This window comes from Zingiber officinale, chromosome 6B (assembly GCF_018446385.1).
Source record: "Zingiber officinale cultivar Zhangliang chromosome 6B, Zo_v1.1, whole genome shotgun sequence".
Classification (NCBI taxonomy): domain Eukaryota; kingdom Viridiplantae; phylum Streptophyta; class Magnoliopsida; order Zingiberales; family Zingiberaceae; genus Zingiber; species Zingiber officinale.
Window position 1 is genome coordinate 118,994,250 of NC_055996.1, and position 72,089 is coordinate 119,066,338.

Genomic DNA, 72,089 nt, shown 5'->3' on the forward strand with positions numbered 1-72,089 from the left:
AAAACTCTCTATAGGTAATCAACTGTTAGAAAAATGTTCAGCCTAATTGTAGGTTTGATATGGAATAATATCAGGCCCAAAGCAGGCCTGATATTATCTGATATTAAGTCCATGTTGGACCTGATATGATATCATATCAGGCTCAACGTGGGCCTGATTGGTTGACACCTCGCTCGTTTTGTTCAACCGATCACAATCCGATTTTTTGATCCCGATATCTAAAACCCACGACTATATCTCCGTTCTATAAACTAAAAACTTGCTACAGATTATGATTTGTGAATTAGTTTAGAATTTCAAATAGATTAGGTCGAACAATAGATATGAGATAATTTAAATTGGTGGTTGTTATTTTTATAAATTAAAATATGATAAGTTGTCAGTCATTATAAGAATAGAATATTACACTTATTTGAAATTACAAATATACAATTTATAATTTAAAATTTTTGTCAGTCATTATTTTATGGCCAAGCCTAAATCTATAAGCTCTCATTTCAGCTTGTATAAAGCCCGTTGATCACTGAAATATCAAACTCTCTGCATAGTACATCATAAAAAAAAAACACAATCTAACCTACATGAAAACAATATTAAACTTGTAAGAGTCTATTTTGCAGTAAAGATGATGTAACATAAATAAATATTTATGATTTATTTTGTATCGGCCTATTTACTTAATCGATTTAAACTCTCTTCCGAAGATAGGTGCTAAACTACGATGCTATATGTGATAGTATGACCAGTTTAGCTCCTTAAAAAATGACATCTACACATAAATGACATTAGCAATTAATACATATCCAATGCTTATTGTATTTATTTTAATCTATATACTATATTTTGTTTTCTTTAAATTTATTTATAATATTAATATATATATTAGTAATTTATTTTATATTTATTTTTACTATTTTGTTTAACGTTTAAATTTTTTATTTGTTATTTAATCTGTAACTTTTATTCTATATATTACTCTTTTTATATATCAAATTTTATTGTAGAATATTAACATGAACCAACTGTTGGTGCTAGGCTATTTGATTTTTTTTTAAAAAAAATGTCAACTCCTAGCAATTTTTTTTATTTAGAGATGTAAGATATGATGTGAAATTTTAGATCTCAGGATCAAAATCTTAGTTGTGATTAATGAACAAAGCGGCTAGGCCTGATATGTTAGAATATCAGACCCAACGTGGGTCTGATATTCTAGTATATCAGACCAACAATAAGACTGAGATGTTTCGTAACTTTTGATTACCTCTAGGGATCTTTAAATTAGTAATGGATAGTACTATTAGAGTCCTTGGATTACTAGAAACTCACAAGACTTGAAATGGGAGCGATAAGAGATGTGTAGGTGAGTAGGTCCATTAGTGGGTTTTGGTCAAAACCCACTGATGGCCCTACAGTACTTGGATTTCTCTAAAATCACCTTCCTTATGAAGGTTTGAGTTTGTAGAATCTATATATGGTGTTAAAAGTTAGTTTTAACCAATAAAAATGAAGCTCTTACTCCGTGCCAGTTGGCACGGAACATGTGCGCTTATTGGATTTCTTTAAATGAACATCATTAAATTTACAACAACACCAAGCACCACCATTTTATTTTTTACTGACAACTTAGTTAGAGGTTATAACGATATTGCACTACTATTAGCAATTTTCAATCATACGTCATAACCTTAAACCCCACTATTGGACCTGGCCTACTGAAATTTCTATACTTTTTCGCAATCCGTAGTGAGTTTATAGTTTATAGAAGGGAAAGATGGTGTCAAGTTTTAGATTTGTGGAGCAAGAATTTGGAAGTGATCGGCTGAACAAAGCGGCCATGATCCCAATCTATCAGGCCCAACGTGGGGCTAATATTCTAGCATATCAGGCCCAAAATTAGGCTAAGATGTTTCGTAACGTTCGATTACTTCTAAGGCTCTTTAAATTAGTAATGGATAGCACCGTTGGAGTCCTTAGAATACTAGAAACTCTTAAGACTTGTTATTGGCACGATAAAAGATGTGTAGGTCTATCAGTGGATTTTGGTCAAAATCCACTGATGACCCTACGATACTTGGATTTCTCTAAAATCACCTTCCCTATCAAGGTTTGAGTTTGTAGAGTCTATATATGGTGTCAAAACTTAGTTTTAACCAATAAAAATGAAGCTCTTGCTCCATGTTAGTTGGCACGGAACATGTGCACCTATTGGATTTCTTTAAATAAACACCATTAAATTTACAACAACACTAAACACCACTATTTTTTTTTACTGACAACTTAGTTAGAGGTTATAGCGATATTGCACTACTATTAGCAATTTCCAATCACACGCCATAGCCTTAAGCCCACTATTGGATTTGGCTTACTGGAATTTCTATAGTTTTTCACAATCCGTAGTGAGTTTATAGTTTATAGAAGGGAGAGATTGTGTCAAATTTTAGATTTGTGGAGCAACAATTTGGAAGTAATCGGTTGAACAAAGTGGCCAAGGTCCCAACATATCAGGCCCAACGTGGGCCTGATATTCTAGGATATCAAGCTCAAAATTAGGCTGAGATGTTTTATAACGTTCGATCACTTCTAAGGATCTTTAAATTAGTAATGGGTAACATCGTTGGAGTCCTTAGAATACTAGAAACTCACAAGACTTGAAATGGGAGCGATCAGAGATGTGTTGGTCCATCAGTGGGTTTTGGTCAAAACCCACTGATGGCCCTACGGTACTTAGATTTCTCTAAAATCACCTTCCCTATCAAGGTTTGAGTTTGTAGAATTTATATATAATGTCAAAACTTAGTTTTAACCAATAAAAATGAAGTTCTTGCTCCATGCTAGTTGGCACGGAACATGTGCACCTGAATTGCATTCTATTAGCAACAACCGCTGTCCTATTATATTTTTCAAGCAACCAACATAAATAAATATTAAGATTTTCAAACTATTTTATTTCAATAAACTACTACTTCGTGCTTAAAATTCACAGCTGTACTTGAGAATCTAAATGTTTGAGAAGTTGAATCCCAATTTTGAAATATATTGACCAATATACCACGGATATGCTGCATATCTTGTATGTCCAAGAAAATACTAAAGGGGGACTGTTTGATCATAGCTATGTCTCGATCATGTAAAATAACACATCCATGATGCCTTCCTTTCTTTGTGGATTTTTTTAAAAAAAACTATTAAAGTGACCTAACACGCTGTTCCAATGTAGTTTCTATCCAAACTGGTTCAGGCTTTGCGAATCCGATGGTTTTGAAGGTGATACCTTTACGGATAATTTAACAACAGAGGATGAAACACCCAACCCACTTCCTTTCGCCATTATGAATGGAGATAATTGGAAGAAACCCTAAACTTCACTGTAGAGACTGAACCAGTGTGGATTTTCGCCGCAAACCCTTGATGTCGCCTGACGGACATACGAAGACGCTTGCGTACTATTTCGTTGGGGGATGATCTCTCAACTAAAAATGTGTGAAAGTTTTTCACAATCGGAGAATTAGAAAAGTGTGAGGCTTGCACGCGTTGAGAGAGGGAGGGAGAAAGATGTTGACGCCATCATAATCCAAACCATCTGTTAAGACCCTTGGTGGTCGGCTAGGAGGGGGTGAATAGCCCCTGCACAAATCAAGACAAAAATAATCTTTCTCGAACTTATAACTTAATTAAAATAAACACTTGCATAAGAATGATAAAGAAACTAAAAGGCAAGAGACATCGAGAATTTACTTGGTTACAACCGGGGAGGTTGTTAATCCAAGGAAGTTAAAGTGCACTAAAAAATCTCCTTCAGGCGGAGAAGTCTCTTTACAGCAATGAACGCACATAAAAACGAAGCTAAACAAAAAAGTAAACGCACACAAGTGTTGTTTGAATATTTCTGGTTGTTGTTACCTTCTGGAAGCAAGACTGTTTATATACCCTTGCTCGGGGTGCCTGGAATGGGATAAAACCTTATCTCTGACGTAACGATCAAAGGCCACGTCGAAAGTGATAAAACTCGAGTTCCGGGCACTCGGACTAGGAAAGTCAACATAGTTGACTTTTTTTTCGTCCGGATCTTCTCCTCCGGTTCTGTTCGCCTCGGTTCGGGTCTTTCGCTCTGGCTCGGCCCGCTTGGGTGATTTCGGCCATCCGGAATAGGGCTCACTCGAACCCTACTTCAGGCCTTCTCCTCGAGCAAGCTTCCGCTCCGGCTTCTCGTCCCTCGAAATCGCCGCGTGCTTCATTCTTGTCCGCCAGTGTACTCTTCCACAACTTTTCGTCCCTTGGACAGCTGCGCCTTTTGCTTCTCGAGCAATCTTCCGCTCTGACTTCTCGTCCCTCGGAAATACCGCACGCTTCCTTCTCGTCCACCAGTATACTCTTCCGCAGCACCTCGTCCCTCAGATGTATTGAGCCCGTCGGCTCTCTCCCGTGCCGTTCTTCTCGCTAGCTGCATCTTTTGCTCGACATTCTGTGCTCTTAAGTTCCTGCACACTTAGACACAGGGTTAAAAACAATAGGACCTAACCTAACTTTCTTGATCACATCAAAACTACCTCGGGGTACCAACAATCTCCTCTTTTTTGATGTGAGCAATCCAAATTAAGTTAGGGTAAACTAACATAAAGTAAGAGAATGATTTTGCAATTAAAATGCAAAAAGTTGAAAAAAAATTTAAGCTACCTCCCTCTAGACTTAATCTTCCCTTCTCCCCCTTTGATTACATAAAAAATGGGGTACCAAAAAAATCTAAGGGTAACTTGTCAAAAAATAAGAAAGTTTTTAGTTTTAAGAGAGACTTTGATTTTCCAATATTTTTAAAAAACTTCTCAAGTATTTGAAAAACTTTGAAAATAATTTTGATATCACTTTAAAAAAATTTGCAACGTCAATATTTTTAGAAACTTTAAGTTTTGTAAAAAAAATTTCTTAAGCTAAACAAATTTGCAAGAAAAATATTTGAGTAATTTTGGAGAAATAATTTTGGAGAAATAATTTTGGTAAAGTAAAGCTGATACTTCCAATAAAAACTTTGATAGACAAATAATTTTAAAAGACTTTAAGTTTTAAAAAAATTTCTAAGTTAAAAAATTACAAAAAAATATTTGAGTAACTTTGACAACTATTTAAAGCATTATTTAATCATATTTAAATGCTTTTGTCAGTTAATTAATTAAATATTTTATTTCATTAATTGACTTCTAGGCTGTGGCGAAGCACTAGGCCTTCTTGGTTATTGGAGCAACAACCACTTTCTAAACAAAGCCTCTTAAGGAAATGAAACATTTAATTTTCTCGCTGAAAGCCCTAAGCCTAATTAAAGTTCAATTTATACAAAATTTGGGAACCCAATATAGGCTCCTTCCAACTGGATTAAATAAAAATTCCTTTGGGACATATTTTCTGGATAATTTTCTGATTTAACCCCTTCAAAATCTAAGATGCCAGCATAGTCTATTATAATTTTGGGTTTTAATACTTAAGCATGCACGATTTGTCAAGTCTTCTACTTGTACTTTCAATTTATCATTTTCTATTTTTAATTTATCATAATCTTATACTGGACAAGATTTATCTAAAATCAATTTCAATTCATTATTTTATTTTTCTAGCATGCAATAGGTTTTTGATAGCAATTTAATAAATTTTAACATCTGATCAAGTGGAAGAGATCATACCTGACTTACTTGGTGGATTCCGTTATCCGTAGCTCCCCCTGAACTGCTACTTTTTTCCAAAGACTCTCGCCCTTTATAGATGCTCATCTGGGATGAGCTTTCTGTGTCTTCAAGAAAGAATTCGGCTATAAGGGTTGTCTCGGTAATTTCCTCGGTCTCGAATTCTTCAGACGACGACTCGGTGTCTATCGAGGAGTTGGTTTCGCTTCAATTAGTTCTTCGTAGAGTTTCAAGAACTTTTCTCAAAGTTCTTTTGCACTTTGGTAGTTGCTGATTTTGTCAAGATCCTCTACCGATAGTACGCTTATTAAATGATATTCAACCTTACCGTTTGATGTAAAGTCGCCACGTTGCTTTTTCGTCCAGAGGTGTTTTTCGATTTTTTCTCCGTTTGTGTTCTTTGGTGCTTCATAAACGGAGAAGAAATCGAAAAACACCAACATAGTCCACGTTCTTCTCCGGATGGTCCGAGCGCCCCAGACTAAGAAGTCAATATAGTTGACTTTTTTCGTCCGGGTCTACTGCTCCGTTTCCGCTCGCCTTGGTCCAGGTCTTCCGCTCCGGCTCCGTTCACTTGGGTGATTTCAGCCATCTGGAATAGGGCTCACCCAAACCCAACTTTTGACCTTCTCCTCGAGCAAGATTCCGCTCAGGCTTCTCGCCCCTCGGAATCACCGCGTGCTTCCTTCTCGTTCGCCAACGTACTTTTCCACAGCTTTTCATCCCTCGGACAACTGCGTCTTTTGCTCCTCGAGCAATCTTCCACTCTGGTTTCTCGTCCCTCGGAAACACCACACGCTCCCTTCTCGTCCGCCGGTGTACTCTTCCGCATCACCTCGTCCCTCAAACGCACTATCTCCCGTTCCATCTTTCTCGCTAGCTGTGTCTTTTGCTCGACATCCTATGCTCCTAAGTTTCTGCATACTTAGACACAGGGTTAAACACAACAGAATCTAACCTAACTTGTTTGATCACTTCAAAACTATCTTTGGGTTCCAACACCATCAACGAAATTTTTAAATCTAAACAATTCAAGTCCGATGTCTTGAAAAATAGGGTAGCAAAAGATGATGTTAACAACAGGGGATATAAAAATACTTTTGTATTTATTAATATTTTTTTATAATTATAAAATCATAATACGTGTTTTGATAAATATTTGCATGTTGATCACTTTTGTATGTTTATTCCACCACATTTGATCCATATGCCCTTTTTTAAAGCATATAAATTGTTTCTAGACAAATTCATTTGTCATCTTATTTTTTTTACTATTGTTTATCTTGACACTAAATCTGATTTTTCGTATATATTGGTTATAGAATGAAAATGTCTCCTCTAGTGATGAGAATTTCATTTCAATTTTTAACTTTTGATCATTTACAACTTAGGGAATGTATAACTAACTTTATCATCATTTTCTTCCATTGTTGGGAATGCCAAATTCAGATGAAATGAAGCTCTGCCTATCACCATATAGCCACAAAACACTCTAAATTAAAAAGACATAAAACAATATTCCCATGTGGCAACAATCTAACATCACATTATATCCTCTGAAAAAATGAGATGCCTACACTAGAGTCTTGGGATGTAATGCAACCGTATCAATGCTATTATTGTTAACTTTCAACCGGTCAATGTAATAAGCTTCAAAAGAAAACCTCTCCTACAATCTGTTGCATGGCACTATACTATTATACTATTAGAGGCATTGAAAATATAAATAAATAGAAGAGAAAATAACTGTGAGTTGTGAAAGATCATAGTGTAAGTATACATTCATTTTGAGAGAAACAGATCAAATATGCTAATAGCGGTAAAACATTTATCACAAAAATGATATCCATGAATCATGGGAAGTTGATTGTTGGGTCTTTTGAAAACATTGGATTAAGCTGTTGAAATAGTTTAGAGACCTACTTTATAAATATTCGAATTGTGGACTATGAAGATTAAATCTGAAACTTTTGTGAAATTATTTTATAAAAAAATTCCCAAACAAAAAATGCTACAACTATCAAGAGAATACTTTATCACTTTACTGTTATACCTTATAACTTAATTTACCACATCTCACAGGGAAGGAAGGAGATGAAGTAATTCTACAGCATGATATATATTATTAAAAGCCTTTAAAACTTACAGTGATCTCCCATAGATCCGCAATCGACGATGGCAAAACTTATTGTCGGAAAATTGATCACAGGATCGGAAAGCTCTCCACAATTCTACGAACCAAATCTCACCGCCTCAGATGTTCTCCTTCTCTCTTTCTAATATTTTCTCAAAAAACTGCCGAATGATCCTTGGACGCACCTCTTATAAAGGGAAATAACCCAGGGGTAGAATGAACTTTTCCATTAAGAGTAGTGGGGAACGTGGGCATGCTCCCACTTTTCCCATTTCCTACATTTCCCACTCGTCCAAGGTAAGTCACTAAGACTAGTTCATTCAACTAAGTCACAAAGACTAGGTCACACAGACTATTTGAGAGTTTAGACACAAAGACCATAATAAAACATCCAATCTATACTTAGAGAAAATAGTTCCTGCGACAGCAAGCACACTGAGCGATAGTTGCTAAAAAAATTGTTACATCTTACATAGTCGCTCTCTGAGCAATTGATGATAACAAAGTTGTTACACTTTACTTAACCACTCAAATAAATTAGAAACACACTCTACATGGCACATAGCCTCATTCATGGTGGCACATAACCTTTATCCAGGATCCATTCAATCTCTGAGTGACATACAACCATTATCTTGGAGATATCTATGTCTTGTTATTTACCCAGATTAAATAATCTTCATTTACATCAATATGAATATCTCTAATCCCTTATAATGACCATTATGTTAAGAGCATGTTCTATATCCAATATTCACATTCATTTCTATACATAACAGAAATGGGTCAACCAGTGAATACCATCTAATGATGTAAATATATTTAATCTTCCTTTTTAGTTAGAATCTATTCATACTAATTAGTCGCTTTCCTAGTTATGTTCCATAGATCGAATCATACATAGCCATAGAATACACGCTAAAGTAGCAGACACTGATTAAAATTTCAAGTAAACAGCTAAATAGTCACTAAGACAAAAACTGAGATTAACTTATAATCTCAAAGGTCTCATATAGTAGAGAAACAACGATTCATTCTCCTATTACCTTTATTGTCGCAATAGCATATGTGGTATGGATTATATATTACGATGTTATTCTCTTTACTAAAAAGAGCACATGTTGTGTTCAAATTTAACATCGTATAGATTTTAATCTAGACATACCTGATGTTTAATCCTGAATTCAACATATGAATTCTAATCTGACCTTCAACAGGTTCAGTAAATAGTGGGTTCATTTACTTTGATCATTATTAACACATAAATGATCTCATCTTGATACAATTATCAAGGCGACCTCAACTTATAGATCTGTCTCTAATTTCAGCTACATAAGCTATTCCATAAGTAATGGTCTTACCCCTATTTATACTTAACAAACAGAGATGATTGTCTACGTGAGTGGATCTATCTCCACCTGCTAACATGCTCACCGAGATCTTATATGAATGTAACAAATACAACATATATACTGAATAAATTATGGTAAATGACACAATCAAATTACAAAGTCTTATTGTTATTTCAATATTGTTACATTCTACGAAGTCCCAAAGACTTTACATATTCTTTAAATAACTCTTTAGTCATTGGCTTAGTAAAATGATATGTAAGCATAGCTCGTGTAGGGACATACTCAAGAATTACTTTTCTTTTAGTCATAATATCCCTCACGAAATTATATTTAATTTCTATATGTTTGCCTTTGTTGTGATATTTGGGATCCTTGGAAAAAGCTATTGCAGTTTGACTGTCACAGTAGACAGTTACTGGACTCCCACTATCCTCAGTAATTTTCAAATGCTTCAGGAACTTTCTCAACCAGACTGCTTCTTGCATAACCACTGAACATGCCACATATTCAACTTTCATTATCGATAAAGCTACACAAGCTTGTTTCTTGCTGTTCCAAGAGATGACGCCACCATTCAGGAAGAATGCATAGCCTGATGTGGATTTTCTATCATCCAGGTCCCTAGCCCAATCTACATCTGAATAACCTTTTATACTCATATATGATCCTTGAAAACAGAGACAATAATCTGTTGTCGCCTTCAAATATCTGAATATCCTTTTTACCGTCTTCCAGTGTCTCAGTCCTGGGTTTGACGGGAAGCGACTGACCAAGCCCACAACATAACTGATATCAGGATGTGTACACAACATAGTGTACATCAAACTACCAATAGCACTGGTATATGGTTTTTTATTCATCTCAGCTATTTCCTCTGGAGTTTTAGGACACATAGTCTTGCTCAAACAGTACTTTTCACAATAGGTGTATGTTCTATGTTGCAATTTGACATGTTAAAATGATGTAACATCTTATTTATTTAAGACTCTTATGACAGACCCAAAAGTCTTTTAGAACGATCTCTTATGATCTTCACTCTTAAGATGTATTCAGCTTCTCCCATATCTGTTGTATCAAATTGTGATGACATCCACTTCTTGACTTCATTCACATATCCTATGTCATTTTCAGCTATCAACATATCATCAACATATAATGATAAAATGACATACTTTCCTTTTTCTCTTTTCAGGAAAATACAATGATCCTCATTGATCATCTCGAAACCATAAGATAAAATGACTTTGTTAAATCTTATGTTCCATTGTTTTGACGCTTGATTTAACCTATATATAGACTTTCTAAGTTTACATACTTTCTGCTCTTGGTTTTCAGTAATGAAACCTTCTGGCTGAAGCATATAAATTTCTTTGTCAAGATCACCATTTAGGAAAGCAGTTTTTATATCCATTTGATGTAATTCCAAGTCATAATGTACACAAAGGCCAAAATAACTCGTATTAACACAAATTTTACTACGGGAGAAAATGTCTCTTTAAAGTCAATACACTCCATTTGGGTATATCCTTTTGCAACTAAACGAACTTTGTATCTGTTAATCGATCCATCAGTTTTTCTCTTTATTTTGAGAATCCACTTATTCCCAATAGCTCTTCGGCCCGGAGGAAGATCGACTAAGTCTCAAATATGATTCTGAATCATGGACTCCATCTCTTCAACTATTGCAGCTTTCTATTTTTCTCTAACTCTACATCCCAATGCTTCCTCAATGGATTGAGGTTCGTCGTCGTCAATTAGAAGTGTAACCAATACCTCATTCTCAATATCAAACCTCTTCTTAGGTTTAATCTTACGAACACTTCTTCGTAAGTTGGGCTGTTGAGAAATCAACTCATGACTTGACATATCACTCCCACTTGGTTGACTAGACTCAGGTATCCCTTTTGACATATCTCTTGTTGATAATATCTCATCCTCCTCAAATAGAGGAATATTTTTATCAACATCGCCTATGATTGGGAACTCTGTTTCGAGAAAAGTCGCATCTCTCAAGTCCATTTCGGAGATGGTTCCATCTAGTTGCTCACCTATGAAAACATAACCTTTGGAGGTCTCATGATATCTTATAAAGATGCATGTCTTACCCTACCCCTAGGTCCCAGTTTTCTATATTTGTGAGAACTATCATTAACATAATCAGCTGACCCTCAGAGCCTCAGATTACTTAAATCTGATTTTCTGTTTGTCCAACGTTCATATGGGATAGATAAAACTGACTTTGAATGCACTTTGTTAAGTATATAGGCTACAGTTAATAATGCATCTTCTCAATAGGAAATTGACAAAAGATAATACGTTCGCCGTAACAATTCGTACTTCACTCTGAAGTGGACTTTAGGTGATGGATGAGATGTATAATCTAACCAATCTACTTTCTCAATAGATACATGAGATACAGAACTTTAGAGACCGACTTATTATTACATGTCCTGAAATGAAATCCAACCAACTGAAATCGATAAGATCATTCGACTTGAGTTTATGATTAAAAAAAAATTAATATTCCAGAGGACACTGGTTATGAAGATTTGGCTATTCTAATCTTAAGTAATCTTTATTTCCATATTTCTATATAGAATAGCCAGCGAACCTTAACAAGTTAAGAAATAGTGAAAGATATAAATTAATATTCATGTTGCCCAACTACTACACGGGAGAAAATAAAACCTGGTCCTAAATAACACATAAATTTTGCTTCTTGTTTATGTAAGTAACTAGATCAAGATCTGGATGTAAAAGTATCAACCGAACTAGACCTTGAGCCTCGTACGGAACGGGTTGGGCCAACCCAGCATTAGTGAGCTCGTCATTAACCTCACTAGATGTGGGCCAGGCTGAGCACTGACCGAACCCGCCAACACGATGCATGTGCTGGCCTGACGCTGTTGTACTTGACTTGGCCCGTTGCAATTTGTGTTAGGCCCTCGTCTCTCTCCTAGGCGGCTAGGCCCTACCGCAGTCAAATCACCGTTAATAATCCCTTTAGCATAATATGACATGGGCATCTCTACTTGTAACCGCGGTTAATTCCTTTAAGATAATAAGAACATGGTATTTATACTATTGGCACCAATTAACTACTAACAACCAATGACTTTCTTCACGAGTTAGAAACGAGATACGTACGTGGTCAAGCTGGATTAGCCTAATAATTACTAATTATCCTCATAATTATTTATTAGTTTAACTATGTTAGATTATTAAAACTTAGGACATCCATAGTGGTTAGAGACCATTGAGAGCTTCTTCTTCATTGTTACATCTGTGTCATACCAAAAATTTAAACTCACACCCCTCTCTACTATCAAAAAATCTCTCAGCAACTTCTTTCCCACACTTTTCATTATATATATTTCATTATCTCTTCTTCATATTATATTTTATATAATTAAATTTTAATAAAATTTAAATTCATAAATTATTAACATAAAATAACTTTCATGATTAAAAAAATTACATAAATATCACAATACATATATCGCAATTAATAAATTATTTTTCCACTTATTACAAATATAGCGTGCCTAGATATACTACTCAACTAAGTCGGCTCGAAGTTAATGATGTAGTTGATTATCACGTAGCTCGTAATTTCTATGGATGTATGCTTGGAATTTTTGAGTGGAGCCTTGAAATATTTGTGATTGAGGATCTCCTTCATTATCCGACTAATTAACTACTGCATCTCCCTCATTCACAATAATCATATTGTGCAAAATAATACAGGTATACATGATGTCCTTCAAATTATCCTTGTACCAAAATCGTCCTGGACCTCTTATCATTGCCCATCGTGATTGGAGCACCCCAAATGCCCTCTCGACATCCTTTTTCGTGGTCTCCTGTCGTTTCTTAAATATTTTTCTCTTGGGACATGGAAAGCTCTTGACAAAAGTAGCCCATTTTGGATAGATCTCATTGGTCAGATAGTATCCTTTTGTATATTGTGTATTATTAATCGTAAAATTAACCTCGGGTGCATTCTCTTATAAGACGTCGTTGAATAACGGTGATTCGTTAAGCGCATTGATATCATTATGTGACCTTGCAATCCCAAAAAAGGCATGTCATATCCACAAGTCCGAAGATGCAATGACTTCAAGCACAATTGTTGGGACGCCATGATCTCTTAAAGTAAACTGACATTTACAAGCGACGGGGCAATTTTTTCATTGCCAATACATACAATCAAGACTGCCAAACATGCCAGGGAAACCATGTCTCTGCTCATGCATTTCAAGCAAGTGTTGGATATTAGCAGCATTAGGTTTTCTTAAATATTAGGCCCCGAACACTTCAATTATACATCGACAAAAGTTGAATAAACATTGGATGACAGTTGTTTCAGTAATCCGTAGATACTCATCATAATGATCAGCAGAGACTCCATACGCTAATTGACGAATAGTCGCTGTGCATTTCTGAAGTGGTGACAAACCTTTTTTCCCTGCTGCATCGACCTTCCATTGAAAATATTCGGAATGATTTTTCACGGCATCAACTATACGAAGGAATAACTCTTTTTGCATTCGAAATCGACGTCGAAATATGTCATTAGGATATATCGGATCATCAGAAAAGTAATCATTGAAAAGACGAGCATGCCCAACTTCACGATCTCCATTCAAATACCTTCTCCTCTGTATTTTACCAGAAGAACTTTGAGCTCTTTGACGTACGTACCGTTTGTCGCTGCTGATACAGTTGGAGCATTCTTTGTTCATCTATATTTATTTCTCTAGAATTCATGAAACATAGATCGATCTGGATTTTGAGTCATTTGAAATAAATCAAGATATTTTTGTGGTTGAAAAATATAGAGAGTTGAGGAAAGAAATCGAAAGCGAAGATAACAATGAGATGAATAAAAAAAATATGAAATCTTAGCCGTTGTTCAACGACATAGCACACGAAGAATATATTAAAATTCTAACCGTCGTTTTTTTTTAAAATTATTAAAAATAAATAAAAACACGAAGAAACGGCTCCGTAGCCACGGAGCCGCTTCTTCGTGTAAAGAGAAAAACCTCCCTCCATTATGAGAGGAAAGTTTTTCCCTCCCGCCAACTCACAATGAAAACTCTCACACTATGGATGCTCTTAAAGGACTCGCTCAACTGCCTAATCTCCATTGAACCGTTTTTGTGATTACTACTGCCCGATCGCCTTTTTTTTTTTTTTTTTTTTTTTTTTTACTTTAATAAAAATGCTATGGCCGTTTTTGAAATAAATACAAACAAGAGTGTTCTTAATAAAAGTATTCATCATTTTTAATAAGCAAGCTGACGTTAGTTTTCTCCCTTCTCCAGTTCTCCTCTTCCACAGCCAACGCCATACACGTTCCTCCGCCACCGCCCCTTCAGTGCCATCGCCGGAGAATATCTTCATCAGTTCCTTTCTATCACAACGATCATGGTCGGATACTTCAGTGCTTCCTTGGGATGGTGGGATACTTGTATCCTAAAGAGCAATGATATGCATAAGGAAAAAAACTCAATGAAAACCTCAAGGATAGACACATAAAGTCATGACCCACAATTTCATTTTTTGTGGGCTCCATCATTTTATGTGTCTATCCTTGAAGTTTTCATTGAATTTTTTTCCTTATGCATATCATTTTTCTATCCCAAATTAATAGTTTGCTGGGCGATTCAGTCGATGCGGACCAAGAAGACAGAAAGAATCCTCCATCTCATCTCATGTTTTCGATATGCATGGGTATGATGGGACTTGCATTAGAAGTTCTCATGTAAATGAGGTTGCTGTCGGCGACTGTAACACAACGTTCAAATCTGCAATGCCGCCTGATTCACTGACCATTTCTACTTCCATCGAGAGGGACTACTTCACGGATTTGCCCTCTTTTCCCCCACCTCTTTCAGATGCCCTATCGGTTTCTGATACATGGCACTCCAATGTTTCTTCTTTTATGAAACAAGAGAATTTACTTGGCATTGGATTTCAAGGTGCAGAATGTGAAGGCGATATTTTGAACGGAACGTGTTTGGAGAGTGTTGCCACTGGACTTCTAGATCCAACAGTACGTTGGAATTTGGAACTTCTTGAGTGTTTGATATTACCTAACGTAGATTTTGATAATATCTAATTGATGCTCGCTGCAGGATAATGTAGATTCTCAGGGTCCAATTTTCCCTTATTTTTCTTCCGAGGAAGAGATAAATTTGACTGCCGAAACTTTGCAACCTCCAAAGGTAAACTACATTAAAAAAAAAGTATCTCTATTAGGTTTGTTAGATAAGTTGATTAATTGTAAATAAGAAACCGCAGGATGAAAATAAGATGAATAATGTCTATCCATCGCCTTTTCCTAGTGGAGAAACAGGATCAAGCAGGACGACTGGAATGGTATTGCTGAGCTCTTTGTTCTATTTCTTTATGTTTTCCTTGTTTGCTTATTCACTACTAATCATCCTATTGTCACACAAATTGGATATCAGGTTTCTAGTTCTCAATCGTCTCTACAAATCAATGCTACTACCAATGGTTGCAGTGTAGCTGCTATGAAGCCGCGAACGAGAGCAAGGCGCGGCCAGGCAACTGATCCTCGTAGCATTGCAGAAAGAGTACGTGGTCTTTCTTCTGCTGTGGTATAAATTACATCTAGATTTTCCACTGAATTATATCGCTTTAACTAAATACAGCTTCGAAGAGAGAATTACAGATAGGCTGAGGAACTTGCAGGAGCTCATCCCAAACTCTAAGAAGGTATTTCTTTTATATAAAGATATATATTTCCTCAGTTATTAAATCTTGGTTTAGCATCCATGTAGACCTCGATCAGAGAATTGGTGTTTGCTAAAACTGAATCTTCCACCATTTCATGCAGACTGATAAAGCCTCAATGCTTGATGAAATCATTGACTATGTCAAATTCTTACAACTGCAAGTCAAGGTGCCTTGGCTTTTCTGCAGACAATTTATTATGATTCTTGATTCTATTTGACTATATCTTTGATACTTTTGAAGGTTCTAAGCATGAGCAGGCTAAAAGCAGTCTTTCCTCTACTAACAGATGCCCAAGATGAGGTACTTTTTAAACTCCTAACCTTGTTTTTCTCTCATGAATTACTATATCGCAAAGAGAAAGCCACATGCTAATGAAAAGTCACATCGAGCAAGACGCGTGAATTAGCAACATTATGGCAGCCTTCTCTTGCTGCTTTAAAAATTTACCTATAAATCTCTTTTCTTTCAGGGCTCTGGTACCCTATTCATACCATCCCCAGAGGAAGCACTAAATCTATCTGACTCAGACAACAATCTAACCTTTGAGCAAGAAGTAGTGAAACTCATGGAAACAAATGTTACTGCTGCCATGCAGTACCTTGAAGATAAAGGCCTCAGCCTCATGCAGATTGCTCTGGTTGCGGCAATCTCAAACCAGAAAGGCTCCTCCAGTGTGACCTGTGGAGCAATCTCCTCTTAGAGCAGCCAAGGACCAAGTAGGTGGGAGGCAAAAGTCACCATCTGACCTGTTCATTTTTCATTGTTGTTGTTTTGGTTCAGTTAGCGTGACCAGCTCAGTAAGAGTAGGTTTTTAGAGTTGACTTTTACCATAGTCGTTTAGTAGGATGTATAGGTGCATGATCTTCTTACTTGTACTCTAATATGTCCAGGTGTATTAACATACTAGTTCATGTTGTTTGTTAAATAGAGGGGTTTTGTCCAGGTGAAGTTATAACTAGCATGACGAAATGGGATTCAAGTTTCCTTTGAGGTATATAGAAAAAGAAAAACTCTTTTTATTATTTCTTGCACCGGAAAAAGTATCGACTGGACCCTTTACATGAATTAGAAACAATTCCAGCTGAAAACTTGTGCAACTCAGCTAAGGAATAGTCAATACCTGTGCCACCATATAAGCTGATGAGTCTGTTGATACATTGTGGGAATGATGTCTTCTTCCCAGCTGTTACATGTTCTCGACAATGAATAGATATATGTTTTGCAGCAAATTGATAATATTAATACTTTCCAGTGACGGACCCTGTCAATTCACAATATTGATATACAAGAAGATAGATTACTGGAACTGATATGCCAAAACATGAATCTCATCTAGCACCTCTAAAGATATGTTAATATGTGCCAGTTCAGCATCATGAAACAAAGTTAACTATAACACACTAAATTAAATTTCAAATACGAGATTACATGGCAATAACAGATTGAGCATTTTCATATAGACGCCATAATTATAGGAATTAGAAACACAACTCCTCAGAGGGGCATTTTCTGATTACTAAGTAGGTGCAATGTGGATATGGAATTAGTTTACTGAATCTAAAGCTCACAAAATTCACCACTTAGCCACTTCTTCCGCGTTGAATAGATCTCAATGCTGTCTCATCTCAGTACTACCCAACAACACTCGCATCGTTACACCTCATCCACCTTGTTAGTGTGTTGATGATCCCTGACGCCCTTGCGTCAAGTCAACACTGAGCCACAATTTCTACTCAGTGAGCTCCATCTTCGCGACTTCTCTCTCTAATCAAAACCCAACCCGGGATTAAATCAGTTAGATCCCAGACAGAGTTATTGTAGCAAACATAAAACAAAAGGAAAAACAAAGAGAATAAGAAAATCCTTTTCCTCTTAGATTTTATCTAAGGGCTCATGAAGAAGATTCAACTTGTTCGAGGACTTCATACTTTAAATTCCGCAGCAAAAAACCTTGCATCAACTGAGTAACTTGAAAATTTCATTGCTTCAAGATTTTTAACTTTTCCCTAATAGCTTGCCAAATTATAGTCAAGAGCCACAGAGAGTTTGATCCATTGTGCTAGCCAAGGCATGTTAGATAAACAATATATTGTAATGTAGATATAATAGTAAGTTTAACATGTGTGAACCACCTTAGAGATTGACCAAGGCATATCAAATAAGATGTCATAGTGAACTTTAATTGTGGAAGATCAACAACAATGAGTTTTGAATCAATCAGGAAATATACAATTAAAATGATATGGACAAGAACCCAAATGTACAAAAGACAAACAAAGTTATTTTTTAAAAAAGAAAAACAACAAAACCAGTAAGATATATTGGTGGAAAACATAATGAATCCATGAATGGGTTAATTAAATTTATTATTGATGCACTGGGAGGTTCATCCAATAGTTTTGATATATATTAGAAAATGAAGCTCCAATATATTTGTCCACTATAACACAAACGCCAATTGCAGTTCAAAATTGAAAGCTGACCTGCTAAAGTGAAATGGTACGCCGGTAAAGCACTTCGACATCACTGTCATCCTCTTCCTCTGAAACCAATTGGCTTCCTGGCATCTCTAATTTTCCACCCATAATAAAAGAAGGCCCTGGTACATCTGCTTCGATATAATCCCCTTGCAACCTCTCCTCAAACCTCTTATCACTACAATTCAGTAACCAATCTAGACTACACCTGATTCCTTTATTTGCAAGCTTCTGGTATCTAGGCTTAATTCGTGATTCTAGGCTGTAGGTGAAATATTCCGGGAAACCAAACAGCTCCTCCATAGGCCGCTTCATCTCGCTCTTGAAGTAATAGTAACTGTTCTTCATGAGCCCGACCTGACAAGCGAGAACCTGAGGGCACTTGATGATCATTTTTGCAATAGCTTCATCAGAGAAGGCACGGCCTCGTAAGAATTCCACAGGTTTCAAGATCACATTTTGCTGGAGGCTTACAATTTGAGGCATCTTCTCAACCACCCGAGCAAACCCGTCGGGATCAATTCTCAGCTTCAAGTTGAAGAAGTACTGTTGCTTCGAGAGCTTGGCTTTAAGGGGCAGTCCAATAATCTGAGGGAATTGAGCAATGACTGATGGAAGGAGCTCCCTGTGCACACCGAAGCTCAAAAGAGTGTCCACATTGGGTTTGATCGTCTCCTCCAGATCGTATCCGAGGATGTAGGGTCGCTTCTCAAGCATTCGAGCGAGGATCTGCTTGTTGATACCGAGCGAGATCAAGTACTCGACGAGGGGCTTGATGGTAGTGCCAACGCGCATGCCAAGGAGGAAAGGGAATTGGGTGACCATGGGACCGATGTCCCTGGGGCAGACGCCAATGCTCACGAGGTATGCAACGGAGGTGCTCATGGTTCCCTCAGGCTTGAATGCTAGTAGCTCCGGGTATCGCTGGAGGACGTAGGGGATGTCATAGCGCTCGACGTCGAGGCCTCGGAGGCACTTGACGACGGGGACAAGCTCGACGACAATGCTGGCATGGAGGGCCTGCGGATAAGCGCGGACGAAATCACCGAGGCGAGCACGGGGGATGCCGAGCTTCTCGAGGTAGCCGAGCACGGGGATAATGTTCTTGCGGACGCTGCAGCCGAGGACGAGTGGGTAGGCGTTGAGGTCATCAATGGATAAGCCGAGGCGAGTAAGGAACTCGACGCGCTCGCGCATGACCTCGACAGTGGAAGGGAGCTCGAGGTCAGCGAGTTCGTCGGGGACGATGCCGAGGGACTTGAGGTAGTCGGAGATGATGACGCGGGAAACGAGGCGCTCCTTGCGGCCTTGGACGACGCCCCAGGTCACTGACGGAAGCTGGTACTCGGGGAACTTGGAGGCGTCGGAGGAGGAAGGGGAGCTCTTCTTCTCCAGCACCGTGGAGTAGAAGCGGCGTTCGGCCGCGAAGGAGTCTCCGATCGCCGAATCAGCATGATGGATTGGGGCCGGAATAAGGAAGAGATAGGCGGAGAAAGACGGCAGCTTTCGCCGGAGCACAAGATTCATGGAGGAGGAGGCGATAGGGATGGAGACGTAGGGTTTTGCGCAGCTGAAGAGTTGGTTTATCAGTGGGCCACTTAAAGGGCTTATAAATGGGCCTAATGTAAGTTATTAGGCTGTTACTTTATACAATTTAGGCTTTATTATAAATGTTATTTTATTACCCTGTCAGATGAATTCCCACCATTTTGCTATAATAATTTTATGGGTAATACTAAATAGTCAGAATCTGACCAGCTAAAATTCATGCATGTGTGCATATACAAAGATATTTTAGTAATATCATATGCATATATTAATTACATGTATGTACATGTATATATTATGATTGGACGATAGAAAATTATAGCTGACCAGATTTTGATCAATAAAATTTACTCTAATTTTATTACCGTATCGTTTTGTTTCTCTCAGTTTATTGTTTGAATAAATGCACTTGTTCCGGACCGTGCAGTAGTAGTAGGATGTCTTCTTACTTTTTGTCGATATTCAAGGATGTTCCAGCTTCAATAAATTAACGGTGGATTATTTACTGTGAGTGATTTTCAATTTATGAGTTATAAGATCATTTATTTAGAAACTCATGTTATCTTCTCTAATTATATATGAGATGGCACTGATTTCTACGTACTAGTACCAAGATAATATTGATCAGTAGAAATCAGTCTCAAAATGATGTTACCATTAAATCAGCACTATTAATTTTCATACTGATTTTAAAATCAACACTAAAGTGTCAACTCTAACATGCTAGTATTGGTCAACAAATTGGAGTTGTTCTTTACAAACTAACTCTAAGATTGGAACTGTTCTTTGTATAAATCACTATCAAGATGATATTAATTTTTATAAACTAGCACTAAGATAAGTGATATTGAATCTTGATGATTAGCTTCTACGAATCAATATTTAGATGATACGGATTTATAGAAATTAATATCATGTTACATGTAAAAGAGATTGTTCCAGTACACGAGAAAGGAATTAAAAAGTTTAGATTTAAATTTTAACGATTTCCCTTCATGTGTCCATGTCGGATGTGATCCACTGGAACTCACATAAAGACTGTTACATAAGGATATAAACGAATCGAATCGAGTTGAATAGTATTATGCTTGAGCTCGGTTCGTTTAAGTTATATTTGGACTCGAGCTCGAATCGAACTTTTATCACAAGACTCGAGCTCGACTCATTTTAGAATTATTAAGCTCGCGAACAGTTCGAGCTCGGCTCATTATTAGCTCGATTATCAAAGTTAACGAGCCTAACTCGTTAAACGAGCTTGGGCTCATTTTCGAACTCATTTAGAGCTCGTTTTTTTGCTCGTTTTAGAATTCATTTTTTGGCTCATTTTAAAGTTCATTTTAAGGCTTGTTTTAGAGCTCGTTTTTTTGGCTCGGTTTAAGGCTCGTTTTTTTTGCTTGTGAGTCTGTAAACGAACATGTTCGCGAGCTTACGAGCCGAATATCCTTAAACTCGAGCTCGGTTCGATAAAACTATTGAGCTCGAAATCGAGCTCTGCTCGATAAGATAAACGAATAAACTCGAACGAGCTTTTTACCGAATCGAACTCCGAATAACTCACGAATCATTTGATTCATTTACATCCCTACTGTTACATTGACTATCAGCACCCTATCTGTCCGTGCACGCTCAGAGTAATATTTTATATAATTTTTTAGACTTTTTATTATTATGATTAGATGTATTTTTAGAATGGACTTATAATATTAAATATAATTTTGGAGCACAATTTCTTGGATCATAAAATAGGATCTAGAAAATGGACGACTCTATTTATTAATGGACCCTATCTGTTATATAAATAGGTCCATAAAATTTTACCAATGACACTTGATTAAAAAGTGGACTACGGTATGGATCAGAGAATTCTATCCTATAATTTTGAGGTGCTCATGTGTATAAAATGATATCTTAATTAGTTAATTTAATGTTGTTAACGTTACCTTCGATATCGTATTAGATCAATTATTTTGAAATTTCGATAAAAAAAATGAAATGATTTAATGGTTTAAGAGGTGCAAAATTTAGTATTCTATAAAAAGAGAGGCCAATTAGAAATTTTACACATTTTATAGACATTAATTTAGAGGAATATATCAATGAACTCTAGAACAGTCCACTGTTGTAGGGAATCGAGGTGGACGACAGCCACGTGTCGGTGGTGGTGAAGTTATAGAGAGTAAAGTTGCAGGCGTCCATAGCGCTCATCAAACTGAAGCCCGGCCACTTCACCCGGCCGCCGGTGGTGGCTCCCGGCCCGTAGTTACGGAACTCGCCGTAGTAGAGCGTGTCGAGCGCGAATCCCCCGGTCCACTCGAGCCACCCCGCCGGATCCACCGCTGCGTCGATGAACGACTGCATCACCACCGTGCGCGAGTACGCCTTCCACGGCCGACCGAGGAAGGTTTTGGCGGCACCGCGGCTGATCTCCGGGGTGGCGCGCACCGTGCAGTTGTGGATGGAGATCCCGGTTGCCTGCTCCGGCATGGTGCGCCCCTGCGCCGTCACCACGTTCGACTGCCCTGGCAGAGGGCGGCGCGCGTAGAGGTTGCAGTTCTGGAAGACGGCGGCGGCGTTACCGAAGATGAAGTCGACGGTGCCGTAGACGTCGCAGTCGCGGTAGAACTGCCGGAGCGTGTGCACGTATAGTGTGTCCTGGTACCCCACGAAGCTGCAGCGGTAGAAGATGGAGAGGTCGGCGCTGTTACGTACTGCCACCGCCTGGTACTTCGCCGGCCCCGCCGTGTTCTCGAACGTGATTCCTACGGCGATGAACCGCTCCCCGTTCACCGCTGCAACCACAATCACCGTCGCAATTGATCACTCATTCGAAATTCAACAAAATCTCATCTTTATATCAAAAAAAAAAAAATTATTGCGATTGCATCTTTATATCGGGAAAAGCACCAAAATTGCAACTTGATCAGGAAACCGATCGATTCTCACCGAATGTGGCGGAATTGAAGGTCGTCCATCCGTCGCCGACGCTGTGATTCGATGTGATGACCGTCCGATTGATTCCTGCTCCGATTAAGATTAGGTTCCGCTTATTCGCCGGCACGATGACATTCTCACGGTAAACGCCTTCGCTTACGTAGACGGCAAAGTAGCCAGCAACGGCTGCAGCGGTGTCGTTGGGGGCGAAAGCCACAGCCTCGGAGACGGTCGTGAAGTCTCCTTTCCCATCTTGGAATACCTTCACTCCAGGAGACTCGGAGAGCCTCACCGGAACCATCTGGCTGAGCTCTTCCACAAGGCTCCTCCCGGGCGTAGACGGAGAAGAAACCGGCACAGGCGAACTTGGACCAATGGAAGACGACGGTCCTGATCGTGTTGAAAGAAAAAGAGAGAGTATACAATTAGTAAAATCATCACATCACCGAATCAAAGAGTCATCCAAGATTATAGCTTGAGATCGTATGCAAGTGTCTGCGGTCCTCAAGATCTGAATTCTGGGATCTGGGACCCAAAAAACAGAGCACGTTCGCCATTGCCAATTGGAAGACGAGTTGAAAGAACTGGCCTGCGTTGAATCCGGAGGAGCTCCGCCCCAATGCGGTGGTGACTAGCCCGAGGGAGACACCGTAGAGCTGCGCGCCGTCGTCGAGCGCTCGCTGCAGCTCCGGGAATCCGCCGTTCAGGGACGCCAGTAACCCGTCGTAGCATGTCTGCTGGTTGGTCACCACGGCGCTCATCAGCGCGCGGACCCGCCCGTTCGCGGACGCCTCCGGCCGGCCGCGGCTCGGCCCCAGCTCCGCCTGCACCTCGGCCAGGTACTCCGCGCTCAGCCCGGCCAGTGCGCGGCAGTCCTCGAGAGCCCCGCCGCCTCCGGCGCCGCGCCCGCCGGAGAGGTAGCGGTCGAGGAGGGCGGCGGTGCGGCGCGCATGCCGGAGCGCCTGCCTGACTGAGTACTTGCCGTACTCGTACTGGTTCGACGGCGTGCGCCTCAACGGCCACAAGAGGGCGAGACAGAGCTTTGGATAAAAGGACGACTTGCACGCCGACGCCGGAGACACCGCAGGCGAGGTGGCTTCCCCGGCGGCCAAGTGCAAGAAGCAAAACGCTACTAGAAGAGCTCTAAGCCACGGCATTGCTACACGCGTGCCACAAGAAACAGAGTGAGCGAAGTGAACTAGTAAAGCCTTCTTCTGTTCGATCAACGATCAATCCATGGGAATATAAATAGTGAAATGTAGGGGATTAACTAGTGATGCTTGAACAGGCCAATCCTGACATGAAATGCGGATAGATATGATAGAAAGAGACAAGATTCACGTCCTAAACACCGAGAGGTCTCATATTCAGAGTATCTAGAAATTAAAAGAGCCGTTAATATAACATATCTACATTAGTTTAATTTTGAAAGACATTTAATTATATACTAGTCTTTTATATGGGAAGCAAACATCAGATTCAAGAAGGTATTTTACATCAATTAAAACTTGCTCTCGCAACAACCGCTCTGTAACTCGAAACTCCCTTAGATAGTGTGAAAAGGCATTTCTTGTAATGTGACTATGTGAGCAGGAATATTGAAGTGAATCCATGAACAAAACACTATTAGGGATGAAAAAGACGCCATGCTTAGCCATTGTAGATATGTAACCTATATTTGGTTCTACCAAAATTTTCTATCGGTCATTAGTATAAAAAAAAAAGTATACACGACGATTAACTCAGAAGTTTAGTATTTTTTGGTTGCGCTTCCCATGTGAAATTTTTTTTTACAAATATATTATAGTTAAGAATCGAACCTCAAATGTCTGGATAACAATCTTAATGTCACCATAGTCCTGAGGACAAAGGAAGCTTAGAGGTTCAGATCAAGCCAGTCACTCAGACTAATTTGTTTTATTATGTAATCTTCAAATTTGAGATTATGTTGATAAATTACAGGTGAAATTTTTGAACAGTGAAAGACTTAATACATTGGTTGTCTCATCCTTGTACTGTCATGACCTATCACGATCATAGTTTTTTTTTTTTGTAATATCATATTAAAATTTCACTATTTTTTTTTTTTTCCTTTTTATCAGGTAAAACTGAACTATTCCATTTAGAACATAATGCTTTTTTTTTAAAAAAAAAATTGACAATATTTTAAAACTAAAATAAACTTCCAACTCAGCCATATTCTAGATTAAATCTAACAAATTAACAACTCCACTTCTTTATATGCAAAAAATAAAAAATAAAAGACAAAATAAAGCCGACAGCCACTTAACACTGTGAGCCAAGTGGTTGTTGGAGTAGATTGATATCGACCGCATCACCAAGTGAATATGAAATTGCACATCATTGATTTGCTGACGTCTATATCTGCCAAATCATCACAACATCATCATGTTAATGGTAATCAAGTGATAAAAAGACGAATATACTTGTCTCCAACGCCTTCGTTAAAGGAGACATTTATCTCGGATTTATCAAAATTCAAATCTTAAATTTTATGATGACAATATTTGATGAACTAGCTATTAGACCTATCCGAGAGGACATGTTAATGATAATCAAGTGAAATATAAATGTAGCGATACTTTTAAACATTTTAATAGAATTGAAAATAAAATAGTCACTGTAATAAGGATAAAATTTCGTACCAATATTATGATATATCTATCAATTAACTCATACTTATAATATGGATATTTTCCTGACGGTGAGGATTATGAGACTATTTTCAATTCAATGCAAGAGCAATAAAGTTGTTATTCAAAAGGTTTGGTCCTCTAAATTTGACCAAGAAATTGGTGGTAAAAGAAAATACATTCTAATGCGAATGAATCAAGTCCAAAGAAGGAGAAGCAATCCAGAAAAATTCTACTTCAATGATCGAGCAATGAGCGTGCAAATTATTGCAAGATGGAATAAGAGATTCATGAAAGCTACTAGCAATTATTGAAGTGGTGTTGAATGCACGCTTAATTTAGGTCGTCCACTGATCTATCAAACGGCAAACAAGACACTTTATGTTTTCAATGCTTATAGATTTGAGTTTCCAACTATTGGAAAGATATGCACATGAGTAATAAAATGGCAGAAAGTAATTAATTAAAATAATATAAACATTTTTTAATTTAAATTTTCCTAGAATTTTAGCAAATACAATTGAGAACTGATGATTAAAAGAGTTATATATGGACAGTGATCTTAAGATCTATATTTTGCCTTCTAGCATGGCCGGTTCCGATTTTTGGGGGCCTGACGAAAAAAGAAAAAGAGACCCTATATAGAGTTTAATAAAAAAAATTGAAAACAATATATTTTATTTAAAATATGATAACTTCATACAAAATATATTTCTTAGGATTCTTTAAAAATTGAAACATCATATAAAATATATTTCCCAAATTTCTCTAAGAAATGCAATATCTATAAATACAAAAACAAAGCAAGTATCAAATAATCATTAAAAAAATCTAGATCTTCTAGCATTTTGAGAAGCAAAATCATCAATAAGATTTTCTAAATCAGATTTTTCTAACACCTCATTTTTAATGCATAAAATTGTCAAGCCATTTAATCCTATCTCAATAATCTTTCTTGAGATATAGTTGAACGCAAGTGCGATTTTATCAATTTTAATTTAGAAAAACTTCTTTATGCTACAGTAACTCTGATATAGTTAACAAAACTCTATAAGCAATGGAGATATTAGAAAAAACGATATAAGACTTTTACAAACGCAAAAATTTCAAAAGTTGACTTTGTTTTTATTGGTAAACATATTTGTAATACTTGTAATTCAGAAAATAAATCATCAGCATCGATATTAGAATTGTCATTATATTTTAGAACAACTTGAAGATTATCACAATACTTATGCAATCTATTATCATCCATTGAAAGTAACTTTTTAGGATTAAATAAAAAACCAAAATGTTTTAAAGATTTTCAATTATTCAAATCTACTTTTAAAGAGGAAATAACAATATCAACAATAACAAAAAAAAATAATTAACCCTAAAAGATTCATCAGCAAATTATGAAATCTCTTCATGATAATTTTCATCAAATTATTTCTTTCTATGAGTTGTATGTTTTAGAGAAAAAATAAGATCAATTTCCATTTTAGATGCAATTTCTTTCGCTAATGTCATAGCATATTAGAAACCTTCATCTTTATATCTTTCAAAATAAGAAATCAATCATCTCAAAATCTTTATTGCAATGTCAATTTACATATCTTTAGATTGCAACTTTTTACTAATCAATTGATTTTTTTTTTTTCAAAATGTTATGCTATATAGTCACGCCCAACAAAAATTCAAAACTTTCAAGTTCATTTTCAGCCTCACTCCTAGTCTTAGCATCGTCACTAAATCTCATTTGGCTTAGTTATTATAGTTGTGATACTATTAACATGACTTTCCCATCTTGTTGTTGACAATGAATTTAGAATTAATTGATGAACATGATCTTATAAAATCTTTCACCTCTTTGTAGAACTAGCAAATGAAGTATACATGTGTTGCACAACTCCAAAAAATGGCATAGCATTAACACGAGAATTTGTCATATCACAAATTGTTAAATTAAGATAATGACAAGCACATGACATATAAAATGTTCTTGGATTTATTTCAAAAAATCTCTTTTGTACACTTTGACTTTTACCTTTCATATTAAAACCATTATTATAACCTTGCTCCCTCACATTATCAATATCAAGTCCAAGAGTTTCTAAAACAGATTATAATTCATTAAAAAGTCCTAATCCAGATGTATCATCCACTTTTAAAAACTCTATAAAATACTCATTTACCTTTATAGAACAAGCAAACACATCCACACATCGAATTATCAAAGTCATTTGCTCATGGCGACTTGCATCTGAAGTACAATCAAGTATCGTTGAAAAATATTTTACCACTTTTATTTTTTCAATTATACTACTTCTTACTTTAAAACCTAATATAAAAATTAACTCATTTTGAATCTTATGACTAAGGTAATTGATCCTGTCCGAACGCTGAATCAACGGACGCTGGGCACGTGGCGCTCTCCGAACTGATGACGTGGATCTCCGGCCGGTAGTAGGGATCTTCGGCGAACCTGCAAAGAAGTTGAGCCAGGAAGGGGTTCCCGGCGACGACCCTCCGACGCTCAAGTCAGGCAAGAGGAGACTAAGAAGTGGCTCCGAAGATCCGAGAATGCGTACCTCCCGCGAAGTATGAGGACCCTTATATAGAGCTATGAGGAGGCTGATGCACACATATCGAGGCGAATACGTGTCCTCTTACCGTACCTCAGTATGGGCTTGTCAGAGGAGCTTGCCTGACACCATACCGCTACAGTCCGAGCACCTCTCTGATGGGACGGCAGAACCTTCTGTCGTAAGATTTTGTGCATGGCTTAGTCTTCGACCATGCTGGTTGTCAGAAGGTGTTTCCCGATGTTTCCCTTGTTCTTTTTGTCCCTTCTGTTCCTGCGCCGAGCGTCCGGCCGCTCGGCAGTCCCCTCGCGTCCGACCGGACATATGTACTGATCCGCTCAGGAGATTCCCGGTCATGTGCTCGGCTAAGACTGTTCGCGACATTGTTGCCTGGTGCCTCGGCCGAGCGGGCCATCCGCTCGGCTCGGCGACCTTGTTCCACATGAGCGTCGGAAACCCGACTCTCCGCCGAGTTATCTTTGATTCTGTTCTGATCGGTCCGGTCGGTTGATCCGACCCTTACCCGACTGGCCAACCCTCATCTTGCCCTTGGACTTTTGACCTCTACGTGTCATTGACTTCCCTCAAAGGGGGCCACGTTCTTCCTGCAGGATCACTTGCCTCCCCCTCAAGTCCAGTCGAAGGAGGCGATTAGTCCGACTGACTGGACCGCCAGTCGCTCCGAGCGGCGTTTCCATGCAACTATCCTCCGCTCGGCTATACGGGGGTAGCCGTAACGTCAGTCAACACCGCCATTCCTCGGATCTTCTGGAAATCCGTGCCAATCTTCGACATTAAGGGCGAGCACGCGCTTATTAAATGTGGCCTATGTCGCGGCGCCATGTGGCACCCCTGGTGCCGTCAGCGTACGGCGGTGGCGTTACCTTCGATGGGACCGCCTTAGTTTGAAATGGACAGCCAGATGCAGGCTTCGATTCCCGTGACCTACAATCGACGGCTGAGGCCGCTCGGGTTTAACCCTATAAAGGCTTCTCTTCTTTCCTTCGCCTCACTTCTGCCCTCGCGTGCCCCCTAGTTCCTTTTCCTCAGCGCTCCGGCGATCCTGCTCTTGTTCTCCGGGGATCTCCGGCGTCCTTCCCTCGATCCTCCTCTTCGTTGTAAGGCTCTCCTTCTTTCTCCTTTTGGTTCTCGTGTTTTCTTTGCATTTCTTTCCAGGGTTTTGGTCCTCGGGGCACTGTTTCGTTTGCTGCCTTTTTTCTATCCTCTACCTTTCTTCGCCTTTTTTGATTTGGTCCGTTCGGACAATGGCCCATTCCTCTCAATCCCAAAACCAAACTCTCGACCTGTGGTATGTTACCATGGCGTCACGCTTCGATCGGCGTGACGTCGATATTCTGATAATTAACTTTGACATCCCTTCCGACCTCGAAATTATCCTACCCACTCCCTCCGCTCAGCCACACAAACCGCCGCGCGGAGCCTTTTGTGTTTTCCGTGACCAGTTCACTGCCGGTCTGCGACTTCCAATTCATCCCTTTATCATTGACGTTTGTAATTTCTTCGGCATTCCGCTCGGAAGCTTAGTTCCCAACACTTTCCACCTTCTATGCGGCGTTGCCGTCCTATTCAAAATCCATAACATTCCCCTCCGACCGGAGGTTTTCTACTACCCTAAACAGTCTGAGCCGGACACTTACATGTTCCAGGCTCGGCCCGGTTTAGTTTTCTTCAATAAACTACCTTCTTCCAATAAGCATTGGAAAGAATTCTACTTTTATATTCGCCTTCCCGAGCGGGCTCCCTTCCGAACCCAATGGCAGACCGGACCTCCAGTCTCCCCCGAGTTCAAAAGGTTCAAGACCAGACCGGACTATCTTCATGCTGCCAACATGCTGGCCGGTCTGAGGGTCGACATCAACAAGTTCTTACCAGAAGGGGTGATGTACATATTCGGCCTGAGTGCAATCAGGACCCCTCTTCCGAGCGACTTCGGTAAGAATCTAGCTTGGTATATTTGCCTTGATTGCTAACTGATTTTCTCTTTTTTCCTTTGCAGCGAACACTGTCATGGAGTCTGTGATGGTCGGCATTCTGAAAAGAAAGGCGGCAGCACTCGAGGCCGCGGCTGCCAAAGAGATGGAGACGCTTGACATCCAGCCGATCGGCTCTAATGAAGAAGAGAGCGAGACAAATGCCGGGGAGTCGGCTGCTCAGGCTTCTCTCCCGGAGCCAGCGGCTGGCACAACTGCTAGTCGAGAGCCTTCCGTCCGGGAGGGAGGCTCTGCTCAAGAGGAAGAGCGACCCCCCCCGACAAAAGCGGCGCCGCACGGAGACACCACTCCGCTCGGCTACATTTGCGGTCCATCCTTCCGAGCGGACCACCGCTGATTCACGAGGCAAAGCTCCAGCGGTAGAGGCGATATCCTCCGATCGGACCCCATCACAATTGGACGCTTCGGCGGACCCTCTTGAGGCCGTTCCAGTCAGCGTCCTTCCACCCACTCCCCGTCAAGTCCATTGTTCAACAATTTTGTCCCAGTTCTCTGCGCCAGCTTCCGATCCTTCTCCGACTTCCGCTCAGACGACTCCCGGTCGGCGCCGTACTGTCAGGGTCTCACTTCACCTCCCAACCGAAGAACTAATGCCCGAGGCCGATCGACCAACCGCGCCCGAGCACACAATCACCTTGAAGGGGCCCCTAGCCGAAATGTGGGCTGACGCTCGGGCCCGCGTCGCTATGATTCCGCTGAGGAACCTGGCCAATAGCCACATGCAGCAGGCCACCGGGGTAAGTGCATTTTCTTCCGAAGTATTTTATGCATTCTTTCCGATCGGCTATTAATGAATTTGTTTAATTGCAGAGATGGGTAGAGGAGATTGCTGTCTCCAATCGTCTAGCGATGGTAGACGAAGAATTGAGAAGGCTGAAAGCTCCGGGCGGCCCGTCCGGCTCCCAAGGCCCTTCCTATGCCGAGCTACAGAAAGAGCTCAAAATGGCCCAAGACTTGCTGGCAGCCGAGCAGAAGAAGACGACCGATCAGGCTCACAATCTGGCCGAACTTGATCGCCTGAACAAATCACTGGATCGTAAGATAAGCCTGGCCACCGAGTGGAAGAAAACGACTATCTCCGATATGGAGAAGAAGAACGTAGAGGCTCGGGGCCTGGAGCAAAAAGTTAAAGAGCTGATGGACCAGCTGGCCGGCGAGAAGGTGGCCCGATCGGACGAAGTTAAGAAGCTTGAGGCTGCCTTGCAAGAACACCAGGCCGCCGCCGATGCCTCCCGAGCGGCCTTCAAAGAATACCAGGAGGCTGAGCCTGGTCGGGTCGCCGCCCTTCGACAGAATTACATCCGTTCGGTCGAATTTTCGGAGAAGGTTTGCGAACGGATGTACACGGCTTTTGATCTTGCTATGACAACTACCATAGATTACCTGAAGTCCAAGGGTCATCTTTCCAACTCTGTCCTCATCCCGGCCCAGGATCAAGCGGCGCTGCTCAACAACATCCCGAAGGACCTTTACGATTATCTAGAGTAGAAATTTTTATGTAACTTGGCCGCTCGGCTAGAAACTTATCCATTTTTGTAATTCGGCCGCTCGGCCGTAATTTCTTTAATGCTATCCTTTCTTGTTTTTTCTTTTGCTAATCAATATGAGTGCTGGCCACTCGGATTGCCAACTACATTTGTTCATATTCCCTTAATTATCCTCGTTATTCACCTCTTTTCCCACCTTTCTTGTGTTCGAAAGGGATTTTTACAAGTGTTTTGTATATCTGGTCCGCTCGGGTCTTTTTCCGGCCAGAGGGTTTATAGTCGCTGGCGTGACTCGATTTTTAACGTCGGAGCTCGACGGTCTTTCGCTCGGAGGGTTTATAGTCGCCGGAGCGACTCTCGATTTTTAACGTTGGAGCTCGACGGTCTTTCGCTCGGAGGGTTTATAGTCGCCGGCTCGACTCTCGATTTTTAACGTCGGAGCTCGACGGTCTTCCGCTCGGAGGGTTTATAGTCGCCGGCGCGACTCTCGATTTTTAACGTCGGAGCTCGACGGTCTTCCGCTCGGAGGGTTTATAGTCGCCGGCGCGACTCGATTTTTAACGTCGGAGCTCGACGGTCTTCCGCTCGGAGGGTTTATAGTCGCCGGCGCGACTCTCGATTTTTAACGTCGGAGCTCGACGGTCTTCCGGCCGGAGGGTTTATAGTCGCCGGCACGCGTCTCGATGTTTAATGTCGGAGCTCGGCGGTCTTCCGCTCGGAGGGTTAGTTGCCGGTGCGACTCTCGATTTTAACGTCGGAGCTCGGCGGTCTTCCGGCGGAGGGTTTATAGTCGCCGGCATGACTCTCGATTTTAACGTCGGAGCTCGGCGGTCTTCCGCTCGAAGGGTTTATAGTCGCCGACTCGATTTTTGATTTTTGCGGTCTTCCGCTCGGAGGGTTTATAGTCGCCGGCGCGACTCTCGATTTTTAACGTTGGAGCTCGACGGTCTTCCGGCCGGAGGATTTATAGTCGCCGACGCGACTCAATTTTTAACGTTGGAGCTCGACGGTCTTCCGCTCGGAGGGTTTATAGTCGCCGGCGCGACTCTCGATTTTTAACGTCGGAGCTCGACGGTCTTCCGCTCGGAGGGTTTATAGTCGCCGGGCCGACTCTAGGGTTTAACGTCGCCGCTCGACGATCTTCCGCTCGGAGGGTTTATAGTTGCCGGTACGACTCTCGATTTTTAACGTCGGAGCTCGACGGTCTTCAAGCCGGGGGGTTTATAGTCGCCGGGTCGACTCTAGGGTTTAACGTCGACCTCGACGGTCTTCCGACCGGGGGGTTTATAGTCGCCGGTCCGACTCTCGATATTTAACGTCGGAGCTCAACGGTCTTCAAGCCGGGGGGTTTATAGTCGTCGGGTCGACTCTAGGGTTTAACATCGCCGCTCGATGGTCTTCCGACCGGGGGGTTTATAGTCGCCGGCACGACTCTCAATTTTTAACGTCGGAGCTCGACGGTCTTCAAGCCGGGGGGTTTATAGTCGCCGGGTCAACTCTAGGGTTTAACGTCGCCGCTCGACGGTCTTCCGACCGGGGGGTTTATAGTCGTCGGTCCGACTCTCGATATTTAACGTCGGAGCTCGACGGTCTTCAAGCCGGGGGGTTTATAGTCGCTGGGTCGACTCTACCATTTAACGTCGCCGCTCGACGGACTTCCGACAGGGGGATTTATAGTCGCCGGTCCGACTCTCGATATTTAACGTCGGAGCTCGACGGTCTTCCGCTCGGAGGGTTTATAGTCGCCGGCACAACTCTCGATTTTTAACGTCGGAGCTCGTCGGTCTTCAAGCCAGGGGGTTTATAGTCACCAGGTCGACTCTAGGGTTTAACGTCGCCGCTCGACGATCTTCCGACCGGGGGGTTTATAGTCGCCGGTCCGACTCTCGATATTTAACGTCGGAGCTCGACGGTCTTCCGCTCGGAGGGTTTATAGTCGCCGGCACGACTCTCGATTTTTAACGTCGGAGCTCGACGGTCTTTAAGGCTAATTTCAACACGGCCGTTCGACGAAGATTGGCAAATGCCTCTTTTATCATTTTGCTTCTTGCATTACAAGGACATAGGCGACCAAAAGATACATAAAATGAGTTGCACCAGCGCACCTCTCACCCAGCTCGGTACGGCTGGAGATGATTCACGCTCCATGGTCGATCCAGCCGCCGCCCGTCTTTATCCTCCAAATAATAAGCACCCGAGCGGAGCTTTTCCGTTATTTTGAAGGGACCAACCCAAGGAGCCTCCAGCTTGCCAACGTCCCCGACCGGCTTTACCTTCTTCCAGACTAAGTCGCCGACCTGGAACGCTCTGGGAATCACGCGCCGGTTGTAATTCTGCTTCATCCTCTGCCGGTACGCCATCAGCCAGACGGACGCTTTGGCTCGCTCTTCGTCGATTAAGTCCAGCTCCATGTTCCTCTGCTCGGCATTGTCGTCATCATAGTTCTGGATCCGGACGGACTCGACGTCGACTTCAACCGGGATAACCGCTTCGCCGCCGTACACTAAATGGAACAGCGTTACGCCCGTTCCCTCCTTTGGAGTTGTGCGGATGGCCCATAGGACGCCTGGCAGCTCGTCCACCCAACTTCCTCCTATGTGGTCAAGTCGAGTTCGAAGAATTCTGAGTATTTCTCTGTTGGTTACTTCCGCTTGGCCGTTACTCTGGGGATACGCCACGGAAGTGAAGTGTTGTTCAATGCCATAACCTTTGCATCATTGTTCGAGCTGCTTCCCGACGAACTACCGCTCGTTATCAGATACCAGTCGACGAGGAATGCCGAACCGACAGATTATATGCTGCCAGATAAACTTTTTGACCATTTGCTCTGTGATCTTCGCCAGTGGCTCGACCTCCACCCATTTGGAAAAGTAGTCGACCGCCACCAGTAAAAACTTCCGCTGACCAGTCGCCATAGGGAACGGACCCACGATATCCATTCCGGACAGGAAACTGTAGATGCCTTCATTTCCTCCGCCGGTCGGTGGGAGACGTTGTGGTACTTTTGGCAGGAAAGGTACGTCGCGACGGTTCGAGCGGCGTCTGCTTGCAGGGTCGGCCAAAAATATCCGGCCAGCAAGATCTTCTTGGCCAGCGATCGTCCGCCCGGATGTCCTCCGCACGACCCTTGGTGCACTTCCTGGAGGATGTACTCTGCGTCTTCCGAGCTCACACACTTCAAAAGTGGGCGGGAGAAAGCCTTCTTGTAGAGTTGATCTCCAACAAGTGTAAACTGACCGACTCTCCTCCTCAATAGCTGGGTTGCCTCCCGATCGGACGGTGTCGCACCTGAGCGGAGAAACTCCATGATGGCTGTCCTCCAATCGCTCGGAAACTCGAGGCCCTCCATCCGATCGATATGCGCCACCAGGGATACTTGCTCAATTGGATGTTGTATGACGACCGGTGATATTGAACTTGCAAGTTTGGCTAACTCATCTGCAGCCTGGTTCTCCGCTCGGGGTATCTTCTGGATAATGACCTCTCTGAAGTTGGCCTTGAGCTTTTCGAAGGCTTCAGCGTAAAGCTTGAGCCAAGCGTTGTTAATCTCAAAAGTGCCCGAAAGTTGCTGAGCTGCCAACTGGGAGTTCGAATGGATTGTCACCCGACCGACTCCTACATGGCGGGCTGCCTGCAAGCCGGCTATGAGGGCTTCATACTCCGCTTCGTTATTTGTGGCTATGTACTCCAGCCGGACGGACAGGTGCATCCTTTCGTCTTGGGGAGAGAGTAATAGCACGCCAATCCCGCTCCCGAGCCGAGTGGACGATCCATCCACAAATATTTTCCACACAGCTTCGGGCTCTGGCCTCTGCACTTCGGTGATAAAATCTGCCAAGGACTGCGCCTTTATTGCCGAGCGGGGTTGAAACTGGACGTCAAATTCACTCAACTCTGTTGTCCATTTGATGAGCCGGCCGGACGCTTCTGGGTTCAGCAGCACTCTTCCCAATGGGCTATTCGTCCGGACTATGATGGTATGTGCTAGGAAATAAGGACGAAGTCGCCGAGCGGCGAGGATCAAAGCAAAAGCCAGCTTCTCGAGCCCAGTGTAGTGAGATTCAGCGTCTTTTAAAATATGACTCAAGAAGTACACGGGTTGCTCTTCTCCGCTCGTCCTCACTAATGCCAAGCCTATTGCCTGCTCGGTTGAAGATAAGTAAATACAGAGCGGCTCACCCACAGCTGGCTTGGCTAGCACGGGCAAAGAGTTAAAATATGTCTTCAGTTCTTCAAACGCCCGATCACATTCTTCATCCCACTGAAACTTAGTAGCTTTGCGCAAGATTTTGAAAAAAGGGAGACTCCGATCGGTCATCTTCGAGATGAATCTGGACAATGTTGTTATCCGACCGGTCAAGCGCTGTACTTCCCTTAGATTTCTTGGGGGCGGCATGTCTTGTAATGCTTTCACTTTGCTGGGAATGGCCTCGATGCCCCGCTTGGTCACTATATAGCCCAAGAAACGCCCGCCTTTTGCCCCGAACAGACACTTCTGAGGGTTCAGCTTAACTCCATACTTCCTCAGCGTTTGGAAAGTCTCCTCCATGTCTTTAAAGAGATCGGCCGCTCGGACGGATTTGATGAGAATATCATCCACGTACACTTCCAAATTTCGTCCGATCTGCTCCTTGAACACTTTGTTCATCAAGCGCTGGTAAGTTGCTCCAGCGTTCTTCAGTCCGAACGGCATCACATTGTAGCAGTAAGTGTCGTCGGCTGTAACGAAGCTGACCTTCTCTTGATCTTCTCGGGCGAGCGGCACTTGATGGTAGCCCTGATAGGCGTCGAGCATGCATATCAACTCACAGTCAGCTGTGGAGTCCACCAGTTGATTGATCCGGGGTAGAGGATAAAAATCCTTTGGGCATGCTTTATTGAGATCCCAGAAATCGATGCAAACTCTCCACTTGTTGCCCAGCTTGAAGACTAGCACCATGTTCGCCAGTCAGCTCGGGAACTGGACCTCGCGTATGTGGCCGGCCTCCAGGAGCTTCTCAACCTCCGCTCGGATGATGACATCTTGTTCAGCGCTGAAGTCCCTCTTCCTTTGCTTCACCGGCCGAGCGTCCGGTCGGACGTGGAGCTCGTGCTGCGCTATACTTGGCGAAATTCCGGGCAGCTCATGCGTCGACCAAACGAAGACATCGCAGTTTTTCTAGAGACATTTGATCACTTCCTTTTTCTGGCTTGCCTCCAGATCGGCCGCGATGAAGGTGGTTGCTTCCGGTCGGGTCGGGTGAATCTGCACTTCCTCTTTTTCTTCATATACCAAAGAGGGTGGTTTTTCGGTTATGGCATTCACCTCGATCCGTGGCGTTTTCCGAGCGGAGTTAGCTTCTGCTCGGACCATCTCGACGTAGCATCGCCGAGCCGCCAGCTGGTCTCCTCGTACTTCTCCTACTTTATCCTCCACCAGGAACTTGATTTTCTGGTGGAAGGTGGAGACGGCCGCTCGGAACTCGTTGAGCGCCGGTCGTCCCAAGATAACATTGTATGCTGAAGGAGAGTCGACCACGACGAAGTTGGCAGTCCTCGTCCTTCTGAGCGGCTCCTCTCCCAGCGAAATAGCCAGTCGGACATGTCCGACCGGCAGAACTTCATTGCCCGTAAACTCGTAGAGGGGGGTTGTCATGGACAGCAGCTCGGCTCGATCAATTTGCAGTTGGTCGAAGGCCTTTTTGAATATAATATTGATCGAGCTTTCTGTATCGATGAAAACACGGTGAATAGTATAATTAGCAATTACCGCTTTGATGAGGAGAGAGTCGTCTTGTGGCACTTCGACTCCTTCCAAGTCCCTGGGCCCGAAACTAATTTCGGGACCGCTCGCCCGTTCTTGGCTGCAGCCGACCGCATGGATCTGAAGCTGCCTGACGCTCGCCTTCCTTGCTCTGTTGGAGTCGCCTCCGGTCGGCCCGCCGGCGATGATGTTGATTTCGCCTCGGGAAGTGTTCTTCTATTTTCTTCTTCCCGAGCGGACGACCTAGGCCGCTCCCTAGACACCCGGGGATTGTTCTCGTGCCTCTGAGGGTGATACCGCTCAGGAGACTGACGTCGATCGGCTTCATGGTGTCGCTGTCGCCTGTCGGACGATGGCGATCGACGGTGGCCACCCCGGGGCACGGGGTGGGCGATCAGGGGAAGGCTCCGGCAATCTCTTGTTTTATGCGTGTTTGTCCGGTGGAATGAGAAAAACATTGGGGTTCATACATTCTTTTTAGGTTTGGGCCGCTTAGCAGATACTTCTTGAATGGCGTGGGATCTTGCATGTTGCTGGGGGCAGGCTACTTCAGCTCGCGGTCCTCTGGGCGGCTAATGAGCAGTGTGCAGCTTTCGCTCGGCAGGGGGTGGACGCTCGGTTGGAGCTTCCTTCCTTCGGGCCGCCTGAGCTTCCTCCACATTGATATATTCATTAGCCCGGTGTAACATATGATCGTAGTTTCGGGCGGCTTTCGAATAAGTGAACGGAAGAAGTCACCGTCCACGAGGCCCTGTGTAAACGCATTCATCATAGTTTCTGAGGTGGCCGTTGGAATATCCATGGCCACTCGGTTGAACCGTTGGATATAAGCTCTGAGCCGCTCCCTGGGCTCTTGCTTGATGGCAAATAGGTTGACGCTAGTCTTCTGATAATGTCGACTGCTTGCAAAATGGTGGAGGAAGGCCGTGCGGAAGTCCTTGAAACTTGTGATGGATCCGTCCGGCAGCCTTCGAAACCACCGTTGAGCCGATCCCGAGAGAGTGGTAAGGAATACCCGGCACTTTACTCCATCTGTGTATTGATGTAGGGTAGACGTGTTGTCGAACTTACCCAGATGATCGTCCAGGTCGGTGGTTCCGTTGTATTCACCGATCGCCGGGGGCACATAGTGCTTCGGCAGAGGGTCCCGCAGGATGATCTCTGAAAATTGCCTGTTGATCCGCTCGGGGGAAGCGTCCGTTCGGGGGGCCTTTCCTTTTCTATTGTCTCGCATAGGCGCCTCGTCGGATGAAGATCCTCGGTCACGATTGACTGCTGCGGCTTCGAGAGGCGTCCGAAATAGGGCCCGATGAAATGGAACTGTGGCGGGGGGTACTTCCGCTCGGCCTCCCGATGCGGGCGTTGCTTGTTGCTCGATCCGCTCGGCTTGTGCCTTCTGTTTTTGTTCCACAAGCTTAGCTGCTCTTGTCTCGATCAGAGCGTCGAGCTCCTCCGTGGAGAGCATCACCGTATGCGGTCGTCCAGCTTCATCCATTGCTTCCGCTTGGATGCAGGTGCGTTCCCACAGACAGCGCCAATTTGATCCTGTCCGAACGCTGAATCAACGGACGCTGGGCACATGACGCTCTCCGAACTTATGACGTGGATGCGAGAATGCGAGCCGGGAAGGGGTTCCCGACGACGACCCTCCGACGCTCAAGTCAGGCAAGAGGAAACTAAGAAGTGGCTCCGAAGATGCGAGAATGCGTACCTCCCGCGAAGTATGAGGACCCTTATATAGAGCTATGAGGAGGCTGATGCACACATATTGAGGCGAATACGTGTCCTCTTACCATACCTCAGTATGGGCTTGTCAGAGGAGCTTGCCTGACACCATACCGCTACAGTCCGAGCACCTCTCTGATGAGACGGCAGAACTTTCTGTCGTAAGATTTTGTGCATGGCTTGGTCTTCGACCATGCTAGTTGTCAGAAGGTGTTTCCCGATGTTTCCCTTGTTCTTTTTGTCCCTTCTGTTCCTGTGCCGAGCGTCCGGCAGCTCGGCAGTCCCCTCGCGTCCGACCGGACATATGTACTGATCCGCTCGGGAGATTCCCAGTCATGTGCTCGGCTAAGACTGTTCGCGGCATTGTTACCTGGTGCTTCGGCCGAGCGGGCCATCCGCTCGGCTCGGCGACCTTGTTCCACATGAGCGTCGGAAACCCGACTCTCCGCCGGATTATCTTTGATTCTATTCTGATCGGTCCGGTCGGTTGATCCGACCCTTACCCGACCGGCCAACCCTCATCTTGCCCTTGCCCTTGGACTTTTGACCTCTACGTGTCATTGACTTCGCTCAAAGGGAGCCCCCGTTCTTCCTGCAAGATCAGTAATGATAATGAAACTCATTATTTTGAATGCATCTAAAATGCTCTCGCATTACAAAATCAATTTTGTAATTAATTCAAGTAGCCTCAAAATGTTACCATTACTATCTTGGTAAATTTTTTCATTATCCCCACAAAAAGCCAAATTATGCTTAGCAAGACATTTCACAACAGAAATAATCCTCGCTAAAACAAGTTTCCAATGTTCTTTCTCTTTCTTATTTTGCACTTGGATCTCATTGTCAATTGTTTCATTCTTTCAATCTAAGTTCCAAATCAATCCAAGTTCTCATGTTAGTAATATGCTCAACACCATTCTCATGTTATTTAAGTCTATCACTTAAACATTTCCAATCGTTAAGACCTTCATTTGCTAGCAAACTTTAATTTTTCACTAATTTTATCAATTTGTAACAAAAACAATATACTTTGTTTGCATCTTTCAAGTATACAAGCCATTTTCTATCTTGATTCTCTCCATTTGGTAATTTTCTTGTGTAATAAAAATATGAAAAATATCTCAAAAGCTTATCTACAGTGAACTTAAGATTACCTTCTCTTATAGGACTTTTCTCTACTAAAAGATCTCTTGTTTTATTATCAATGTTATCCTAAGATCTTGGATCATATATATCCAAAACATCATCAATTTTATCTAACTTATTTTCATTCTCAATTATATTATCAACTTCTACATTCAAATCATTATCATCATTTTCTTTCAATTCTTCTTGCTCATTCATTGCATGATTATTATTATCATTTTCTATCAATTATTTCTACTCATTGATTGCATGATCATTAAGTTCTTATTGATTACTCAATTGTTGCTCATTTATTGCATAATCATTTAGTCCTTCTTGACTAAATTGCATTTGTTGCATAATTATTTAATTCTTTTTAACTTTCTTCTTGTAATTCATCAATTGAATCTTGAATTGAAGAGTTAGCTTTTAAAAATATATAAAGAGAACCTTTCTAAGTTTTAATAATATGTTCCAATCTTTTTTTTTGTTTCTTTTCTGACTCCCAGATTGATATTTCTTTGAAAACATACTTGTAATATAAATTTCAAGTGTAAAAATAAAACACACAAAACAAGCAAGAAAGCTAGCAAGTAGCAACTAAACAAAGACAAGTAATGAAAATGATAGTAAAAGGACAATGATTCGGTGATGAGGAGGGGCCCGGTCAGCAGGGTGGTCAATGACATGGTGAAAGTCAAAGTCAAGTTGGTCAACGCCTTGGTATTATCGTCTGATCGAGCAACCCCTTTTCCCGACCGAGAGGAAGAATCGCCGAGCCTACATGAAACAGATGTTAACACAACTCGATCATGTACTGATCTTCCGACACTCAAACAGACAAGGTATGTGCCGAGCGTCCAACCCGCTCGGACTCACATCGGCAAAATAGTGATGACCGAGTAGACTACATTCAGACACAACTTCTTCGTTCTGCATAGCAGCGGAGCCCGGACAGTGGGATGTTGGCCGAGCGGCCATTCCGCTCGGCCCGAGGACAAGATCGCCCGGACGACCGATAGTTGGCCGAGTGGTTCTTCCGCTCGGCCTATAATAGACAAAAGGAGGATCAGAGGATATCCTTCTAGGAACCTGTGCCGCCGACAAACGACATGCTTAACGACATGGTCAGGCAAAAGATCGTACGACGAAAGCTTCAGCTATCTTGTCAGAGATATGCTCAGGTCGTTAAGGTATAGCGTCGGGGATACTTTTTTGACACGTCTTTTTAGGGTATGCTTTGAGGAGCGTACGCGCCTCGAGAAGCATGCACGCGCTCCCTGGGAATCCTATATAAAGACCCCCAAGCTTCGACGAAAGTATGTATAATCTCTACTGTAGCTACAGTTACCCTGTCATTATGCTTCCTCGTTTCTTCTACATCACCTGTGGTTGACTTGAGCGTCGGAGGACCATCGTCGGGGAACCCCTCCCTGGCTCAACATTGACATTGCTGTGGTTGCAGGTTGCATTGACGAGAAGTCCACCAACGGTCAATAGGAGCGCCACATCCCCAACATCCATCGCCTCGACTCTCGGACATGATCAAATTTGACGTCGTCTATGGGAACGCACCTGCATTCGAGCCAAGAAAATGGAAGAAGTTGAACGACTTCACACCGTGACACTCACTCAAGAGGAGCTCGACGCGCTAATACAAGCGCATCGGCAAAGATAGTTGAGCAACAGTAGCAAAAGGCACTAGCCAACCGATTGGTGCAACAAGCAACGTCGGCCTCTGGAGGCTAAGCGGCTCACGACGACCGACCGGAGCAGTATTCTATTTGGGGACAAAATAGACTGCCGACCGACACGCATGAAGAAGCTCCACCTGTGCCTATTCCATTCTATCGGGCTCTGTTCCAAACGCCCTCAGAGATTGCGCAAGCAAATCAGAAGAGGGGATCTTCTTCAGACAAAGTGCTCATTCGGGACGCAACGAAAGGCAAGGCGCCACGAGCTGTCGCGCCTCCCGAGCGGATCAACTGCCAGTTCTCTGAAGCAATACTTCAAGACTCATTGCCAAGGCACTATGCTCCATTAGTAATCGAAGAGTACAATGGATCAACTGATCCAGACGACCATTTGGGAAAGTTTGACAACGCTGCTACACTTCACCAATACACAGATGGGGTGAAGTGCCGAGTCTTTCTCACAACGCTGTCCGGCTCAGCCTAGCGCTGGTTTAGAAGATTGCCGGGCGGATCCATACAGAGCTTTAAAGAGTTCCGAGTGACATTCTTACACCATTTCGCAAGCAATAGACACTACTAGAAGACAAGCGTCAGCTTATTTTCCATGAAGCAAGAACCCAGGGAAGCCTTCCGAGCGTACATCAATGCTTCAACTATGTAGCCATAGATATCCCTTCGGTCTCATCTGAGACCATGATGAATGCGTTTACTCAGGGCCTAGTCGAAGGAGACTTCTTCCGATCGCTCATTCGGAAGCCACCCCGAGGCTTCGACCACATGCTCAAGAAAGCGAGTGAATATATAAATGTGGAAGAGGCCCAGGCAGCAAGAAGTAAGGGTGGAAATTCGGTTCGGGTTCAGGTTGACGGGTTCGGGTTGGCAAGTTGGCGGGTTCAAAAATGACAACCTGAACCCGACCTGATTATGAATTCGGGTCAAACTATCCAACCTGAACCTGATCTGTTTATTTTCACTTGACCCGAACTTGACCCGTTTGACCCGTTTAACCCGTTTGACCCGTTTGACCCATTTGACCCGTTTGACCCATTTGACCCGTTTGACCCGAACATGACCTGAATTCAATAAAGAAATTTTATATATTAAATTAAAAATTAAAAATAATATTTATCTACGTAAATTGAAAATCCATATCATAAATGATAAAGCATAGCAACATTGTTATCAATAGCACATCTCTATGTTTAAGATTTTTAACTTTTTTAAATTTGTAATTTTAGTTTAAATTTATAATTATAAACGGGTTCGCGGGTTATAATTGGATCATTTTAGGTTGACCCGAACCCGACCTGTTTATTAATTGGGTCAATTGGGTCAACCCGATTTCGACCCGAACCCGAAACTACCCAACTCTAACCTGATTTTTTCGTGTTCGGTTCGGGTCGTGTTTTTGTGTCGGGTCAAAAATTGCCACCCCTAGCAAGAAGGAAGGAGACACTAGCTGAGCCCTCGGTGGCGACCGAACGCAAGCCACCGAGCGGCCCACAACCGCATAGAGGGCCAAGAGCCAAAGGAGCACGACCGCATAAGGAGACGAGGGCACATGCCGTGCAGGATGTGGCCCCCGGCCGACCAAAGGCATTGAAGGGCAAGGAATAGACTTCCATGTTTTGTTCCTTCCACCAATCGACGTCCCACAACACCCGCGACTGTCGTGGGTTGACGCCAGTCGCCCGACCGACACCAAGGGGTTATCATCGCCGATCGCCTTCATCCGACCGGTGACATGGGCATCAAATTGTCGGGCGACGAGAAGATACCAGGTGGTCACCCGAGTGGCAGCACCATCATCAATAGAGGAGCAATGACCATCCCCGAGCTTCACACGAGCGACACAGGCCACCCGCTTGGGAGGAGGAAAATAGAAGCAATACTGCTCAGGGAGATATAAACATCATCGCCGATGGACCTACCAGCGGAGACTCCAACTAAGCCAGAAAATCATACGCTCGACGGCTGGAGATCCATGCCATGGGCTGTAGTTGGGAGAATGTGAGTGGGCCCAAAATTAGCTTCGGCTCGAGGGATCTGGAGGGAATAGAAGTGCCTCACGATGACGCCCTCATCATCCGAGCGGTGATCGTCAATTATACTATTCACCAAATTTTCGTTGACACAGGCAGCTCGGTGAATATAATTTTTAAGAAGGCGTTCGACCAGCTCCAAATCGACTGGGGCGAGCTGCTGCCAATGACAACCCCACTATATGGGTTCACTGGTAATGAGGTGTAGCCGATCGACCAAACTAAGTTGGCCATATCGCTCGGGGAGGAGCCACTCAAGAGGACCCAGACCATAAATTTTATCATGGTGGATGCCCCCTCAGCCTACAACGTCATCCTGGGACGACCAACGCTCAATGAATTCCAAGCAGTAGTTTCAACTTACTGCCAGAAGATCAAGTTCCCGGTGGATAGCCGGATGGGAGAAGTAAAAGGGGACCAGCTGGCCGCTCGGCGCTGCTACGTTGAGATGGTCAAGACCGAGGTCAAATCTACTCAAAAGGCTCCCAGACTAGATATAAGCGCCATCACTAAAAAACCACCCACTCTAGTTTATGAGGAGAAAGAGGAAGTGCAAATCCATCCTCTCCGAACGGAAGTAACAACTTTCATAGTGTCCGACCTGGAGGCTGAACAGAAGGTGGAGCTGATCGCCTGTCTCCAGCAAAACCATGACATGTTCGCATGGTCAACGCACGAACTCCCCAGGATTTTCCCGAGCATCGCGCAACACCAACTCCACGTCCGACCGAACGCTCGGCCTGTGAAGAAGAAGAAAAGAGATTTCAACGTCGAGCAAAATTTGATAATCCAAGCGGAAATAGAAAAGCTCCTAGAAGTCGGTCACATTCGAGAGGTTCAATTCCCAAGCTGGTTCGCCAATGTAGTGTTGGTCTCCAAGTCGAGCAACAAGTAGCGTGTCTGCATCGATTTTCATGACCTTAACAAGGCATGCCCAAAGGACTTTTAGCCGCTGCCCCGGATCGATCAGATGGTAGACTCTACTGCCGGGTGTGAGCTGATATGTATGCTGGACGCATATCAAGGGTACCACCTGTTGGAGGATCGGTGGCCGGCTTGAAGGGGGGTTGGATAGACGGCACCCCCAAAACTCGCTTCCTACGTATTCGTTAGTGCGCAAGCGGAAATACAAATACTAAAACAATGAATACGAAAGCTAAAGACAAAGAAAAGAACTAGCAAACCAATAACACGTTCGTTTAACGTGGTTCGGAGATGATGCTCCTACTCCACGGCTGTCCGTAAGGTGGACGATCCCTATCCGTCGGTGGATTAGCCCCCGGCAAACTCCGGCTATCTCAAGTCGCTCCTTGTGGGTGGAGAAACCTCACCACAACACACCAAGACCTCTTGGATTCCACAAACACTTGAGCACTTGTAGACTACTAATTAGACCTTAACCAAGTCTAATTTCGTCACCTTGGCCGGCCATACCAAGCTCCTTCTTATAGAGCTTGGAACAAACCAGAACCTGATTTGCCCGTTACCAGTCGACTGGTGCCAGCCCAACGGCTATGCTACAGTGCATCAGTCGACTGGTCCATACACCAGTCGACTGCTACATTACGCTACAGTAACTGCTACAGTGCCGCTACAATAAAACCCTAAAACTAGGATTTTACTCCGAGTACAATCTCTCATGCACTCGTACCCTCACGACTCATTTGACTCTTCTTTGCAGCCTTGACCTCTTGCCTTCAAGCCTACTTCCTTTGGCTCTCGTCCCTCGGATGCATCCAAGCCCGCGGCTCGTCCCCAATGCCATCCTTCGCGTATGCCTCGAAGTCGCTTCCCTCGGCCCTTGTCCTCGCTGCCTTGTCCACGGTCCCTCGGATGCTCCATCCTTCACCGGACCCGAAGCCGTCAACCTGAGTCACATGTGTCACCTGCAGTCCTGCACAACTCAAGTACCCATATCAAATAACAAGGGTAAACCTAACTTAAACCCTTTGCCCAAACACCAAAACACATGGTCCCGCGGACCATTGGGATTGCTCCAACAATCTCCCCCTTTTTGGTGTTTGGCAATACGTTTAAGTTAGGGAAAACATATAGCAAATAAACATGCTAAAAACAATGGACTTACGATGCCAAGACTACACACTTGGACTTACTCCGCCGAATGGACTTACGTTGCCAAGGCTACACACTTGGCAACCGCCGAATCAAAATGCAAACATGCATTAGAACCTATCACAAGGCTCCCCCTACACCTACGCTCCCCAATGAGCTAGGATTTTACCACGGGCTTTTTAAAAACCTATCCCAAGGCTCCCCCTACACAAAGACACTTAAGGTTTTCCCAATTTAAACCTTAATTCTCCCCCTTTGCCTAACATCCAAAAAGTTCTCCAACAATATCCCAATTGTTGAAAACTTATCATCCAAACTGACCCTAAACTCATGTATTAATCCCCCTTGGATCCCATACATCTAAGTGAGTTGACATGGTCAAAACAATACTGAAAACACTTTCAGACTGGTATCAGTCGACTGCCCTCGTCAAAATGAGCTTACAGAACCATTCTGTGCTCAAAAACACTGTTACCAGTCGACTGGTATCTGTACCAGTCGACTGGTACCCTATTTCTGAAAAAATCAGCCTTTTCAGGTCAACTTCAGAAATGCACCAGAAATTCCCTAGACCTCCAAAAATTCCCAAATTTTGTGGAGAGGTCTATTGTACTCTTGTCTACTTGGGAAAAATACATTACAAAATGTATCTATCACGAATCCCAAGATTGATACAAAATCCAAAACTAGCTAAATGGTTCAATTGAACCTTGACCTAAAGTCCTAGTTTTGGCTTCCTTTTGATGTATTTGCCCATACCAACCCACAATGCATCCCTAGCATTGGTTTATATGGCATCTATACATCCAAAACCAATTATCATGCTATATGACCCCTTAATGTCATATTTCTTGCATGAAACACAAACCATGTGTGCCAATTCCCTAGGTTTGAGACTCAAGTTCGTCTCTAAACCACTTGGCACACTCCATGGCTCCTCTAGACCCCCAAGTAGAACCCACCTGAGATCCATTGGCCATGGGTCCCAATTTGACTCTTTGAACTCCCCCTAGAGCTCTTTACCTTAGTCACCTCCCTAGGTGACTCATCCACAATGGCTAGGCCACATCGGTCCACCCCCGGTGACACTTGGCCTACAAACGTAACTTTCTTAACCTTGGACACCTTGTCCTTGGTTAATTTCTTCTTACCATTAAATGGCTTTTCCTTGCCATTTATTGACTTCTCCTTGCCATAGTCATATGCAACCCTAGCATAAGACTTTCCCTTAGCCTTGGAGGACTCTCCCTTGCCATGATCATTTGCCACCCTAGCATATGATCTCTTATTAGCCTTGGAGGGACTAGATCGGTATCCCAAGCCCGATCTATCATGGTTGGGTCTTTGGCTACCCAACACCATATTTAATCCTTTAGATCCAATAGTGAATCTCTTAAGAAATTTTTCCAAACCATCAAGCTTTGCCTTCAAAGCTTGATTCTCCCTTTCTAGGTTCCTAAACCTAGAGTCAACATGTCCACCTTGGACATTCCTAGACCTACCCTTTCTAGGCATATGTCTCCCCTTCTTGGGATTAATGCCTTGGGCCTCCTTAGGTCTACCATTCCTAGGTTTTTCATGAATTGGCCTCCTAGGGTTTTGATCTACATTAACCCTATTCCTATCATGATACTTAAATCCAAAATTTTGCATGGGTAAATAATAAGAATTATTCCTAGCATGCATGGAGGAATTTAAATTTGACTTCAAATTTAAATTAGGGTTTACCTTACCCTTTACCTTTGGAGCTCCCCCTTGACTCGAGCCTTCATTCTTCCTCCACTTCTTTTCCCACATCTTCAAATGCGTCAACTTCTTGAGCTCTTTCTTCTTTGGGCATTTGGTGTGGTAGTGTCCCATGTCTCCACACGTGAAGCATCTAATGTGCTTCTTCTCTTTCTTCTTCCTACAACTCAAATTAGATTCAAAATGAATTGAATTGAGTTTAGGATATACCTCTTTCTTACCCAAAGGACACCTACTCTTGTAGTGTCCCTTCTCATTGCATCCGAAGCACACAATGTGGTCCTTTGACTTTGCTTCGGTGGAGGTGCTCACTAGGTTGACTTCCAAGACTTCTTCTTCACTTGTCTTGGATTCTTCCTCAACCTTTGAGGATGTCTCCTCATCCACACTAATGGATGGCATTTCTTCATCCTTCTCCTCCTCCTCGGAAGTTGAGTGCTCATCACCTTCCGGTTGCTCCTCCTCCTCTTCTTGAGCTACTAAGCCCATCTCCTTGGGCTCTATCTCATCATGTGTAGGCAAAAGTTCTTCTCCTAGAACTTTCTTTACCTTGCTCCACAACTCGTGGGCGTTCTCGTATTCACCTACACGATTTATCACATGATTAGGCAAAATATCAATCAATATAGATATTACCTTTGAATTTGCCTCCGATCGTGTGGTTTGCTCCTCCGTCCAATGTCGTGGTCGGAGCTTCTTCCCTTTCTTGTCTTTAGGGACTTCGAATGGTTCCTCCACCACTATCATTGTGTCCCAATCCGTTTCGAAGAAGTTCTTCATCTTCACCATCCAAAAGGTGATGTCCCATAAGCTTCCTCCTTCGAACTTCGGTGCTTCTATCAAGTAGGCCATCTTCTTGCTTCCTTGGCGGTTAGTCCAATGGAGAGCGTACTCGCTCTGATACCACTTGTTGGAGGATCGGTGGCCGGCTTGAAGGGGGGTTGGATAGACGGCACCCCCAAAACTCGCTTCCTACGTATTCATTAGTGCGCAAGCGGAAATACAAATACTAAAACAATGAATACGAAAGCTAAAGACAAAGAAAAGAACTAGCAAACCAATAACACGTTCGTTTAACGTGGTTCGGAGATGATGCTCCTACTCCACGGCTGTCCGTAAGGTGGACGATCCCTATCCGTCGGTGGATTAGCCCCCGGCAAACTCCGGCTATCTCAAGTCGCTCCTTGTGGGTGGAGAAACCTCACCACAACACACCAAGACCTCTTGGATTCCACAAACACTTGAGCACTTGTAGACTACTAATTAGACCTTAACCAAGTCTAATTTCGTCACCTTGGCCGGCCATACCAAGCTCCTTCTTATAGAGCTTGGAACAAACCAGAACCTGATTTGCCCGTTACCAACGGCTATCTCAACGGCTCTCTGCTACAGTGCATCAGTCGACTGGTCCATACACCAGTCGACTGCTACAGTAACTACTACAGTACGCTACATTGCCGCTACAGTAAAACCCTAAAACTAGGATTTTACTCCGAGTACAATCTCTCATGCACTCGTACCCTCACGACTCATTCGACTCTTCTTTGCAGCCTTGACCTCTTGCCTTCAAGCCTACTTCCTTTGGCTCTCGTCCCTCGGATGCATCCAAGCCCGCGGCTCGTCCCCAATGCCATCCTTCGCGTATGCCTCGAAGTCGCTTCCCTTGCCCGCCGCTTGTCCTCGGATGCCATCCTTCACCGGACCCGAAGCCGTCAACCTGAGTCACATGTGTCACCTGCAGTCCTGCACAACTCAAGTACACATATCAAATAACAAGGGTAAACCTAACTTAAACCCTTTGCCCAAACACCAAAACACATGGTCCCGCGGACCATTGGGATTGCTCCAACACCACCAAGTGCCGCTCGCCAAGGAGGATCAAGAAAAGGTCATCTTTATTATAGCCAATGGAATATACTGTTACAATGTTATGCGATTCGGATTGAAGAACGTCGGAGCCACCTATCAGAGGCTGATGAATAAAGTGTTTTGGCGACAGATCAGCCGTAACATGCAGGTATATGTTGACGACATACTAATTAAATCCCTCCGAGCCTTTGACTTAGTTGCATATATCAAGGAGACCTGCCAGACACTCAGGACGTACGGAATCAAACTGAATCTAAGCAAGTGTCTATTCGGCACAAGAAGCGGGTGATTCCTGGGTTACATCGTCACCGAGTGGGGCATCGAGGCGAATCCCAGCAAAGTGAAAGCACTGCAAGATATGCCACCATCAAGGAATCTTAAGGAAGCCTAACATCTCACTGGTCGAATAACTGCATTGTCTCGGTTCATCGCTAATTCAGCTGACCGGAGCTTGCCGTTCTTCAAGATATTACGTCGAGCCACCAAATTTCAATGGGACGAAGAGTGCGACCGGGAGTTTGAAGAATTGAAGGAGTACCTCAATTTATTGCCTATACTGGCTAAGCCAACTGTCGACGAGCCACTCAGAATTTATTTATCATCGATCGAGCACGCGGTTGACTCGGCACTAGTTAGGCCGAACGACGAGGAACAGCCGGTGTGCTTCCTGAGTCATATATTGAAAGAGGCTGAATCCCGCTACACCGGTCTTGAGAAGTTGGCTTACGCATTGGTACTCGCCGCTCGGAGGCTTTGCCTATATTTCCTCAGCCACTCCATCATCGTAATGACCAACATTCCCTTGGGGAGGGTACTGTTGAATCCAGAAGTATCTGGACGGCTAATCAAATAGATGACGGAGCTTAGCGAGTTCGATATCCAATACCAGCCTCGAACGACCATCAAAGCGCAATCCTTGGCGGATTTCATCACTGAGGTACAGAATCCTGAACCAAAAGCCATTTGGAGGATATATGTAGACGGTTCAGCCACTCGGTAGGGGAGCGAGATCAGAGTACTACTCATCTCCCCCCCAAGAGGAGCGGATGCAACTATCCATTAGACTAGACTGTCGGGCAACCAACAATAAAGCCGAATATGAAGCACTTATAGCTAGCCTACAAGCCGCCCAACATGCCGGAACCGTCAAGGACCTCATCCACTCGGACTCGCAGTTGGCCGCTCAGCAGCTGGCCGGGACGTTCGAGATAAGCAACACACGACTGAGGCTCTATGCTAAGGCTTTCGAAAAGCTGAAGGCCAACTTTCGGGAGGTTGTAATACAGAAGATCCCTCGAGCAGAGAACCAAGCTATAGACGAATTGGCCAAACTGGTCAGCTCGTTATCATTGATCATCATATCACAGCCGATCGAGCAGGTGTCTTTAGTGGCCCACATTGACCGGATGGAGGGACTTACCTTCCCAGACGACTAGAGGACGACGTTGATGAAGTTTCTACGATCGAGAGCTACACCGTCCGATCGGGAGGATGTCTGCTTATTAAGAAAGAGGGATGATTGGTTCACCCTAATCGGAGATCGGATCTACAAGAAGGCTTTCTCTAGGCCCAGCCCCTACTTAAATGCGTCGGGTCGGAGGATGCTGACTACATACTGCAGGAAGTACATCAAGGGTCCTGTGGAGGACACCCGGGCGGCCGCTCATTGGCAAGGAAGATCTTACTTGCTGGATACTTCTGACCGACCCTCCAAGAGGATGTCGTTCGGACGGTTGCCACTTGCTTGTCCTGCTAGAAGTATCACAACCTCTCGCACCGACCGATTGAAGAGATGAAAGCGCCCACAGTGGCTTGTCCATTTGACCAGTGGGGCATGGACATTGTGGGGCTCTTCCCCATGGCGACGGGTCAAAGGAAGTTCTTGCTCGTCGCGATTGACTATTTCACCAAATGGGTTGAAGCCGAGCCGTTGGCGAGGATAACCGAGCAGATGGTCATGAAGTTCATTTGACAACACATCATTTGCCGGTTCGAGATCCCGCGCCGACTCTTCTATGATAATGGGAGACAATTCATGGGTTAGAAGCTCAAGGAGTGGTGCGAAGGTTACGTCATTCAGCAAACCTTCACATCGGTAGCTTACCCTCAAAGCAACGGGCAGGCGAAGGTCGTCAACCGCGAAATATTTAGGATCCCGCGTGTTCGGCTCGACCACGTCGGAGGGAGCTGGGTGGATGAACTCCCCAGCATGCTATGGGCGATCCACATGACTCTCAAGGAAGGGACTGGAGCAACGCCCTTCCACCTGGTATATGGTGGCGAAGCAGTCGTCCCCGTTGAAGTTGGGGTTGAAACCGACCGGATACAACACTACAACGAAAACAACGCCGAGCGGAGATTTCTAGAGCTCGATTTGTAGACAAAGCACGCACTAAAGCGGCCATCCAGCTGATGGCATACCGGTAGAGGATGAAGTAGAGCTACAATTGGAGGGTGATTCCAAGATTGTTCCAGGTCAGTGACTTGGTATGGAAGAAAGTGAAGTCGGTCGGCGACTTCACCAAGCTAGAAGCTCTGTGGGCTGGACCCTTCAAGGTCGTGGAAAAGCTTCGCTCAGGTGCTTTACTTAGAGGACAAGGACGGGCAGCGACTAAAACGTCCATGGAACGCGAACCATCTCTAGCCTTACCTAGCCGGATGAGAGATGCACCGATGTGATCAATGTACCTTTATAACCCTATGTTCCTTGAATGCAGGACGAGAAATAAAATATTTAGTTTCTGAGCTTTGTGCCGAATGACATACTAGACGGTCGAGCGGCGACCTTAAACTCGAGTCTTCGTCAAATCATCGAGCGGCGACGTTAAACCCCGATCTCCACCGACGGTCGAGCGGCGACCTTAAACCTGAGTCTTCATTAAATCATCGAACGACGACGTTAAACCCCGGTCTCGACTGACGGACGAGCAGCGACCTTAAACCCGAGTCTTCATCAAATTGTCGAGCGATGACGTTAAGCCCCGGTCTCCACCGACGGTCAAGCGACAACCTTAAACCCGAGTCTTCGCCAAATCGTCGAGCAGCAACGTTAAACATGGGAACATCATCAAATCGTCGAGCGGCGACGTTAAACTCCGGTCTCCACCGACGGTCGAGCAGCAACCTTAAACCCCTGACTTCATCAAATCATCAAGCAACGACGTTAAACTCCGGTTTCCACCGATGTTCGAGTGGCGACCTTAAACCCAAGTTTTCACCAAATCGTCGAGCGGCGACGTTAAACCCCGGTCTCCACCGACGATCGAGCAGCGAATTTAAACCCCTGACTTTATCAAATCATTGAAGCGGTGATGTTAAACCCTGTTGGTGCAACATCCCTCAGGTCAAGTGTCACGCCCCCAGAGGAGACCGTACCGAAAAATTTCGGCAGCATCTCCCCTGTACGGGTGACAATCTGAGGCATACATACATACAAAATACATCAGCCACATACGACTAGAATATATATACACAACCACGCAGTTATATAATCAGCCCACTCGGCTGGAACAGAAATAAATACAACCACGCAGTTATATAATCAGCCCACTCGGCTGTACTAAAATCAACACAGCGGAAATCACAAATAATGATCACAAAACATAAAACAACTAACTGCGAGCCGGCTCGGCTTGACACAATAATATCAAACCCAATACAAGACAATACAAATACATAAACAAGTACAAAATCCAAAATACAAATAACGTAAGAAATACCAAAATCGTAACGTCGTCCTCGAATGTGAGAACAGGATCTCCAGGCGACTCCATAACTCCTTTACCTGCTACCTGGTGAAATTACCAATATACGGGGTGGTGAGTATAAACACTCAGCGGGTAATAGACTGATAGTGCATGAGTAATAGTAAATCAACCTAGAGATGCAAAGGTATACAGTCTCGCATGGAAATAGCAGATACTACAGTGATATCATAATAAGTGTCCATACCTGAAACCATATCCTAGGCTAGTGGTAGAAGGTAAAGTGTAGCAAAGTCCTGCTACAGTACTGCTCATAACTACATGGTATCATGTGAGGTATATACAGGTCAACAGTAAGTAAGCCAGTGTCTAAACACCTAACACAGGTATAAATCCAAACCTAAGTAAGCATAACAGCATAAATAAACAACAACAGCATAATCTAGCAACAACAGCATAGATAAGCAACAACAGCATAAGTAAACAACCAACAGATATAAACAACAACCGCCCACCTCTCATGTCCATGACCCCAGTATGGGCGAGAGGCCGGATCGATGACAACTGTACCACCCAGCCGCCACTACTCTCGAGTGGCCGAGAGGACAGTTGCATAGTAGCTAAATAGCTACGTCTGTGACGAGGGTCCCTGCTGCCCACGACTCCAACAATCACTACCCATGAGTGTGCGAGTGGGGGGCATGACAGGACATGCGGCACGCTCAAGCTACCACTACCCATGAGTGGCCGAGCGTGCGGTCCTGGCCAACGACCGTCTCAACCACAAGGGCGACAGTGTCGCCGATATGCATGCAATGACATGATGTGAATAATGCAGCAGTCATCATATATATATATATAACAGGAAATCAGGTATGCTACATGAATCCGCATGCTCAATACTAAGCATAAATAAACAGTAATCAAAGCAGGTAAACATGGTATCAGGTGTCCATATATCCAATACCTACTATCTAATGTCTGGTATCTGGTATCCAATACCTAGTGCTATAGTATCTGCTAAATATCATGGATAGCAACGAGAGACTGTATAGATACAGAAACGAGTAGCTCAAAGATTGAGTGGAAGTATCAAACGCAGGAAAAGTAAGAGTGGAGTCAAGATAGATACAGCAACTATCTGAACAAAAAGCTCATGCACTAGGATCAAAATACTAAAGAGGTAAAGCAAGAAATACCCGCCTTAATTGTAGATCGTGCCAAAAATAATCCCACGTTGAGATGCTCGCCTCGAACCCAAGTCCTGCGATCACACAGCGTATTTAGCTATTTACATCACAAATAAATAACTAAATAACTCCCCCACCTAATTAGAGGAAACCCCTAGTTGAATAATAATCCTAATTCATTAATTCAATTAGGTTTAATTCAATCCACAATCCTTTTAATCCATGCTATCATCCACAACACATCATAAATCAATCACTAGACCACACTAATCTGTTATTAAACCCGAAACCAACCTTGTAATCAGATTTAAGCTTGGATTCAACCACCTTACCTCTAATCCAAATCCGATACAAATGCATATCCACCAAATCCTCATAGAAATACAACCGAAACTCCACACATAACTTACTTTAAATTAAAATCCCCTATACAGATCTACAATCTTCACATTTAAGATGCCCAATTGAGTTCATAATCCAAACACCATCATCTAAGCAAATAAACCCAATGTAGAAATTGCAATTCAACTATGTAAATCTAATACACCACTTACCCTAATTTGATCCACAGATTCTTGAAGAAGAAATCCACTCATAGCAACAGTAGAAACGAAGCTATCCCTTGCTAACTCACAGTCGGGATTCTTACTGCTAGAAAGGATGGCTGCTGCTAGGTGAAACTGCTGTCATCCAAACCAAAACTCTAAATCATCAAGCCAACCATAGATATGCTCTTAATCATCTACTAATAGTGTGTGGTTACCTCCAAAGTGATCGTCCAGAGATCGTTGCTAGAGCATGGGATCCCGTACCGGTGTTGGAACCAGATGGACGATCGGAGGATGAACTTGAATACTCCAAAATCCGGTGAGAAAGCATCGCTGGACTTCCTTGATCCAAATCTGGTGATGAGGAGAGGGTCGGCAGCGATGCTCGGCAATCGACGGAGGGTGGCACGGCCTCGGGTGGCAGCGGCCGCGTTTGGCAGTGGCGAGAGGGAGAGCAACAGTGGAGATGGCTAGGGCACAGAGAAGAGGCAGCTCGTGTGCCTGGTTTTCCGGCGAGTATCCGCGGCTAGGGATGAAAGAACAATGGCCGGATTGAGGCTTGGCAGTCGGCGCCGGTGAAAAGAGACGAAGGCTCGGCTTAGGTCGATGCTGAGAGGCGGCCCGTGAGAGTCGACGGCGATGCTGAGGAGTTGGAAGGGAACCCCGGATGGCCGACGATCTGAGGTTGATCGGCACCGATCGGGCGGAAGAGGGGAAAGAGTCGGCGCAAGTGGGGAGAAGGGATCGGCAGAGTGAAGAAGGAATGGAGAAGATTTCGGCTTATAAACCTAGCCTAATTAAAACTTAGGTTAAATCAATTAAACCCTAAGTTGGTTTCCTCAATCAACTCCCACTTTTGGGTATTTTAAACGGGCTTTCACTTAGCCTATAAATGATCCCCTTAAACTACGCCAAACGGACTCCGAAAAATTCCCAGAAAATACCTAAAAATTCTTGAAAAATTCAATAAGATTATTTGTCCAATAACCTTATTATTTAACTATTATCTGGGCACCGTATTTTACATCAAGGTTGACCTGGTTGACCAAGCTGAGTCTTGGTTTGAGTTTAGATGTTTGACAATAAGAAATTGATTGAAGAAGTGTCAAGTAGGTCAAGGTTGACCGGATACTTGACTGGGAAGTCCTAACTGGGATGTTAGGTATAATGGAAGTCCTGGTGAGTGAAGCCAGGCAGAAGGAAAGTCCTAGTGAGTGGAGCTAGGCAGATGGAAAACCCTAGTGAGTGAAGCTAGGTGAAAGTTCTGGTGAGTGAAGCCAGGCAAGGGAAAATCCAGATGGATCAAGGATGATCGGACATCTGGTGTTGGGAAGTTCAAGTAGGTCAAAGGATTGACTGGATACTTGGCACGAGGAAATACAGATAGGTCAAAGGGATTGACCAGACATCTGATGGGAGTCCAAGTAGGTCAAGGGAGTGACCAGATACTTGGCATGAATAGAAAAGTCCAAGTGGGTCAAAGGGATTGACCAGATACTTGGTAGAAAGTCCTAGCAGGTCAAAGGAGTGACCAGATGCTAGGCATGATGTACCAACAGGTCAAGGTTGACCGGATGTTGGTTTGAGAGGCTTGGGACTTGGTTTTGGGCAAAACGCGTCGGATCGATCGATGGATCGATCCGGAGATGGATCGATCGATGGATTGATCCGTGCCTTCTAAGCGAGAGAGCCTGCGGATCGATCCGTGGATTGATCCAGATGTCCCAATCGATCGCTGGATCGATTGGGGCCTGGAGCAGAGCGCGGATCGATCCATGGATCGATCCGGCGTTCCAGAGCACGAAGGCGGATCGATCCAAAGCCTCCCGATCGATTGGGAACATTCGAATCGATCGGGATCGGACCGTTGCGTCGGGTTTAAAGCCGCAGCGAACGTTGTCTTGCATCTCTTCTCGATTCCTCCGGATCTCTGGCTCCTCCACAGCACTCACAAAGCTCAGATCGCCAGTTCTTGAAGGATCTTGGAAGTTCTCCAAGTCAAGAGGCGGATCAAAGCCAAGAAGAGAAGCTAGGGTTAGGGTTTATACTCATTGTAAGCTTGTAAGCTTGTATTTCTTGTATCCTTTCCCTCTCTTCTTGTATTGAGTCTTGTAGGGCTTCTCCTCCCTTGGTAGTTACCATAAAGGAGAGTTTTATTAGTGGAGAGTGTGTGTGTTGGTGTGGATCCTTGGATTAGTCACCTCTTGTGAGGTGGATACCAAGTAAACCAACCGTGTTAGCGTTGTGTGATTGTTTGTGTATTTTCCGCTGCCATATCTTTGAAGAAACAAGCAACGCCAAGCACCGAGCGAACGCGACGAGCTATTCACCCCCCCCCTCTAGCTACTTTTGGTCCTAACATAGTTTACACCGGCGGTCGAGCGACAACCTTAAACCCAGGAGAAGGTATGAACCTTATTGAATTCGTCAATGGCCGATCGACGACCCGCAATTCGTCGGCGTAGACCGAAGACAGGCCATGATTATAGCCGAGCGGAGAAACTGGTGCCGAGCACGGAAATAAAAAAATCATAAAGAAAAGCCTTACTGAGCGGACAAACCGTTCATTTCACAAAAGGATACTGTCGAGTGACAGGAATATATTTAGACTTTTCAACTTTTACAGGGCTACCTCACTCAAGATAATCGAAAACGTCGTCGGGCATCGAATCATTCAGCTGGCTTCGGTTGATGACATCGTCCGTCAGGGCTTTGGGGAGGTGGCCACTCACCTTCAACTGACCAAGCGTCCCGTCAATAGCTAGCTCGAACGCTCTGCCGATCAGCCGGACAACTTTGTCAGTGAACTGGTCCGAGTGGAGGTACTCCTGTTTCATCACTGCAAATCAGCTCGACTCATCCTGTTGATAGACCATCAGGGCAGAACGGGAGGCCTCTAGGGCAACTTCGACATCATTGAGCTTCTTATTCAAAGACTCCTCTCCAGCCACTCGACATCCCCGCTCGGTGATTAGATAGTCCTCTGCTTGTTTAAGCTTCTGGGTGAGTTACCGAACCTCCTGGTTCTTTAGCTCCAGGTTGGTGATGACTCACTGTTTCCTTGTGGTGGCCAGCTCAAGCTTTTTGTCGTAGGTCTTCAATTGTATCTCGATCTGACCCAGCCTAATAGCCTGATTGACAAACTTTTGCTGCTCGGCCACAAGGAGTTGTTGGGTCTTCTCCAGATCGGCATGTCTATGCAACCGATGGCCCCTGGGAGGAAGAGGTGCCACCAGAAATCTTGAGTTTCTTCAGCTCTTCCTCCATAAGGGCGAGTCGTTGGCACATGATCATGCTCTCCACCCAGTACTGCAAGGGAACAGAAAAATATTAATGTCGGTCGGAGGAAATTATGAAGTGATGAAATACGTACCCCAGTGGACATCTGCAGATAACTGTTCCCGAGCGCTCCTGGCGACATCGTCGCCCCTTGGGCCTGCGCTTCCTCTCAAATACCGACGAGTAGCCTGTGAATCAGAATCTTGTGATCAGGGATGGTCGGCCGGGCGCACTGCTCAAGATAGTCCTAGGTGGGAAGATTGAGGGTTGCGGTCACCGATCGTCGGTCGCTCGGGTCCGAGGAGGAGTGTTGGTGCAGGAAGCATCCGACGATTGAATCGATGTTTTGATTATGTCAAAGGGTTCAAGTTAAGTTATTTTGTTATCTAATGAGTTTAAACAAGTGTGCAGGAAAGTCCTAACTGCGGTTAGGCAGGAGGAAAATCCTAAGGGGGGGTAACCTTAGGTCCTAGGGGGTGGTAACCCTAGGTGGAGGAAAACCCTAAGGGGCGGTAACCTTAGGTCCTAGGGGGTGGTAACCCTAGGTGGAGAGAAACCCTAGGGGGCGGTAACCCTAGGTCCTAGGGGGTGGTAACCCTAGGCGGAAAGTCCAGTCTGTCTGGAGGACCGGACTGACATCAGGTAAAATCTCCTGAGTGGAGTAGGTGAGGACGCGTTCCCCTTAGAGGGAACAGTAGGCGTCGGGTCGACCTAGGGTTTCCGGTCGAAAACTTGAAGTCAGACTCGGTCAGTCCGATGACTGACAATTATATTTATTGTGTTATCTTTTTGTGTTCTAACTCTGTTTTGCAGGTAACTAACAGTTTTATGCAGGGTTAGAACTGACCAGGATCGGTCGACCAAACCTTGGGATCGGTCGACCGAACCTTTAAGCTACCAGATCAGATCTCCAGAAGATGGGCCGGGTTCGACCAGGGATCGGTCGACCGAACCTGGGATAGGTGTCGACTGGATCAAGCCGAGGTGTGCGGGTCAGAGGAGACTGATCGGTCGACCGAACCTTGGGATTGGTCGACCGAACCTTGGGATCGATCGACCGAACCCAGGGATAAAGTTTGACCAGATCAAAGCGGAGCGACGGATGGACGGATCAGATGAGGTGGAGGTCATCTGATCGGTCGATCGAACGTGGGGATCGGTCGACCGATCCGCTTCGGGTCAAATCTGATCCCGAGACTTGGGGATCTGGATCAGACTTCACAGAGCTATAAAAGGAGGCCTCGAGGTGCAGCTCAGAACATCGAATTTCGAACAGAAGTTCTGCGCTCTTGTGTGCTCCGTACGCTTCAACTACGCTCTGCTGCCACAACGAACTGAATCTCCAAAGTTCTTCTACTTTCTTGTTCGTTGGTAAAACTTTCTGATTTGCACTTAACTGTAATTGCTTTTAGTTTGTAATAATTCTGGATATATAGTTGTTGCCCACCGAAAGCGGTCAAGGACCGCGGGCCTTCGAGTAGGAGTCGAAATAGGCTCCGAACGAAGTAAATCAATTGTGTCTTTGTATTTACTTTACTTTTCATTTCCGCTGCGTTACTTTAGTTACTCGAACGATTTCCGTAAATCGATAAAATAGCCACGAGCGCTATTCACCCCCCTCTAGCGCTTTCGATCCATCAATTGGTATCAGAGCGGGGTCATTTTGAATCGGTGCAACCACCATTCAAAATAATTTATTTTTTTTCGTGGTATTTTCAGATTTTTCGGAGTCGATTAGAATTTGGCTTTATAGCCATATTCTAATTCTTTTTCTCGAATCGGTTTTCTGCTCGAGGTTGGTGCAACACCACCCGAGTTCGTGATCTATTTTTTCATACCGCACTACTAATCCAGGACCAAGTCCTGGGATTTTCTTGTTGTTTATTTGTTTTATATAGTTGATCTAAATGACCCTTCAAGAAGGCTACAGTACAGCCCGTCCCCCGCTATTCACCGGAGACGACTTCGGGTACTGGAAGGGTCGGATGGAGGCATATCTCCAGACTCATTTTGAAGTCTGGATGATTGTCAAAACCGGCCTCCAACTACCAACTGATAGCGCCAGCAAACCACTACCCTACGAGGACTGGGACGCATCTCTGATTAAGAAAGTGGAAGCTAATGCCAAGGCGACTTGCACCCTCCAGTGTGGTCTATCAAAAGAAGAACTCAACCGCGTCGGCCCCTTCAACAGTGCTCATTGAACTTCACGAAGGAACGTCTGACACTAAAGTAAGTAAAAGAGACCTAATTTTTAATAAATTATTTAATATCAAACTGCAGGAAGGTGAGACAGCTTCCCAACTCCACGCCCGGATTCAAGATCTGCTCAACGATCTTCATGCAATTGGACAAAAGGTAGATAACCGGGACATCATAAGGTATTCTCTAAACGCCTTTCCGAGGAATACCTTGTGGGCATCCATGGTAGATGCCTACAATGTTTATAAGGACTTGTCTGTTGGTGCAACCTTAGGTCAAGGTTGACCTGATTGACCAGACTCGAGTTGACTTGACTCGAGTTGTGTTTTGATGTTTGACGAGTTATGTTTGACAATGTTTGTACCTTGATGTTTTACAAGGATACAAGCTTGGGAGATTGTGGGTGCAACCCGTGGTCAAGGTTGACCTGGTTGACCCGAGGTGAGTTGACCTGACTCGGAAAAGTCCAAGCAGGGAGCTTGGCACGGGAAGAGTCCAAGCAGGGAGTTTGGCATGGTGAAAAGTCCAAGCAGGGAGCTTGGCACGGGAAAAGTCCAAGTATGGAGACTTGGCACGGAGAAGTCCAAGTATGGAAGCTTGGCACATGGGAAGTCGGAGAGGGCTCGGTAGCTCGTTCTCCGGACTGTGGTCAGAGAGGGCTCGGGAGCTCGTTCTCTGGACCGGATGGAAGTCGGAGAGGGCTCGGTAGCTCATTCTCCGAACTGTGGTCAGAGAGGGCTCAGTAGCTCGTTCTCTGGACCGGATGAGGAAAGTCCTGGTGAGTGAAGCCAGGTAGACGGATAAGTCCTGGTGAGTGAAGCCAGGCAGTGGGAAAGTCCTGGTGAGTGAAGCCAGGCAGTTGTGAAAACCCTAGTGAGTGAAGCTAGGTGAAAGTCCTGGTGAGTGAAGCCAGGCAGTGGGAAAGTCCTGGTGAGTGAAGCCAGGCAGTTGGAAAGTCCTGGTGAGTGAAGCCGGGTAGATTGGAAATCCTGGTGAGTGAAGCCAGGTGAAAACCCTGGTGAGTGAAGCCAGGTGAAAGTCCTGGTGAGTGAAGCCGGGCAAGGGAAAATCCAAATGGATCAAGGGTGATCGGACATCTGGTGTTGAGAAGGTCAAGTAGGTCAAGGGTGACCGGATACTGGAGAAGAGAAAGTCAAGTGGGTCAAAGGGATTGACCGGACACTTGGTGGGGAGTCTTAGCAGGTTAAGGGGTGACTGGATGCTAAGCATGATGTACCAACAGTCAAGGTTGACCGGATGTTGGTTTGGAAGGTTTGGGACTTGGTTTGGGCAAAATCAAGCTCGGATCGATCCGGGACCGATCCGGTGTCTGCTGATCGTCCGGTGACCGATCGGTAATCAACAGAATGCTTTATGGATTATCCGATCGGTCGAAGACCGATCGAAAAACAAGAGAAGAAGGAGAAAGGCTGATCGGTCCAAGGGACCGATCAGACTCCTCCTGGACCGATCAGGACATAGCCTGATCGGTCCAGGCTTAGCCTGATCGGTCCCCAAGACTGATCAGGGACAGTGTGGACCGATCAGGTTGGAGCCTGATCGGTCCAGCACTAGCCGTTGTGACTCAACGACTAGGTTATTTCGGGCTTCTGTGTTCTGTTCTTTTTGCTTGCAAGTTCGCAGGTTGGCTCAGGATATCAGAGGTTATAAGAAGAGATCGAGGGCTGCTGACTACAACTCTTCTTCTTCCCACTCCTGACTGTGATCGAGCTTTTCTGACCTCCGAAGCTTCGGGTGAGCTTCTTTGACAGAGTTGCTTGTTGGCATTCATCCGTGAAGTTGGTGCTTCATCCGGGACTTCAGTCGACGAGAAGGCAAGCGAGTATTTGTACATTCATTGTGTATTTTGTTCTTGCTCTTCTTTGTATTTCCATATTGCTGTTGCAAGCTATTGTGGCGAGGTTTCTCCACCCACAAGGAGTATTTATTAGCCGGTTCTCCGGGGACTCATCCACCGACGGATTGATAGGGCTCGTCCACCTTACGGACACGTCGAGGAGTAGGAGTTTCATCTCCGAACCTCGTTACATCGACGAGTTTGAGGTTTGCTATTCTCCGCTTTTGTTTCTATTTAGTTATTTCTGCTGCGCTAACCCTAATCGTAGGAAGAAATGAAAGAATTTGGGGTCGGCTATTCACACCCCCCCTCTCTAGCCGCGATCATCGATCCTAACATTGTCTACTATTAAGTTAGATGAACTCTTTGCAGAATTCGAACTTCATGAACAGACTAATGCACGCCCGACCGAGAAAGGGTTGGCTTTGGTTGTAGGAACAGGAAGAGTACGCGAATCAAAGATAAAGCGCAGAACCGAACCTGAGTCAGAAGAAGAAGAACCAGATTCGGAAGACGATGACGAGCTTACAACCGAAATAGTCAACCTGGTAAAGAAACTCTACAAAAAGAAGGGCTTCAACAAAAAGGATGTCAGAAAGGCCATCCAGTCCAAAGAAGCCCAATCAAGCTCGAAGGTTAAATTCGAAGTGACCTACTACGGGTGCAATCAGAAGGGACACATCAAGGCTAACTGCCCAAACCAAAAAGATCCAAAGAAACCAAGGAGGAAGAAGGCCTTGAAAGCAACGTGGGACGAGTCTTCTTCCGAGGAATCCGACGACGAAGAACTTGAGCAGACGAATTTTCTCGCGTTGACAGCCCGGGACTACACCAATGAATTGGAAGCTGAGTCCGAGAGAAGTCACGGATCCGCATCCGTTTCTGAAGGGTCAAACCCCTCTGTAAGTACAAACCGTTTATATAGCTTGATTAATTATTTAATGCATAAAGTAGCTAAGTCCAAAATTAGAATCAAGTCGCTTCTGAAGGAGGTAACACTCCTTAAAGAAACGACTAATAACGAATCCTTGACTGATCCAATTCAGATTGGAACCTCTACTCAAGTTCAAAAACTTGAGGAAGAGAATTCCAACCTGAAAAGTCATGTCAAAGATTTGAAGACAACCTTAGAACGATTTTCCTTGGGATCCAAGAATCTTGACTTGACTCTTGGAACACAGAGGGCAATCTACAATCGAACTGGACTAGGATATAAATCAAAAACGAAGTATAAGTCTTATTTATCTCTAATACAAAGAACAAATAGAAAAATGGTCCAAGCATGGGTTGCCAAGTCCAACCTGATCAATCAAGTTGGACTCGGACAGTATTGGATTCCTAAGGATCAAATACATTACCTCGATAGACCATATCGAGGCTATGATCCAGGGGGAGCCAAAAGAAAAACGATTAAAACAAAAATTTGAAATTAAAATTTAAAATTTAAAAATTAAAAATTAAATTAAAAATTCGAAATTCAAATAAAAATTCAAAATTAAAAATTCGAAATTCAAATAAAAATTTGAAATTAAAAATTCGAAATTCCAATAAAAATTAAAAATTAAAAAATAAATTAAAATTCGAAATTAAAATCCAAATAAAAATTTGAAATTAACTTAAAATTCAAAATTAAACTAAAATTCGAAATAGAAGGAGGATCCAGAATAGCTGGAACCCGCAACTAAACTACCCGACTGGGTAACCAAACTTAATCTACCCGAAATGGGTAAATAAGAGTAGTCTACCCGGCGGGGTAATTAAGGTTAGATAAAATGGACTAAGTTTAACTTGACCCATGGTACTGGTGAAGTTTTTGGATGATAGTACGTTAGGGAAGCTTGGGCATTGCATGTCTAGGAAGATATGGTTTCGACCTGGTGCATTTGGCCAAGTGGAACTGACCGAAGCTACCCTTAAAAATGGATCCTAACTAGTTAGACCAAGGTTTAGTATTAAGTTTAATGGGCAGGACTATTTGGAAAACCTCGAAGGCATGGTTACTTTAATGAGTTCCGTGTGACTCACCATAGCCCAGAAGTTTATCCAAAGAATGCTTACTTGTTAAACCCAAAGCTAAACCTGAATCTAACACAAAGTTAAACATAATCCTAAAATTGAACCTTAAATTCATCTCACAAAAAATTATAGGAGTCCCTGATTGAAAATTTAGGTCGGGTGAGATGACTAAGGAATTCAAAATTCAAATTCAAATTCGTAATTTTTCAAAATTAACTTAAATAATTCTTCAAAATTAACTTAAATATTTTTCAAAATTAACTTAAATATTTTTTCAAAATTAACTTAAATTAACTTAAATAATTTTTCAAAATTAACTTAAATAATTTTTCAAAATTAACTTAAATAATTCTTCAAAATTAACTTAAATATTTTTCAAAATTAATTTAAATAATTCTTCAAAATTAACTTAAATATTTTTCAAAATTAACTTAAATAATTCTTCAAAATTAACTTAAATATTTTTCAAAATTAATTTAAATAATTCTTCAAAATTAACTTAAATATTTTTCAAAATTAACTTAAATAATTCTTCAAAATTAACTTAAATATTTTTTCAAAATTAACTTAAATGAACTTAAATAATTTTTCAAAATTAACTTAAATATTCTTCAAAATTAACTTAAATACTTTTCAAAATTAACTTAAATATTTTTTTCAAAATTAACTTAAATATTTTTTTATTAAAAATTAACTTAAAATATTCTCCTGTCTTTTGATCCATCAACTACTTTATGTGTAGGAATTGGATCAATGGATGTTGGACAGTGGATGCTCCAGACATATGACTGGAGATAGATTGAAGTTCACTAAGCTAAAACTAAAGAATCTAGGGTCAGTTGCATTCGGCAACGATGGAAAACTGAAAGTAATCGGAAAAGATAATATCGAACTTAATTCCGACTTTATTATTTGAAAAGTATTATTAGTTGAAAATTTTAATTCCAATTTATTAAGTATAAGCCAATTATGCGATACTGGTTATTCAGTTAATTTTACCAAGTCCGAATGTATAGTCAAACATATTGACAATCCAAAAATCATACTTAAAGGCACTAGGAAAGATAATGTCTACACCATTTATCTACCGACACCCTCAATAAAGTGTTTTCTAACACAACAAGAGGAAACTGAGTTGTGGCACAGGAGATTGGGTCACACTCACACAAGACTCATTTCAAAAATGAGTCAAAATGGACTAGTTAGAGGATTGCCCAAATTAAAAGTTATTGAAAATTCAATCTGTAATGCGTGTCAACAAGGAAAACAAACCAAGTCAATCCACAAGTCAACCAATCTAGCTAGAACTACTTGTTTACTTGAGCTCCTTCACCTAGACCTATTTGATTCACACGGAGCCAAGTCACTAAGCAAGAACCAGTATTGCTTAGTTATAATAGATGACTTCTCCAGGTTCACCTGGGTAAAATTTCTAAAAACAAAAGATGAAACCTTTGAAATATTTAGTAATTTTTGTAAATTAACAGAAAATGAAAAAGACACTAAAATTAAAAGAATAAGAAGTGACTATGGAGGAGAATTTGAGAATCATAACTTTATTGAATTTTGTGAAATAAATGGATACAAACATGAATACTCCTGCCCTAGAACCCCTCAACAAAATGGTTTAGTAGAACATAAAAACAGAACACTACAAGAAGCTGCTAGAACCATGTTAAACGAATACAAACTATCTAATCAATTCTGGGCTGAAGCAGTTAGTACAGCATGTTACATTCAAAATAGGATTTTAATTAACAAAATTCAAAATAAAACACCCTATGAAATTTATTATAATAAAATTCCCAACTTAAACTATTTAAAAGTATTTGGGTGTAAAGTCTTCATTTTGAACACTAAAGACTACTTAGGGAAATTTACATCAAAAACAACCCCGGGAATATTTTTAGGATATTCAACAACTAGTAGAGCATATAGAGTGTATAACAAAAATACCCTAAAGGTAGAAGAAACAATAAATATAATATTTGATGAAGAAAATAAGTTACCCAACACAATAAATGAAACTGAAAATACAGAAAATATTAACCCTATAAACAGAGAAGATGACGTAATTCAATCTGAACCTATTGAATCTGAAGAACAAATCACTAACTCAAATGATATGCGACCAACTAGAACAAGCATAAATCACCCATCTGACCAAATTTTGGGTGACCCAACTGTAGGAGTCAGAACTAGATCATCTTATAGAAACCAGAGCCAAATAGCTTTGATTTCAAAAATCAAACCCAAAACCATAGAAGAAGCCCTACCAGACCCAGATTGGACTCTAGCAATGCAAGAAGAATTGGCCCAATTTGAAAGAAATCAGGTCTGGGAATTAGTGCCGAAACCCGTTAACAAATCCATAATTGACACTAAATGGGTTTTTAGAAACAAATTAAACGATCAAGGTGAAATAGTTAGAAACAAAGCTAGGTTAGTAGCTAAAGGATTCAGTCAAGTAGAAGGGTTAGATTATGACGAGACCTATGCTCCAGTAGCAAGACTTGAATCCATTAGGATGTTGCTAGCCTATGCAGCACACAAAGGATTCAAGCTATTTCAAATGGACGTAAAATCCATATTTTTAAACGGATTTATTAAAGAAGAAGTGTATGTAGGGTAACCCCCAAGATTTGAAGATTTAGAACAACCAAATTATGTCTTTAAATTAAAAAAGGCCCTATATGGACTAAAACAAGCACCTAGGGCTTGGTATTAATGTCTGTCCAATTACTTAATATCAAAAGGATTTAACCAAGGTCAAATAGACCCAACCCTTTTCGTAAAGACCTTAGAAAATGACATTTTTATAGCCCAAATTTACGTTGACGATATTATTTTCGGTTCCACAAACTCTAAATTTCTAAAAGAATTCACCCAACTTATGGAAAATGAATTCGAAATGAGTCTGGTAGGAGAACTTAATTTCTTCTTAGGCTTACAGATTAAGCAAACTAAAGATGGAATTCACATTTATCAAACTAAATATGCTAAGAAATTAATTAGAAAATTTGGCATGGAAAACTCAAAAATAATCAATACACCAATGGCTACAAATGCTAAAATTGACTCAGACTTGAAATACTATCGGAGTGCGATAGGAAGTCTACTGTACCTAACTGCAAGTCGACCAGACATTATTTTTGCAGTAGGTATGTGTGCACGATACCAATCTTGTGCAAAAGAGTCTCACTTAACCTTTGTTAAAAGAATCCTTAGGTATATTAAGGGAACCCTAAATGTAGGACTATGGTACCCTAGATCTGGCACCCTTGATCTAAATGACTACTCTGACTCAGACTATACTGGATGCAAGCTAGATAGAAAAAGCACAAGTAGTAGCTGTCAATTTCTAGGACAATGCCTAGTAAGTTGGTCAAGTAGAAAACAACACTGTGTTGCTTTATCTACCACTGAAGCTGAATATATAGCCTTAGGTGAATGCACATCTCAGTTGTTGTGGATGATGCATACCCTTAAAGACTATCAACTTGAGTATCATAAAACTAAAATCTCAATTGATAATATAAGCTCAATAAATCTAACAAAAAACTCAATTCATCACTCAAGGACTAAACATATAGAAGTGAAACACCACTTTGTAAGGGATCACGTAGCTAAGGGTGATATTGAACTCAACTATGTTGAGTCAAAATCAAATCTAGCTGATATCTTCACAAAGCCCTTACCTGAACTTGAGTTCAGCTCACTTAGAAGGCAAATAGGAATGTGCTGGGTAGAATAGATATTATTTTTTCAAAACTCACTGTCTTACTTCAAAACTCGTTCTTTTATTCTTTTCAAAACCTAGGAAAAATAATGATTTTAAAATCCCATTTTCTTAGAATTTTCAAAAATATGACATAGCCTAGGATCTACCCTAGAAATCTTGTTCCCCTAGATTTTAGCCAGAGCATCTCACAAACACCTAGGTATACTTTGCTTGTGTTTGTAAAACATAGAATAATGTGAGATGCATAGGGTACAGCCTGGACTCAAGAATGCTTATTACTGTGTATCAATATGAGTCTGGGCGTTAAATACTTTATTAACAGTAATTAAGTCAAGTCTTCCAGCCTTAGTCAAATCTAACTGGACTAAATGACTTTACTTGACTAACCAAGTGAAAGTTGTTGCCCTCTAGGCAATCAACAAGTAGCTAATGGTTAGACAGTTAGTGAAGGAAATGTTAAGCTTAAGTTTGCTTACACTTTAGGGCTCTGATACCTGACCAAAATAATTTAAATAATTTAACAACTATTTAACATGACTCATGCTTGGACTATAAGACCCTAAGAATTTATTAAGACATTAATCAAGGGGGAGTGAATTTTTATTTTCAAGCTAGTTTTCCTTTAAAATAAAAATTATCTTTGACTTGATTTTTAAAAAAATATTTTTGACTTGCTATAAAAATTATGTTTGACTCAGCCTTAAAATAGAATTAACAGTATTTTTAAAAGGCTTGGATTTTTAGATAATCAATTTTCAAAACTAAGCACTAAAATTATCCAAATCCTTTACTAAGTTCTTTTCAAGAAATAGTTCCTCAAAGCTAAGTACTTAAGTTAAGCTTTTATGAAAATCCTTTTAAAGTTAAGCAAAGTTTTTACCTTTAAGTGTTTGTCAAAATTAGTTTTTGTTGAAAATGAGTTATGTATTTTCAAAACAATTTCAAATGGAGCAAAGTGTTTTTCAAAGTAATGATTTTCAAAATACTAAATTTTGCTAAGTTTTTAGTGTTTTTAAGGCATTTCCTAACTTAGGCAAAATAATTCTTTTTGAAACACTAAGACACTAAATAAATGGCTACTCTTCAGGGGGAGCTTAAACTAATTATTCTTTTCTCTTCCTGAAATTCTTTTTGATTTATGTCAAAGGGGGAGAGAAAAGTTAAAGTTAAAGTTAAAGAATAGTTAAAGAAATTAACAACAATTAAGAAATTTAAACATAAAGAGCAGCATAAGTTTCAAATTGTCAAACATTCATGTTTAAATTTCCTAATAATTTTGTCATACTTTTACTTAACTTTGAACTGTGTTGCCATAATCAAAAAGGGGGAGATTGTTGGTGCAGGAAGCATCCGACGATCGAACTGATGTTTTGATTATGTCAAAGGGTTCAAGTTAAGTTGTTTTGTTATCTAATGAGCTTAAACAAGTGTGCAGGAAAGTCCTAACTGCGGTTAGGCAGGAGGAAAATCCTAAGGGGGGGGGGGGGGGGGGGAACCTTAGGTCCTAGGGGGGGGTAACCCTAGGTGGAGGAAAACTCTAAGGGGCGGTAACCTTAGGTCCTAGGGGGTGGTAACCTTAGGTGGAGAGAAACCCTAGGGGGCAGTAACCCTAGGTCCTAGGGGGTGGTAACCCTAGGCGGAAAGTCGAGTCGGTCTGGAGGACCGGACTGGCATCAGGTAAAATCTCCTGAGTGCCAGGGTTCCCCGTAGAGGGAACAATAGGCGTTGGGTCGACCTAGGGTTTCCGATCAGAAACTTGAAGTCAGACCCGGTCAGTCTGATGACTGACAATTATATTTATTGTGTTATCTTTTTGTGTTCTAACTCTGTTTTGTAGGTAACTAACAATTTTATGCAGGGTTAGAACTGACCAGGATCGGTCGATCGAACCTTGGGATCGGTCGACCGAACCTTGGGATCGGTCGACCGAACCTTCAAGCTACCAGATCAGATCTCAAGAAGATGGGCCGGGTTCGACCAGGGATCGGTCGACCGGACCTCGGGATCGGTCGACTGAACCTGGGATAGGTGTCGACTGGATCAAGCCGAGGTGTGCGGGTCAGAGGAGACTGATCGGTCGACCGAACCTTGGGATCGGTCGACCGAACCCAGGGATAAAGTTTGACCAGATCGAAGCGGAGCGACGGATGGACGGATCAGATGAGGTGGAGGTCATCTGATCGGTCGACCGAACGTGGGGATCGGTCGACCGATCCGCTTCGGGTCAAATCTGATCCCGAGACTTGGGGATCTGGATCAGACTTCACAGAGCTATAAAAGGAGGCCTCGAGGTGCAGCTCAGAACATCGAATTCCGAACAGAAGTTCTGCGCTCTTGTGTGCTCCGTACGCTTCAACTACGCTCTGCTGCCACAACGAACTGAATCTCCAAAGTTCTTCTACTTTCTTGTTCGTTGGTAAAACTTTCTGATTTGCACTTAACTGTAATTGCTTTTAGTTTGTAATAATTCTGGATATATAGTTGTTGCCCACCGAAAGCGGTCAAGGACCGCGGGCCTTCGAGTAGGAGTCGAAATAGGCTCCGAACGAAGTAAATCAATTGTATCTTTGTATTTACTTTACTTTTCATTTCCGCTGCGTTACTTTAGTTACTCAAACGATTTCCGTAAATCGATAAAATAGCCACGAGCGCTATTCACCCCCTCTAGCACTTTCGATCCATCAAGGAGGAGATCATCGGACCGGAGGGAGCAGCAGTCGACGCTGGGTCAATCCTGGATCACAGTGGCCTCCGTTGGGTTCGGGACGAAGGCAGAGACGCGATCAATCGTGCGGGGATAGGCTCCGTCGGTAGATCGACCAAGGAGGGTGTCCGATCGGATGATGTGGCCTCCACTGTTTCATGGATGACCGCAGGAGATGAGGTGGCGGAGCAGGATGGATTGTCTGTGCGGCGCCTCTTGCGCCTAGTAAGCGGCACTTCATCCGAAGACTCAGAACCTCGAGTCCGATCGACAGGCGGTGCTTCGGGGGTTGGGAGCGGATCACCAACCACTTCAGCGTCGGTCGTCTGGTCGGCGACATCCTTACCCACGGTGGGTGTCTGCCCGCTTCTAATAACCGTGCCCTCTTGGGAGCCGACTGGCATCAAGCCAAGGCTCGCCATCTCCTTTGCCGCAGCTGCCTCAATTTCAGTATCCTTGAGCTTGGTCAGATCGATCGCACGTGCTCGCATCATGATTTCAACTGCAAAAGAAGAGAAGAAATTAGTTAAATTCTAGGGAGAGGCATAAGAAAACCCATACCTAAGCAGCTTGGGAGCCTCGCACGGATCAGACTCAGCCCGAAGATATACATAACACCCTCCAGCAGTAGCTTATGGATGTCGTGTTTCTGATCGGCCAACATGTTCGCTGCATGAAGATATTCCGGTTGACTCTTGTATTTCTTTAGATCTGGCTGAGGGGATAGTTCGACCTGCCAGCGCGTCCGAAATCTTGGCCGTTCGGGAAGTCGCAGAAAGAAAAAATACTCTTTCCAATGCTTATTGGAAGAGGACATCTTATCAAAAAAATACTAGCCCGACTTGAGACTAAAAGAGATAGGTCCCCAGCTCAGACTGCTTGAGGTAGTAGAAATAATGAAAGACTTGAGGGGTCAAAGAGATGTCGTGCAGTTGGAATAGGACAACAATGTCGCATAGCAGACAAAGGAATTGGTACTAGTTGGGGGAGAGGAACGCGGAAGTAGTTACAAACTTCAAGGATGAAAGGATGGATTGGGAAGCAGAGACCGGCCACAAATTGGTCTATGAATAGACATATTGTGCCGATCAACGGATCATTGGGTTGGTCGGACGAAGAGGCCAGAATGATGTTATGGTCAGGCGGGATTTCGAAAGCGTTTCGGAGGCTCTCGGCGTCGCTCTCGTCAAACTTGGTCTCCATGGTGGTATACCAAAGACCAGGAGT

The 72,089-nt window shown here is 43.1% G+C and overlaps 4 protein-coding genes across 4 annotated transcripts; 1 reads left to right on the forward strand and 3 right to left on the reverse strand.

Annotated features, from left to right (window-relative positions):
• Positions 1-13,459: 13,459 nt before the first annotated feature.
• Positions 13,460-13,903, reverse strand: LOC121991462. Its single transcript, XM_042545461.1, has one exon. It carries the CDS (start codon positions 13,901-13,903, stop codon positions 13,460-13,462), a length of 444 nt encoding a protein of 147 aa, XP_042401395.1.
• A 986-nt stretch (positions 13,904-14,889) lies between these two features.
• On the forward strand, positions 14,890-16,626 carry LOC121991463 (transcription factor LRL3-like). The gene is made up of 7 exons (XM_042545462.1): positions 14,890-15,219; positions 15,302-15,391; positions 15,468-15,545; positions 15,638-15,787; positions 16,027-16,092; positions 16,167-16,226; positions 16,396-16,626. Exons 1-7 carry the CDS (start codon positions 14,890-14,892, stop codon positions 16,624-16,626), a joined length of 1,005 nt encoding a protein of 334 aa, XP_042401396.1.
• Positions 16,627-18,409: 1,783 nt separating this feature from the next.
• LOC121989247 (transcription termination factor MTERF4, chloroplastic-like) lies at positions 18,410-19,978 on the reverse strand. The gene has a single exon (XM_042543164.1). The coding sequence runs from the start codon at positions 19,928-19,930 to the stop codon at positions 18,413-18,415; it is 1,518 nt and encodes a 505-aa protein (XP_042399098.1). The 5' UTR covers positions 19,931-19,978; the 3' UTR covers positions 18,410-18,412.
• A 1,993-nt stretch (positions 19,979-21,971) lies between these two features.
• Positions 21,972-24,171, reverse strand: LOC121990588 (pectinesterase-like). The gene is made up of 3 exons (XM_042544698.1): positions 23,472-24,171; positions 22,895-23,272; positions 21,972-22,740 (listed from the first exon to the last, which is right to left on the reverse strand). Exons 1-3 carry the CDS (start codon positions 24,037-24,039, stop codon positions 22,055-22,057), a joined length of 1,632 nt encoding a protein of 543 aa, XP_042400632.1. The 5' UTR covers positions 24,040-24,171; the 3' UTR covers positions 21,972-22,054.
• Positions 24,172-72,089: the final 47,918 nt, after the last annotated feature.

Coding starts and splice junctions, on each gene's coding strand:
- LOC121991462 (XM_042545461.1), bottom strand. CDS start 13,903: ATGAACAAAGAATGCTCCAACTGTATCAGCAGCGACAAACGGTACGTA.
- LOC121991463 (XM_042545462.1), top strand. CDS start 14,890: ATGCATGGGTATGATGGGACTTGCATTAGAAGTTCTCATGTAAATGAG. Junction 15,392..15,467: donor AAACTTTGCAACCTCCAAAG/GTAAACTACATT, acceptor AAGAAACCGCAG/GATGAAAATAAGATGAATAA. Junction 16,093..16,166: donor TCTTACAACTGCAAGTCAAG/GTGCCTTGGCTT, acceptor ATACTTTTGAAG/GTTCTAAGCATGAGCAGGCT.
- LOC121989247 (XM_042543164.1), bottom strand. CDS start 19,930: ATGAATCTTGTGCTCCGGCGAAAGCTGCCGTCTTTCTCCGCCTATCTC.
- LOC121990588 (XM_042544698.1), bottom strand. CDS start 24,039: ATGCCGTGGCTTAGAGCTCTTCTAGTAGCGTTTTGCTTCTTGCACTTG. Junction 23,273..23,471: donor CTCCTCCGGATTCAACGCAG/GCCAGTTCTTTC, acceptor CAACACGATCAG/GACCGTCGTCTTCCATTGGT. Junction 22,741..22,894: donor CTTCAATTCCGCCACATTCG/GTGAGAATCGAT, acceptor TTGTGGTTGCAG/CGGTGAACGGGGAGCGGTTC.